Genomic DNA, 72089 nt, shown 5'->3' with positions numbered 1-72089 from the left:
CAATTGATATTTCTCTATGATATTCTGCGGTAGGTAGGTGCATATGTCGTAAAGGTATTGTTTTAAGTCTGATTTAATTATCAGCTCACAGAACTCGTCCAAATTTCTGCTTCCATACGAATATTTATGACACAATGCCACACCGAGTTCATATTTCTCACTGAGCTCCAAAAGTTTTCGCACCTCCTCAGCATCATAACATACACTCAAATCATAATTTGATGAATAGAGCGTCAAAACTTAGATCAGCCAATTCCCAAGCCATTTTTCTTATGGCAGAATCCAAATTCACTGCTTCTGGCCACTCTTGTGCTGAATATTGCATCCACATATTCATAGGATGGAGAGCTCTGAAAATACAAGAATTGCATTCATTAGTTTGGAAATTATATTATGAAAAAATTAAAATACTCAGGTGAAATTTGACTATGTCTATGAAATGAGCAAGTTGATACATATTTTATATTATTCTACCATATTTTCACTATTTACAAAAAAAGAAGATTGCAGTTATGCTCTCAAAACTTTCAATCCAAAACATTGAATTTCATCAATGATCGGGTTTTAGCACCAGGATAATCCTGTGAACTTTGACCCATATAAGTAAGTGTGAATTTGGCTTTGGATGAATTCATTTCACGAATGAAGTCTTCTGTGAATTGCTCTGTGACACGTTTTGGAAGCCATGCTTTAAAAGGAGTATTACTTTCCTCATCCAATAAAACTTCTTGAATGGATTTACCATATCGTGTGGAATACAATGACATTTTTTCTATTTTATATTCTCTATCAATAACCAGGGCGGTTATAGATTTCTGCTCTAAAGCTACACTTTGTTGAATTATAGCAAAATTGATTTTTTCGATGTCAAATTTCAAATCATCCATATTCATAAATATAGTGAAATTACGGTTCAAAAATATAAACTATGTTCGCCTTTGTGATGATGATATTCACTTCTTGGATTGGTGAATACTAGCTGCTGTCGTCAACACAACTCAACAAATACTCAGTAACTATTCAATTACGTTAGGTAGTCTGAACTCAGTGAGAATATATGATACACTAAGCTTATATAGAAAATCATCCTCGAAAAAAGGGGGGAGTTCAAGGTTATGCATCGATGACAGTTATATCTCAAGGTCAAAGCACAAGTCCAGAGCCATGCCTCGAGGACCTACGATGTGACATCATACAATGTCAAATGTCGAGGTCACGTATTGAGCAAGGATAAATCTCAAGGTCGAACCGCATGGTCATATTGAACGTGCATATGAGTTATCTTTCAAGACCAAACTTCAAGGTCACATAATATATCAATATCAATATAAGAATAAGAATAAGAATTATCCTGAACTTGATGAAGCTGAAATTTTTAATACACGTTTAGCTGCAATGGCATTGCATAGTGACGTTATGCAATGTGACGTTAAGTGACGTTATTATACATCCAGAATTGTGGAAAACCCAATATATAGAACTTTTTGGCACCAACACGATATAGGTATTATCCACTCTAAACCCAATATGGTGGACCACCGCCATATATAGAGTAGCCAACCGCCCACTAGCCCGGCACGGCACAGCCAAGCGCGTCCGCCGCCGGAAAGGATTCCAGCTCTCCGATCCTGACCGGCAAATAACGGAACGTGCTGTGACGGACTGGCAAAGTGAGCGCGTCACCGGCCAGCATCAACTTGTTCAAAAGTTCCTGGGAAGTTTCTGTCTTTCTGTTTTGCTTTTCTATCAGTTGACAACACAGTGTCAGACCAATGAAAATGGACGAGGCAAAATTGAGTTGCTTGTTGAAGCAGGCTCTAGAATATCCAGAAGTTCTCAAAATTTGCCTGGACCTGGAAAAATGTCTCCTCGTCTTCTTTCAGATCGTTGAAAAGATGATGAAACTCCCAGATTTGCCCTCTTTTGATTAATGGGATGGACCCACAACATTCTTTTTTGTGACTATTTTCTTCTACATTTAATAATGCGGCCATTATAATGACGACTTCTTCGCCAGGACTGCTCGTCATAGTCATGTTTCCGTCACCGCTCGATGTCAAATGAAATTCCATTGAAATCGAACAAACAGCACCTTCAGTATGCTGGTTGTAGCTGGACAAGTGGGCGATGCTTAGGGTTCCCAACCCTCCCGGAACACCCAGGAGACTCCGATAAAAATGGTTAACCTCCTGACCTCCCGGAGAGCAATCATTTTTCCGGTTTTTCTAAAAATGAAATGCATCCAACGCTCGCTCGTCGCTATTAACTCGCGTTGCGGCCGCAACATCGGGCGCGCCCAACTCCGCTGCCTGCCGGTCTAAACCTGTTCGTCTCATCGCCGCGGCGTCGACGATGTTGTTTCGGCGGGGTCTCTTTGCACGTCCCGTGCGTAACAGAGACGCGTTGTTCTTTCAATGACCTGTGGTTAAAAGAACATACGTGGTTATCGAAAAAAGATGAGTTCACAGCAAAATGTAACTTATGTCAACATTTATTTTCGGTCAAGTTGGTTCTGTGAAACAGCATGAAAAATCTTAGTCATCACAGTTATAATAGTCAAGACTGCGGACACAAATTGAACGCTGTCACTTTTTCTGATTCGACGACTGCAAAAAAGTATCATGCGAAAAAACAAAAGCGAGCAGTATTGCCAAAAATGTTTTAGGGTCGGGTTGTCAAGAATCCCTAATTATTAATTTGAAAATTAGTCAATATTTTTCTGTAGCGAGTGATTCGTCAAATAAAAGTAATTTGAAAATGCATCCATTATTGATAAAATATTTTTCATTTGAGAATGGCATTCAAACCGGTTTGTTGGATTTTTACGAAGATAACCAAGAAAACAGCGAAGCAATAAAAGATCAAATAATACAAATTTTATCAAAAAAATGGCCTTGAAGTGAGTCAAATCTCAGCATATTCTGCCGACAACGCTGCTGTAAATTATGGAATAAATGTTTCTGTTTACCAAAAGCTTCAAACTTTAAACTCGAAAATATATAAAGCAAATTGCAAGTGGCATATTCTCCACAACTGCGTTAAAAATTCTTTGAAAGCTTTGTCACTTGATGTGGAATTATTTATTCTGAAAATTCATAGCGAATTTTCGGCTTTTGCTAAAAGGAGAAATGAGCTGATGATAAGTTGCTCAGATACAGAAATTGACTTTAGAGAGATATTAAGACATGTGCCAACTCCTTGGTTATCGTTACTTCCTGCCATAAACATAATCCTATCGCTATGGCCAGCTTTAATTAAATATTTCAAAGAGCAAGGTGTAGAGTATTGTTCTAGATTTATATGGGATAACTTATGTGCTAGTGATGCGTAAACAAATGCGGTCTTATGTATCCTTCATTTTATGAAAAATATAATGCAAGTCTTTCAGAACGCCATTAAATTACTGGAATCCGACAGAGTAACAAGCACTGAAATTCATGACATAATGATTGATCTGAAAACGAAGGTACAAAACAGACAATCTTACCAATTTTATGGTAAATCTGCCATGGATTTAATAAAGCAGTTTGATGAACCGCAAAAAATAAATTTCAAAACTGAGGTCGATAACTTTTTCACGCGATGTTTGACATATTTACAAAAATGGTATAACTTTGAAGATTTTGAATATCAAGCAATGAAAATTTTATCTTTAAAAGATCCAATCACATGAACCGGCATTACTAGACTCCAGGAATAATTAAATATTGACTAGACAGTGACAAATTGTACGATGAGGTTGGACTTTCGCGTGAGATGCAAACACATCTCGTTAAAGAAAATCGAGTGGATTTACGCTGGGTTGACTTCTTTGCGAAATCGAAAGACAGAAATCCCTGTTCTGAATTGAAAAAAATGGTCACGTTTGTTCTTTCCATCCCTATCTATAATGCTTCATGCGAGCGCGTATTCAGCATGATGGAGCAAGTATGGAGTAAGGAAAGAAACCGAATGCATATTTCTTTAGTAAAAGCAGAGTTACAAGTACTCACAAACTTTGATTTTTCTTGTAAAAATGTTTATGATTTTGTGTTGAAAAACCGACAAATATTAAATGCTGCTCGAAAACAAAATAAATGTAAATTCAAAAATTATTTAATTGATTTTCTTCCCTCCCCCCCCGAATGATTTCTTAAACATACAATTCTCCCGGGTTGGTCCTTTCGAGTGTTGTAGTCTGGTTCACATGTACTCGATTTAGCTCTTTTTGGTGACATTTTTCAGCCCTGTCCAAAAATTACGACCAAGGAGTCATTCGATTCGTATTTTTGCCTAGAAAGTTTAAGGAAAGGTCCGAAATCGCGCCGATAAAAATTACAAAAGTTATAAACAATTAAGCGAAAAAAAAATGGGGCTTCAGTTTTTTCTTAATATCTCGGAAAATTTTCAAAATTTTGCAAATTTGAAAAAAGATTTGAAAAGATCAATGAATTTGCGTAAAAAAAGTGTCGACTCCCGAAACTGTATCTCGATTATTTATAATTTTTACAGAGCCCTCAAAATAGAGCCAAAAGCGGGTAGTCTGGCTTCCGCGGGCCTTTCGTCACTCTGACATTAAAAAAATTATTTAAACATATTAAATGTAAATATTAAGAAATGAAAAAATTCATGTAATGTTGGGATACATCAATAAACAATCCGCAGTCAAAAAATTTTTATCCCAATTTTAACGTTAATTATAAATTTGTTAATTAATAACTTTTTCTGAATTGGAAGTTGATATAAAAATCCCTATAATTATTAAACTAAAACCCTGGCATTTTTTTCTTTTGGTGAAGTTATCCTTAATAGGCAAAAAGTAGATTACCGTTGCCAAAATGAAAAAATTGTTATTTTCTATTTTTTTATCAACAATTGAAAATTATAATTGTATAAAAAATACATGTCAATTTTTTTTTAATTTTTTATTGTTTCAATGTCTCATGGCTGAAAACTAATTATTATTTTTTTTTTACAGCTATTGTTAATACATTCATTACAAACAAATACATTGTTTATAAGCAATTCGAATTTTTTTTTGCATTATGTTAATTGAAAAAACATGATTTTTAGAAAAAAATGGTTTTTTAAAAAAATTTCTTTGTTGCCAAAAATGCGATTGTTAATTTACAATCGTTTTTTGCAACTGAATATTAAAATTGAGGAACTGGTTTTTTTTCAATCATAAATTCTATTGTTCTTCAAGGTTTCGAAAAAACTTCTTTTTTATTCTTTTTTAAATTGTTTATTTGAAAAAAAATGTTATGAACAATTTTTTTTTCAATACTTTGTTCTATAATAAAAGTAACTATGTGTTTTTTTTATTTATTCTATTTTTTATAAAACTTTTAATATTGTGATACCTTGATACTTGTCTTTTTCATTCGCTCCTTCGCTTTTATAATTATATAATTATAATAACTTTTGAACTATTGCAGTTATGACAAATATGCGTCAAGTCTTTTTTGTTCATCATGAATTTATCAACAATTCAAACCTTTTACTAAAGTTGTCGTCCTATTATTTATTTCATTATTGATCGTATGTTCATTAAAAAAAATAATTTCAAGTTTTCAAGGAATTTAGTAAATCATTTAATTTTCTTAAACTCCATACAAATATGACAAAAAGTGAATGTTAATGATCCTACAACTACTAAAGGTGCAAGTAATAAAATCCTTATGATTTATTGTTACATGACACGAAGTTTATGTTGAAAAGACTTGAAAATTTTTCTTTTTTTAATAAATAACGATCAATAATTAAATAAATAATAGGACTACAACTTTAGTAAAAGGCTTACGTTGTTAATAAATTCATATTGAACAAAAAACACTTGAAGCATATTTATCATAACTGCAATAGTTTGAAAGTTATTATAATTATAAAAGCGAAGGAGCGACTGAAAAAGACAAGTATCAAGGTATCACAATATTAAAAGTTCTATAAAGAATAGAATAAATTTTTAAAAAAACACATAGTTACTTTTATTATAGAACAAGTATTGAAAAAAAAATAAAAAAAAGTTTTTAACAATTTTTTTAAAATAAACAATTAAACAAATATTGAAAAAAAAATTTTTCGAAAACCCCAAAGAACAATAGAATTTATGATTTAAAAAAAAAACGGTTCCTTAATTTTAATATTTAGTTGCAAAAAACGATTGTTAATTAACAAACGCATTTTTTAGCAAGAAAATTTTTTTAAGAAACCATTTTTTTTTTCCAAAAATGATGATTTTTTTCCATTAACATGAGCAAAGAAAATTTTTCGAATTGCTTATAAACAATGTATTTGTTCATGATAAATTTATTAACAATAGCTGTAAAAAATTAAAGACTAATATTATTAATTAGTTTTTAGCCATGAGACATTGAAACAATAAGAATTAGGAAAAAAAATTTTGTAATGTATTTTTTATAAAATTATAATTTTCAATTGTCAATAAAAAAATAAAAAACATTTTTTTTTATATTGGTAACGGTAATCTATTTTTTGCCTTTTAAGGATAACTTCACCAAAAGAAAAAAATGCCAGTGTTTTAGTTTAATAATTATAGGGGTTTTTATATTAACTTTCAATTCAGAGAAAGTTATTAATCAACAAATTTATAATTAACGTTAAAATTGGGATAAAAATTTTTTGACTGCGGATTATTGTTTATTGATGTATTCCAACATTAAATGAATTTTTTCATTTCTTAATATTTACATTTGATATGTTTAAATAATTTTTTTTGTTTTTATGTCAGAGGGACGAAAGGCCCGCGGAAGCCAGACTACCGCTTTTGGCTCTATTTTCAGGGCTCTGTAAAAATTATAAATAATCAAGATACAGTTTCGGAGATACTTTTACGGAAATTCATTGGTCTTTTCAAATTTTTTTTCAAATTTGCAAAATTTTGAAAATATTCTGAGATATTAAGAAAAAACTAAAGCCCCTTTTTTTTTACCTAATTGTTTATAACTTTTGTAATTTTTATCGTCGCGTTTTCGGACCTATCCTCAAACTTTCTAGGCAAAAATACGAATCGAATGACACCTTGGTCGTAAATTTTTGGACAGGGCTGAAAAATGTTACAAAAAAAAGTACATGCGAACTACACTATTAGCAACCCTAGCGATGCTACTACCCGTCGCCATCAGGCGACGAACAGAGCTGTCCTGTGCCGGACAAGAGAGCGACAAGCTTATAACTTGAATTCAGTTTGACGTCATGTTATTTTTTTTAATATTTCCACTAAATCCTTTCATCTGATATTTGCATCATGGGGTTGCATAAAAAAACTAGTTCGTTATTTTCTGTGGTCCGCTATATTGGGTTTAGAGTGATGTTATCATTAGTATTTTCATATATTTTTCAGAAAATCACGGGAGTGTATGAGAAATAACTGGTTTGCTATCTGGGGTGGTCTGCTGTATCAGATTTGAAGTGTTATTCATTGTATTATTTTTAGCAAACCCTTTCATTTGATATATATATATATATATATATATATATATATATATATATATATATATATATATATATATATAGTTAAGAAATAGCACGGGGGTTGAAACGGGTGTGCAGTCGGAGACAGAGAAAAATGAGAACTCTTTTTTCTGTTCAAGCTTTCGAGACTTTATTGACTCTTCTTCAGGAACTCTAGATGATAAGATGAAAATTAACAATTGTCAAAATTTGTTGTACATTACTTACGAAAGTTGAGGTTATGTATATGAAGCAAGCATGAGAAGAATTGTTTTCTTAAAACACTTTGAAAATGCGATGATTTATGAACACTCATGATACTGGATAACTGGTTAAAACTGAGAACATTATAATAAAATGTGGATGGCACTAATAACATTAGATTGTTGTAAAATAAAATTTTTAAAATTTTTTATACATCTTGTGAAAGGGACATGTCCAAGTCAATTGTCTTGTCAAAAATATTTTCTAAAATATTGGAAAAGGAGAAAAGATCCATGTCTGTGGTATGGAATGCAATATTGACTAAGTTTATCATCAGACAGGAATAAAGTGCAATTGAAATTTGTGATGAATTTACAAAAATAAATTGAATAGAATTTTGTTTTGGTTAACATCTTGGAAGAGTGAACAGTTGTCGTGTCATTTACAGCACATATTGAAATTGATAGATGAATGGTTGAATGTAATTTTATTTTTTGATTAGTTAAAAGAGTTTGAAAAAGGTTTATTGACTGATAGTTCCAATCATTATGATGTGCAGATTGACTTTTATTATATTGGGTTGGTAGCAGGATGGTTGGTGCATCTGTTTTGATTGTCTAAGTGAAGTAGGTAAGTATAGATTATACTAAATCCTTCTATGTCTCTTCTAGAATTCATACTGAGAGGATTTTTGAAATGTTTGTCATTTCTAGGAACATTCTTTTGTGTACGTTGTTGGATTGGTCTAATATTTTGACATTGTCATATGCAATTTTGTGGTCATGGTTGATGGAATTTTGGGCCAAAGTGCAACTATTTTTGTTTTTCATATCACTTTTGTGGGCTGTGATTCTATCTTTGAGGAGTCTGCCACTTTGGCCTATGTATATTTGGTTGCATTCTGCACAAGGAATTCCATAAACTATGCCTGAGTTGTGTAGAGTTGGAGTTTTATCTTTCAATTTAGAAAAAATGTTTTTTACTATCACTGTATTTTTTAATGAAATTGTAATGTTTTGGAAAGGTTTGAAAATTTTTTTAATTTTATAAGATAATCCTTCGATGTGAGGAATGGAAAAATATTTGGAAGTCACAGCATTGTGTATGGGAAGGGGAGCATCAACCCCACTGAGTTCAGTAAGAGTGGTGGAACGACTGAAGATTAAACTGTTGAGTAATTTGGGTGGATATCCACTGGCGATAAATATGTTTAAAAGCTTACAAACTTATTTATCGTCAGTGGATATCCACCCAAATTAATCAACAGTTTAATCTTCAGTCGTTCCACCACTCTTACTGAACCCAGTGGGGTTGATGCTCCCCTTCCCATACACAATGCTGTGACTTCCAAATATTTTTCCATTCCTCACATCGAAGGATTATCTTATAAAATTAAAAAAATTTTCAAACCTTTCCAAAACATTACAATTGCATATATATATATATATATATATATATATATATATATATATATATATATATATATATATATATATATATATATATATATATATATATATATATATATATATATGCAATATATATTGCTCCGGGTTTCGCTCCGTGTTCTGTGTATTTTCTCCCCATAAGGATTATTTTCACAACGTTTCGGCAAAGTCTCATTTGCCATCTTCTGGTGATGTCTAGTTTTTTCAACTAGACTGATTAATTCGAACTCTGTGTCTCAATTTATAGGGATGGATGTTTCCCTTTACCTGCGTTGCTGCCACTACCTGTGTTTGCTCGACTACCTGTTTTGGTCTTATTACCTGAGCTGCCTCTCCTGTCTCTGTTTTTGTACCTGTATTGTCATGTACCGAGTTTTGCCTCTGAAGTTGAGCAGTCTGATTGCTTGTGCGAAGTGATAAAACGGATCTCCATGTTGATGGTAATCTTTGCGCATCATCCCTCTTGTTCATATTATTAGGTCGTTTTTCAATTTCGATTGCCTCTCTGATTGTTCGTGAGTAAAAGTTTTCGTTGCTTGCTAGCATTTTTGTGTTGTCGAAATTGATGTTATGTCCTGTTTGAAGTACGTGTTGGAAGAGAGAAGACGTGGTGACTTTTCCCTTCACTGCTAGTTTGTGTTCATCTTTGCGAATGTTGATTCGTCTGTTGGTCTGGCCGATGTAAGTCCTGTCACAATCATGGCATGGTACTTCATACACTCCTTGTGATTCCAGTGGTATCTGATCCTTGGGATTACGAAGCATGGACCTTATTGTTCGTTCTGGTACGAACGAAGTTGATATGTTATGTCGGTGAAGAATTCTGCTGATTTTATCTGTTGTTCCTGCAATATATGGTAGTGTGGTTGTTATGACCGGTGTATCTCGAGTTTTTTGTTGTTTCCGTGTGGTCTTGGCAGCCGCTTTTATACTTCTTCCTGAGTAGTTATTCATTTGTAGCGTTGTTTCGATGGTGTTCAACTCTTGTTGTCTGTGATCGTTGTCTGCCAGCCTCCTCGAAGTGTAATGAGTGTTTTTGCCACAGTGTGGCAAAACAAATTCACGCGGTGGCAAAAACACTCATTACACGTTCGAGGAGGCTGGCAGACAACGATCACAGACAACAAGAGTTGAACACCATCGAAACAACGCTACAAATGAATAACTACTCAGGAAGAAGTATAAAAGCGGCTGCCAAGACCACACGGAAACAACAAAAAACTCGAGATACACCGGTCATAACAACCACACTACCATATATTGCAGGAACAACAGATAAAATCAGCAGAATTCTTCACCGACATAACATATCAACTTCGTTCGTACCAGAACGAACAATAAGGTCCATGCTTCGTAATCCCAAGGATCAGATACCACTGGAATCACAAAGAGTGTATGAAGTACCATGCCATGATTGTGACAGGACTTACATCGGCCAGACCAACAGACGAATCAACATTCGCAAAGATGAACACAAACTAGCAGTGAAGGGAAAAGTCACCACGTCTTCTCTCTTCCAACACGTACTTCAAACAGGACATAACATCAATTTCGACAACACAAAAATGCTAGCAAGCAACGAAAACTTTTACTCACGAACAATCAGAGAGGCAATCGAAATTGAAAAACGACCTAATAATATGAACAAGAGGGATGATGCGCAAAGATTACCATCAACATGGAGATCCGTTTTATCACTTCGCACAAGCAATCAGACTGCTCAACTTCAGAGGCAAAACTCGGTACATGACAATACAGGTACAAAAACAGAGACAGGAGAGGCAGCTCAGGTAATAAGACCAAAACAGGTAGTCGAGCAAACACAGGTAGTGGCAGCAACGCAGGTAAAGGGAAACATCCATCCCTATAAATTGAGACACAGAGTTCGAATTAATCAGTCTAGTTGAAAAAACTAGACATCACCAGAAGATGGCAAATGAGACTTTGCCGAAACGTTGTGAAAATAATCCTTATGGGGAGAAAATACACAGAACACGGAGCGAAACCCGAGAAAACAGCTCATCATACTTTATCCGTGAGAATCTTCGAGTTAATATATATATATATATATATATATATATATATATATATATATATATATATATATATATATACTGTTTTAAAATTCGAAGAAAATACCATTGCAGGAACTATGAATGATCTGACAATTTCACATATAGGAGAGTTTTAACCTGAATTGATATAGACGGAACTCCTCGAGAAGAAAACATGTTATTGTTATCATCTTGTTTATTGAAATAATTCCGAGTGTAATTTTTTCAAATCATTTCCAAAGATATATGAGAATAGTTTATTAATGGACAATAAATTATTTTTAATATTATTTTCATTACTACCTTCGAGAAGTGGCATAACGATAGAAGACTTCCTTCCTATGAAATATCGCTAGTGAATTGATGAATGTAGCCGTTACTAAGTGGTACAAAATCATAATGAGGAAAAGAGAATTTAAATTTTCTATGTTTTTACCGCTTTTATTCGTAACTAATGTTACTGCAGTTTCGTCCTATAAGGACATTATCAAACCTATACATTAAACTAAAAATGATTGATTACATTAGCCCTTATATAATACCACTGTAGGTAACAATAGAGGTACTTAGCTCAATTGAGTACCTGAATTTTGTTTACTTGTGACAATGTGGATATGGTAATTTGGAAACCGGTGAGTGACCTTGATCGATTTGATCATTTAACAGGTTGCACCCGCCATGTTTATGCTTATGAATTTATAGCATTCCAAATAATTGAGTATGCAACCCTTCCTTGCATATTGCAAAATTTCCGTATCGTTTAGATTTGGGAACTTGTTGCATGTCAAGGAATGGGTTGAAAACGTCGAATCATTTTCACCTAGTCTGAAGGAGCTTTCATGTTCAGCATACCGTTTTTGGAAATTCCGACCACATTCTCCTACATAAATACTATTACACTCCGGACACTTAAAGATAACCTGGCATGTGGTCTTTTACCAAAATGAGTTAGAGTTACCCATTTCTTGATTTCTTATTGTTTGATCTGGCTGGGGGTATAATAATCTGTAAGTGTATTTATAGCTTTATTTTCTGACTAACTTCTGGATTGTATCTGCGTTGAAGCCATTATTGTGGCCTATCTGTGTAATTATATCAATTTCCCTAACTATATTGTTAGCAGACAAAGGCAATCATAAATTGGTTCAGCTGTATTACCTCTGAAGCAGGCGAGAATATCCTCCATGATGGAGGGGTTCATGTTGGTGATACTTTTTTTCTCGTCACCCACTTGTCCTGCATAGCACAGCACGACCCGTCTCGTCAAGTTACGGTTAGAATTTGAATAATGAAAATGAATGGACAACCGCCCACTAGCCCGGCAAGGCACAGCCAAGAGCGTCCGCCGCCGGAAAGGATTCCAGCTCTCCGATCCTATCCGGCAAATAACGGTTCGTGCTGTGACGGACTGGCCAAGTTAGCACGTCGCCGACCAGCGCTTGCCAGCATCAAACTAACGCGCCTGAGAAGTTTCTCTCTCTCTCTGTTTTGCTATTCCATCAGTTGACAACACAGTGTCAGACGGTATCTATGAAAATGGGCGAGAAAAAATTGAGTTGCTTGTTAAAGCAGTCTCTAGAATATCCAGAAGTTCTGAAAATTTTCCTGGACCTGGAAAAAATTCTCCTCGTCTTCTTTCAGGTCGTTGAAAAGATGATGAAACTCTCCCAGATATGCCCTCTTTTAATTAATGGTGTGACTATTTTCTTCTACATTCAATAATGCGGCCACTATAATGACGACTTCTTCGTCAGAACTGCTACTGATAGACATGTTTCTGCTACTGCTCGATGTCAACTAAAATTCCCTGGAAATCGAACAAACAGTACTTTCAGTATGCTGGTTGTAGCTGGACAAGTTGTCGATGCTACTACCCGTTGCCATCAGGTGACGTACAGCGCTGTGCTGGGCTGTGCCGGACAAGCGGACGACAAACTCAATCAAGTTTAACGGGCCACTTGCGGCCCGTTCGAATTGAGGGGTATGATTTGATCTAAAGTTCATTTTTTCTTTTAAGAGCATTTAAACAAAAGTTTGATTTTAAAAATATTTTTTCGCTGTCAATTTATATAATATTCTTTGAAAGTGCAATGTCTTTAATGTTGTGCTCTTTGACACACCTTGTATAGCAAGCGCCAAATATAATGGCGAGCGATCGCGCAGGTATATACTCTACTATTGAATTACGATAAGCCCCTTGCCAGCCAGTGTCGTACCTATAATTAATTTTAATTAGGGCAGCAAATGGAATATGACTTCTTCGTAATTTCTTTTCATATTTTATTCAGTATTATAGGTAGTAGTACAGTTCATTGAAATATTATATAATCATACGCTCTTGATGACTAATTTTTTGTCAAGCGATGACATTTCTTCAGAAATAACACAAATCATTTAGACAATGCCAATCGCCAACAGCATTGGAGGTAAAGTAATGGTACGCCCCTGCACAGAGCATTTGTATATTTTGCAAGAGCTGTAGTGGGGGTTTCATTGAAAATAAGTTTGTGCGCATGGAGGCGGGCTTGCCATTAAGTTTGGCGTTTGCCATATGTGTGTCAACGAGCACGTGACAGATATTGTCATTTGTAATGTAACTTGAATTGGGTCAGTGCTGACGTTACTGCGAATAAACGTCTAGGAAAGTAATTATCCTACCCAAAATATGAAGCTAATGCCAATGGCATTATAATGAAATTTCGAATATTTTTTTCTTACTTGTAGTTTCTTCACATTCAAATGTATTTTGGATTTTTTGGACTGGTGTTATCTTAAAATTTTCTACGGGTCAGTGAATTTTCTTTGTGTAAGACTCTGATTCATTATGAATAACAATTGATAACCACAGAACCACTAACAGAAAAAAACAATTTGAATATTTTAATTTCTCAATTTATTATCCCACTAACTGATTTTTGATAACATAAATTTTTGACACTACCTTCCAATTCTTGATATTCTATAATTTTTAATGTAACCTTGACATTTTGATTCATCTCAATATTTTATAAAATATTTTCACAAGAACAAGGTATTTCATAAATACAATTTTTTGTTTTTTCTTCAGTGTTGTTGGGTTTTGTATGTGTGAGTATAGATCTCAGTGAATTTTTTGTTTTGAAAATAGTTCTAACGTCATACCTATTTCCAATTCGTCTTATTTTTTCAGATAGTCTTGTAATGAGTTGTGAAAGGTGTCGGTGGATGTTAAGTCGGTAATTGTTGAGTTGGATGTTGTTGAATTTGTGAAGCTGTTTGTAAGTTCGTTTGGTTTTTAATTGACTCTTTATTTTCTATTGCATTTATCGTTGAATTTATGAACGAATCTGGATAAGCGTCATCTTTCAAAACAGATTTAATTGATGATATTTCTTTATTGATATTTTCAGTTAAATTGCATATCGTTTCAGCTTTTTTGTAAAGGCCATTTATTATACCTTTTTAACACTAGCATGATGATTCGATGTATAATGAAGATATCTATTTGTATGTGTTTTCTTTTAATAAACATTTGTGTCAAATTGATCTGATGATGGATTTAATTTTAATAAAAAGCATATTGAGACAATAACGCCTTCATTCAATTTTCATCGATACATATCTGTAGTAAATGGTTGAAATAAGTTTTATATTCGATTGGACAATGGACAAATGTCCATTTTTTATTGAAAATAATCCATTTAGTATAAAGCTGTCTTTTTGTTTCTTTGCAATTTGTTTGGTTTGTTATACAATAGAATCTAATATCTACATATTTTTCAGAAATAGCTCTCATCAATTCTGATATTTGGTTTGTCTCAGGAAAGTTATCTAATTGATGAATTCGCAAATCAGAAAAAATATCAACAAAATCATAATTCTCAAGAGTCTGATACAATATTTTTTGTTCATTTGGATCTTTAGATATTTTTTCTTTACATAAGTTCAAATGATATTTCATTATTTTTTCACATAATTCGCAAATTTTAACAATTCTTTCAGAAAGATAAATTAAATTACACTTGTCCTTAATCCATATTGAAGCATATTCAAAGTTGGTTTTATTAGAAAACAAGCTATCAATACATTGATGAAGTTTCGAAAGACATACATAAGTAGATCAAACTAATTCCGTGACATTAAAAATCGTAATTCATGAATGAACTGTGTGTATTTTCTATAATGTTATCCAATTTAGTACTGAAGAGCCTTAAGGCAAGTGTCTACCAGTGAGGATGTCAGTGTTCCATGTAAGTGCAATTTGTTACCATTCATTTAAAGTAGAACTCCTGTGTATGATATCGGATTTTATTTCATAACGAATGTTTGGAATACAAACTGAGTAAAGAAAGTTATATTCTGTATAATTCAGTGTTCATATAAAAGTATTTGTTTCGAAATAATTTTTTTCTTTCGTGTAATTCAATGTTTATATGAAAGTAGCTGTTTCAGGAGGGCTGTCTTTCGGTTTGTGTCTGAAAGTTACTTCTTTGCGTGATCTACACATCCATGTGTAGTTACTTATTTTCAAATTACTTCCTTCCTTTCTTTGGAAGATTCCCACATTTTTTGTATCGAGATGGAGTAGTAGAAAGCCAAAAGCTTCCTTTCCCAAAAATTAATCACTCCCAAAAATATTGTAACGGTCTAAATTTACTTGTAAATATTGTAGATATTGTTCGTTTATTTACTATGGAATCGACAGAATTGTCATTTATTGATGACGAACTTTTCGTCACAGACTGCTCTTATGTGACCTTTCAAAAACACTACCTTACCTTTTAAGATCTTTATTCAGAGGATATTAACAATGTAATTCAGTTACAAGTTCATTTTATTCATTTAACATCATAGTAATGGGAATCTTCCGTTCCATAGAAAACCATACCTGAAATGTACAAGAATAAATGTATGCTCCCTGACTAACTGCTTTGACCAGTACTTACGCATTCTCCTATTGCCAATCGACATTGGAGATCCGAAATTCCTCGCTAGGTTGAAATAGTTGTTATTGTTTGTTTCTCAGTTTTCTTCACCTATCATTTTTTTCAGCCGTTGTCTGCCTTATTCCCTATACCTTTCCGAGAATATTTCTTGCATAGATTGTTATTCATCACTTCCAGAAGGTTTACTGACATATTAGAGCCATATCGCCTGAAAAACAATATTAGTTACCTCTGGGTTTCTGAATACTGTTTGATATTTTCGGTAAATATTCTGCATAATATGAATGCTCTAATATTTGTACTGAAAGGGAAGGTTATGGCGACTTACCTTATATGTTTCTATTCCATCGCATGAATAAGGATTGGTAAATAGTTGAAAATAGGTTGGAACAATATATTTTGTAAATATTCGTAAACAAGGTTAAGAGACAGCTGTTGGTTGACATCTGCCGAACTTTCGTAGTGTCGTTCCGTCGACTTACACCGAACTAGTTCTACAGTTGTTCACGGGTGAGGGATTGATCGGTTACTCAAGTTGTCAAGGGTTGTTTTAGGGTTGCATTGCTTTGAGAAGGAGTTTTGATGGGTCATGGACTTGTTGATGATGTATCAAGTGGCTGTGGAGGAATTGTTAGATTTATGATGTTGTGCACAGCGCCCCCTTGGTGCTTGTAGTGTAGATTGGATGCACTGTGGCAACAACTGGTTAGCTGTCAGATGTGGCATTCTCTTAGTATTTGGAAGTTAACCTTCGGTGAGCTTGGTTCGGAGTTCAAAGGGTATCATCAGACTGATTGTAGGATATATTTGGTTGTATTTGTGCCATCCTTCACGGGGATTATTTCTACAAGTCAGGATTGTATAGTGGAAGACTGATTGGTCATTTTGGTGTGGATATTTGCAGTCGGAAACTTAAGCTCTTTTGAGGATTTGTGGTGGATACCGAACTCGTGCCAGGTGGAAGGATTTCCGAAATTAGATTCATAAGAAACAGAAGGCCCTCAGTCACTCATCAAGTCCCAGCAGGACTTCCGTGCAGAACACCGCACACGAAGAATCGTATAGAAAACCCCTTGGCCAGGGGTTTTTCCTTCCTGTTTTTTTCTTCCTGTTTTTCTTCCTGTTTTTCTTCCTGTTTTTCTTCCTGTTTTTCTTCCTGCTTTTCTTCCTGCTTTTTTTTGTCTTCGTCAAGGGTTCCTGTTTTCCTTTATTTTCTTTCTGGATCTTATTTGGTGATCCATTACTGGTCCAGCTTGTCGTGCCCTACAGGGTGATCTATCTTGGTGGTGCTACAGGGTGATCCATCTCCGCCGTACTACAGGGTGATCCACGGTGCTACAGGGTGATCTATCTTGGTGGTGCTACAGGGTGATCCATCTCCGGTGCTACAGGGTGATCCATCTCCGCCATACTACAGGGTAGCCTAACACCATATACCGGGTAGCCCAAAAGGAGCACGCAAGTTATAATTGATTTAATTGAATATTTGTGATATACTGAGATATTTGAATAATTGTTGCCCTTATGTTTATTGATACCTGTTGATATAGTGTTTGTTTATCGTTTATTGATTAAGAGTTTGTTATTGATACCTGATTGACATAGATATTTGTGAAACGGAAATTGAGGTATATTCTTCCTTTCACGATTGCTGATTGACACCGATGCGCCTACGCCTGAGCTCACGCGACGCAAACGAGTTTGTCTTACCATCCGATACTAGTATTTACGATTTCACCTACTCAATTTTCGTGGTAGTTTTACTCGACGTATTGTAGTTTTTTTTGAGCGTCGTTACTACCGTAATTTATGGCTGATTGAATTCGTGGTTAGATACACCGCGCTCTTGTATGGACATTTGAACATCGCGTAGTAGTGTGAATATTGCATTGTTGTCTTAGAAGCGTTGTTGGTTAATCCATGTAAGTTAGGATTACTGAATAAATCATATTGGGGATTTTTATCTTTTATTTCCAATATTAATTGGTAAGTTATTGATATTGTGAGTTACTTAGGGTATCTGGAGGATTAAATTTACCTGGCGCCCATTAAGATCTATTTGAAATTTGCTAAGTTGTTTAACCCACTCCCGTCTCCACTGTTTAGCTTAGCCGCGGATACCCATCTGTCTTATTTGTTACCGACAGATGATTTAGTCCCCTCTTGTGGTTTGTGAGGTGACATTTTGGCGCCCAACGTGGGGCCGCGTTAAAACAACGTCTTCATAGTTCTTTTTTTTATAAATTTGGGAAAAAATTTTTTGATAAATTTGAAAATTTTTTTTTTTGATCTTTTTTTTTAATATTTTTTTATTTTTTTTTGTGTCTCATTGGGATTGTTATCATGTCCCGCAAAATGCTAGTGAACCGTTTGAGTCAAGATGAGCTCGTGTATGAGGTTAGAGTTAGAGAAATTGCTACAGGAACTGTTCAAGAGATGCGGCATTCTCTGACGATGGCAATCAAATTAGATGAGAAGGGCACTTAAGTAAAAGCTTGTTTTTAAAGTTTTTTTTTATCATTATTTTATTGAACTATAGTATTGATGTTTTTATATATACATGAAAACGTAAATTTGTGATTGTTGAGATGTCCTTGTTAAGTGTAACTGAAATATTGACGTTTTTGGTAATGTATGTAATCTTTGTGCATTCTATTAATACCACTACGGAACATTGATATTGAAAAAAAAAAGGGTATCCCCGTGGACATATGAATTAAGAGATGAAGACGGTAATTATAAGGGGATATGGAATGCGAAAGACCTAAAGTCAGCTAGCGCTGATGAAAATTTACGCTAGTAAATTTTCTTGAGGCAAGGGGGGAATTGTAACGGTCTAAATTTACTTGTAAATATTGTAGATATTGTTCGTTTATTTACTATGGAATCGACAGAATTGTCATTTATTGATGACGAACTTTTCGTCACAGACTGCTCTTATGTGACCTTTCAAAAACACTACCTTACCTTTTAAGATCTTTATTCAGAGGATATTAACAATGTAATTCAGTTACAAGTTCATTTTATTCATTTAACATCATAGTAATGGGAATCTTCCGTTCCATAGAAAACCATACCTGAAATGTACAAGAATAAATGTATGCTCCCTGACTAACTGCTTTGACCAGTACTTACGCATTCTCCTATTGCCAATCGACATTGGAGATCCGAAATTCCTCGCTAGGTTGAAATAGTTGTTATTGTTTGTTTCTCAGTTTTCTTCACCTATCATTTTTTTCAGCCGTTGTCTGCCTTATTCCCTATACCTTTCCGAGAATATTTCTTGCATAGATTGTTATTCATCACTTCCAGAAGGTTTACTGACATATTAGAGCCATATCGCCTGAAAAACAATATTAGTTACCTCTGGGTTTCTGAATACTGTTTGATATTTTCGGTAAATATTCTGCATAATATGAATGCTCTAATATTTGTACTGAAAGGGAAGGTTATGGCGACTTACCTTATATGTTTCTATTCCATCGCATGAATAAGGATTGGTAAATAGTTGAAAATAGGTTGGAACAATATATTTTGTAAATATTCGTAAACAAGGTTAAGAGACAGCTGTTGGTTGACATCTGCCGAACTTTCGTAGTGTCGTTCCGTCGACTTACACCGAACTAGTTCTACAGTTGTTCACGGGTGAGGGATTGATCGGTTACTCAAGTTGTCAAGGGTTGTTTTAGGGTTGCATTGCTTTGAGAAGGAGTTTTGATGGGTCATGGACTTGTTGATGATGTATCAAGTGGCTGTGGAGGAATTGTTAGATTTATGATGTTGTGCACAGCGCCCCCTTGGTGCTTGTAGTGTAGATTGGATGCACTGTGGCAACAACTGGTTAGCTGTCAGATGTGGCATTCTCTTAGTATTTGGAAGTTAACCTTCGGTGAGCTTGGTTCGGAGTTCAAAGGGTATCATCAGACTGATTGTAGGATATATTTGGTTGTATTTGTGCCATCCTTCACGGGGATTATTTCTACAAGTCAGGATTGTATAGTGGAAGACTGATTGGTCATTTTGGTGTGGATATTTGCAGTCGGAAACTTAAGCTCTTTTGAGGATTTGTGGTGGATACCGAACTCGTGCCAGGTGGAAGGATTTCCGAAATTAGATTCATAAGAAACAGAAGGCCCTCAGTCACTCATCAAGTCCCAGCAGGACTTCCGTGCAGAACACCGCACACGAAGAATCGTATAGAAAACCCCTTGGCCAGGGGTTTTTCCTTCCTGTTTTTTTCTTCCTGTTTTTCTTCCTGTTTTTCTTCCTGTTTTTCTTCCTGTTTTTCTTCCTGCTTTTCTTCCTGCTTTTTTTTTGTCTTCGTCAAGGGTTCCTGTTTTCCTTTATTTTCTTTCTGGATCTTATTTGGTGATCCATTACTGGTCCAGCTTGTCGTGCCCTACAGGGTGATCTATCTTGGTGGTGCTACAGGGTGATCCATCTCCGCCGTACTACAGGGTGATCCACCGGTGCTACAGGGTGATCTATCTTGGTGGTGCTACAGGGTGATCCATCTCCGGTGCTACAGGGTGATCCATCTCCGCCATACTACAGGGTAGCCTAACACCATATACCGGGTAGCCCAAAAGGAGCACGCAAGTTATAATTGATTTAATTGAATATTTGTGATATACTGAGATATTTGAATAATTGTTGCCCTTATGTTTATTGATACCTGTTGATATAGTGTTTGTTTATCGTTTATTGATTAAGAGTTTGTTATTGATACCTGATTGACATAGATATTTGTGAAACGGAAATTGAGGTATATTCTTCCTTTCACGATTGCTGATTGACACCGATGCGCCTACGCCTGAGCTCACGCGACGCAAACGAGTTTGTCTTACCATCCGATACTAGTATTTACGATTTCACCTACTCAATTTTCGTGGTAGTTTTACTCGACGTATTGTAGTTTTTTTTGAGCGTCGTTACTACCGTAATTTATGGCTGATTGAATTCGTGGTTAGATACACCGCGCTCTTGTATGGACATTTGAACATCGCGTAGTAGTGTGAATATTGCATTGTTGTCTTAGAAGCGTTGTTGGTTAATCCATGTAAGTTAGGATTACTGAATAAATCATATTGGGGATTTTTATCTTTTATTTCCAATATTAATTGGTAAGTTATTGATATTGTGAGTTACTTAGGGTATCTGGAGGATTAAATTTACCTGGCGCCCATTAAGATCTATTTGAAATTTGCTAAGTTGTTTAACCCACTCCCGTCTCCACTGTTTAGCTTAGCCGCGGATACCCATCTGTCTTATTTGTTACCGACAGATGATTTAGTCCCCTCTTGTGGTTTGTGAGGTGACAATATAACCCCTCCAATTCAAATAAGATTAATTATATTTTGAAACATTCAAATTCTCATTCAAGCAACAGTTCTGGAATGAGGACATGCAGAATGAGATGCTAGAAAAACTGAGGAAGAGTAAGTACGAAAGTAAAGGTTCACTTGTTCAGCATTTTTTATATCTGATGTCTTTGACAAAACATTTAGAGCCACCGTTTTCTGATTTAGGTTTGATAAATAAAGTTGCAAAACTTTTTCCACCGAATATATCTAGCTGTTTGGTGCTTACAACTTCATTTGCGGAAGCCTTAGAAAGACTTCGACAGGCTGATGCATATTTTACGAAAGATTCACATGTTTCGGATTACAAGTTTTTTCCAAATCAGCGACTGAATGAACATAGGTCAAAAAAGTTTCAACGCCGATAATTCTAAAGAGCAGGGCAATCGAAATAAATTCGGGCAGGCTCGTGCAGAAAATCCATCACCTAGGGTTGCAACATTAGGTATTGAACATGACTCACAATTATCTGATTTGGAAAACGACAGCGAACCTCACGAAAAGGTCCAGGCGTGAGGGTTCATAATAAAAACGGGACCATTTTAACAGCAAATAACCCTTACGAGGATCTTGTACATGATAGCGACTCGGATTCTGAATTCAGTCATCCAAATTCCCCATTATCCAAATTAGGTTATATGTATAACTAGTATAAGTGATTATGTATTAGTGAAGAAGTATGGTCCCAGTTGGAACCATCACGCAAAGAAATCCCTACATTTCCTTGTACAGGGGTTCGAGTCACAGGTGCATTCAAAATCAAACAGAGGAGAGTTGCCCAGCAATCATTATTATCATTTTCAATTTCAGATTTTGTTTTCTTGTTCGAATTTTTATTAATTCCGGATCTTATATGCCCAATAATTATAGGTGTAGATTTTTTGAGAACCATACCAACCAAGATCGATTTTGAAATGAATGCCATATTTTTCAAGATTGATAAAAAATGGGAAAAAGTTACAATGATTGAATGTGTCAACAAATCGACCGAGGTCGGACCGGTGTGAACTTGGCAGCTAAAAGGTAGCAGCCAAAATCCCGAAAACACCCGAGCGCACATAGACGTACGTCGAAAAATTATTACTGAGAAATAAACATTAAAAAGATGAAAAATGATTAGAAGCTCTATTATTATCGCTGAACGAACACCTCGGGCAACTCTTTCGAATGTGCCTACTAAAAAAGCAGAATGAAAAAAAATTATAAATAGGGGATGAGTACATTTGTAAGAAATTATCTATCACTGAAAACATATTTTGTTATCAGACGTAGTAGATGAGACCAGCAGTTAGAAGGCCTCAAATAGTGAAATAATTGAAGGGGGTCACATGGAGACATACCTATAAAAAGTAATCGAAACTCCTAGAAGAAAAAAGCCTGTCAAATGGGGATAAAATTCAAAACTGAATCGAAAGTCATAAAAGGAAAAATCCTTTCACCATAATTTTATGTTATAAAAATCGATTTTGAAAATGATATTATACTGTGAGAAGCAAAACCGCCCAGGGATACAAATACAAAAATAATTTGAAACTCATGGAAGAAAATATCCTGTCAAAATAATTTCATATTGAAAAAATCGAATTCAATCATAATAACAATCTGTGGAAATCACAACATGAGACCGCCCGTCAAAGGGGGTCAAATGGGGTTATGAATACAAAAATAAATCGAAACTCATAGAAGAAAAAATCCTGTCACAACAATTTCATGCTGAAAAAATCCAATTCGATCATAATAACAATCTGTGGAAATCACAACATGAGACCGCCCGTCGAAAGGGGTCAAATGGGGTTATGAATACAAAAATAAATCGAAACTCATAGAAGGAAAAATCCTGTCACAACAATTTCATGCTGGAAAAATCGATTCCTATCATAATAACAATCTGTGGAAATCACAACATGAGACCGCCCGTCGAAGGGGGTCAAATGGGGTTATGAATACAAAAATAAATCGAAACTCATAGAAGGAAAAATCCTGTCACAACAATTTCATGCTGGAAAAATCCAATTCGATCATAATAACAATCTGTGGAAATCACAACATGAGACCGCCCGTCGAAGGGTGTCAAATGGGGTTATGAATACAAAAATAAATCGAAACTCATAGAAGGAAAAATCCTGTCACAACAATTTCATGCTGGAAAAATCCAATTCGATCATAATAACAATCTGTGAAAATAACAACATGAGACCGCCCGTCGAAGGGTGTCAAATGGGGTTCTGAATACAAAAATAAATCGAAACTCATAGAAGGAAAAATCCTGTCACAACAATTTCATGCTGGAAAAATCGATTCCTATCATAATAACAATCTGTGGAAATCATAACATGAGACCGCCCGTCGAAGGGGGTCAAATGGGGTTATGAATACAAAAATAAATCGAAACTCATAGAAGGAAAAATCCTGTCACAACAATTTCATGCTGGAAAAATCCAATTCGATCATAATAACAATCTGTGAAAATCACAACATGAGACCGCCCGTCGAAGGGGGTCAAATGGGGTTATGAATAAAAAAATAAATCGAAACTCATAAAAGGAAAAATCCTGTCACAACAATTTCATGCTGGAAAAATCGATATCTATCATAATAACAATCTGTGGAGATCATAACATGAGACCGCCCGTCGAAGGGGGTCAAATGGGGTTATGAATACAAAAATAAATCGAAACTCATAGAAGGAAAAATCCTGTCACAACAATTTCATGCTGGAAAAATCCAATTCGATCATAATAACAATCTGTGAAAATCACAACATGAGACCGCCCGTCGAAGGGGGTCAAATGGGGTTATGAATACAAAAATAAATCGAAACTCATAGAAGGAAAAATCCTGTCACAACAATTTCATGCTGGAAAAATCCAATTTGATCATAATAACAATCTGTGAAAATCACAACATGAGACCGCCCGTCGAAGGGGGTCAAATGGGGTTATGAATACAAAAATAAATCGAAACTCATAAAAGGAAAAATCCTGTCACAACAATTTCATGCTGGAAAAATCGATATCTATCATAATAACAATCTGTGGAGATCATAACATGAGACCGCCCGTCGAAGGGTGTCAAATGGGGTTCTGAATACAAAAATAAATCGAAACTCATAGAAGGAAAAATCCTGTCACAACAATTTCATGCTGGAAAAATCGATTCCTATCATAATAACAATCTGTGGAAATCATAACATGAGACCGCCCGTCGAAGGGGGTCAAATGGGGTTATGAATACAAAAATAAATCGAAACTCATAAAAGGAAAAATCCTGTCACAACAATTTCATGCTGAAAAAATCGATATCTATCATAATAACAATCTGTGGAGATCATAACATGAGACCGCCCGTCGGAGGGGGTCAAATGGGGTTATGAATACAAAAATAAATCGAAACTCATAGAAGGAAAAATCCTGTCACAACAATTTCATGCTGGAAAAATCCAATTCGATCATAATAACAATCTGTGAAAATCACAACATGAGACCGCCCGTCGAAGGGGGTCAAATGGGGTTATGAATACAAAAATAAATCGAAACTCATAGAAGGAAAAATCCTGTCACAACAATTTCATGCTGGAAAAATCCAATTCGATCATAATAACAATCTGTGAAAATCACAACATGAGACCGCCCGTCGAAGGGGGTCAAATGGGGTTATGAATACAAAAATAAATCGAAACTCATAAAAGGAAAAATCCTGTCACAACAATTTCATGCTGGAAAAATCGATATCTATCATAATAACAATCTGTGGAGATCATAACATGAGACCGCCCGTCGAAGGGGGTCAAATGGGGTTATGAATACAAAAATAAATCGAAACTCATAGAAGGAAAAATCCTGTCACAACAATTTCATGCTGGAAAAATCCAATTCGATCATAATAACAATCTGTGAAAATCACAACATGAGACCGCCCGTCGAAGGGGGTCAAATGGGGTTATGAATACAAAAATAAATCGAAACTCATAAAAGGAAAAATCCTGTCACAACAATTTTATGCTGGAAAAATCGATATCTATCATAATAACAATCTGTGGAGATCATAACATGAGACCGCCCGTCGAAGGGGGTCAAATGGGGTTATGAATACAAAAATAAATCGAAACTCATAGAAGGAAAAATCCTGTCACAACAATTTCATGCTGGAAAAATCGATTCCTATCATAATAACAATCTGTGGGAATTATAACATGAAACCGCCCGTCGAAGGGGGTCAAATGGGGTTATGAATACAAAAATAAATCGAAACTCATAGAAGGAAAAATCCTGTCACAACAATTTCATGCTGGAAAAATCCAATTCGATCATAATAACAATCTATGAAAATCACAACATGAGACCGCCCGTCGAAGGGGGTCAAATGGGGTTATGAATACAAAAATAAATCGAAACTCATAGAAGGAAAAATCCTGTCACAACAATTTCATGCTGGAAAAATCGATTTCTATCATAATAACAATCTGTGGAAATCACAACATGAGACCGCTCGTCGAAAGGGGTCAAATGGGTTATGAATACAAAAATAAATCGAAACTCATAGAAGGAAAAATCCTGTCACAACAATTTCATGCTGGAAAAATCGATTCCTATCATAATAACAATCTGTGGGAATTATAACATGAAACCGCCCGTCGAAGGGGGTCAAATGGGGTTATGAATACAAAAATAAATCGAAACTCATAGAAGGAAAAATCCTGTCACAACAATTTCATGCTGGAAAAATCGATTCCTATCATAATAACAATCTGTGGAAATCATAACATGAGACCGCCCGTCGAGGGGGTCAAATGGGGTTATGAATACAAAAATAAATCGAAACTCATAAAAGGAAAAATCCTGTCACAACAATTTCATGCTGGAAAAATCGATATCTATCATAATAACAATCTGTGGAGATCATAACATGAGACCGCCCGTCGGAGGGGGTCAAATGGGGTTATGAATACAAAAATAAATCGAAACTCATAGAAGGAAAAATCCTGTCACAACAATTTCATGCTGGAAAAATCCAATTCGATCATAATAACAATTTGTGAAAATCACAACATGAGACCGCCCGTCGAAGGGGGTCAAATGGGGTTATGAATACAAAAATAAATCGAAACTCATAGAAGGAAAAATCCTGTCACAACAATTTCATGCTGGAAAAATCCAATTCGATCATAATAACAATCTGTGAAAATCACAACATGAGACCGCCCGTCGAAGGGGGTCAAATGGGGTTATGAATACAAAAATAAATCGAAACTCATAAAAGGAAAAATCCTGTCACAACAATTTCATGCTGGAAAAATCGATATCTATCATAATAACAATCTGTGGAGATCATAACATGAGACCGCCCGTCGAAGGGGGTCAAATGGGGTTATGAATACAAAAATAAATCGAAACTCATAGAAGGAAAAATCCTGTCACAACAATTTCATGCTGGAAAAATCGATTCCTATCATAATAACAATCTGTGGGAATTATAACATGAAACCGCCCGTCGAAGGGGGTCAAATGGGGTTATGAATACAAAAATAAATCGAAACTCATAGAAGGAAAAATCCTGTCACAACAATTTCATGCTGGAAAAATCCAATTCGATCATAATAACAATCTATGAAAATCACAACATGAGACCGCCCGTCGAAGGGGGTCAAATGGGGTTATGAATACAAAAATAAATCGAAACTCATAGAAGGAAAAATCCTGTCACAACAATTTCATGCTGGAAAAATCGATTTCTATCATAATAACAATCTGTGGAAATCACAACATGAGACCGCTCGTCGAAAGGGTCAAATGGGGTTATGAATACAAAAATAAATCGAAACTCATAGAAGGAAAAATCCTGTCACAACAATTTCATGCTGGAAAAATCCAATCCGATCATAATAACAATCTGTGAAAATCACAACATGAGACCGCCCGTTGAAGGGGGTCAAATGGGGTTATGAATACAAAAATAAATCGAAACTCATAGAAGGAAAAATCCTGTCACAACAATTTCATGCTGGAAAAATCCAATTCGATCATAATAACAATCTGTGAAAATCACAACATGAGACCGCCCGTCGAAGGGGGTCAAATGGGGTTATGAATACAAAAATAAATCGAAACTCATAAAAGGAAAAATCCTGTCACAACAATTTCATGCTGGAAAAATCGATATCTATCATAATAACAATCTGTGGAGATCATAACATGAGACCGCCCGTCGAAGGGGGTCAAATGGGGTTATGAATACAAAAATAAATCGAAACTCATAGAAGGAAAAATCCTGTCACAACAATTTCATGCTGGAAAAATCCAATTCGATCATAATAACAATCTGTGAAAATCACAACATGAGACCGCCCGTCGAAGGGGGTCAAATGGGGTTATGAATACAAAAATAAATCGAAACTCATAAAAGGAAAAATCCTGTCACAACAATTTCATGCTGGAAAAATCGATATCTATCATAATAACAATCTGTGGAGATCATAACATGAGACCGCCCGTCGAAGAGGGTCAAATGGGGTTATGAATACAAAAATAAATCGAAACTCATAGAAGGAAAAATCCTGTCACAACAATTTCATGCTGGAAAAATCGATTCCTATCATAATAACAATCTGTGGAAATTATAACATGAAACCGCCCGTCGAAGGGGGTCAAATGGGGTTATGAATACAAAAATAAATCGAAACTCATAGAAGGAAAAATCCTGTCACAACAATTTCATGCTGTAAAAATCCAATTCGATCATAATAACAATCTATGAAAATCACAACATGAGACCGCCCGTCGAAGGGGGTCAAATGGGGTTATGAATACAAAAATAAATCGAAACTCATAGAAGGAAAAATCCTGTCACAACAATTTCATGCTGGAAAAATCGATTTCTATCATAATAACAATCTGTGGAAATCACAACATGAGACCGCTCGTCGAAGGGGGTCAAATGGGGTTATGAATACAAAAATAAATCGAAACTCATAGAAGGAAAAATCCTGTCACAACAATTTCATGCTGGAAAAATCCAATCCGATCATAATAACAATCTGTGAAAATCACAACATGAGACCGCCCGTTGAAGGGGGTCAAATGGGGTTATGAATACAAAAATAAATCGAAACTCATAGAAGGAAAAATCCTGTCACAATAATTTCACGTAGAAAAAATTGAATTCGATCATAATAATCATCTGTGAGAATCACAAGATGAGACAGACCGTCGAAGGGGATGAAATGGGGATATAAATGATATTGTATTGTACTATTACAAGAAAAGAGGTATTTAGGAAAAAATGTTTCAAATAAAAATTGTAGAGAAGAAAATTTAAAACAAGTTTCATTCTCAGAATTATTTGTCTATCATGTGAATTAAGTGAGATATGGGCACTATTTCTAGTCCCATGAGATACGCGTCCTACCTTATATCACGTTAACCGAACGCAAATTTTATTGGCTTTCTTCCAGCGATCAACTTATAGAAGATACTTGCCGTGCGTTTGCCTGAGAGAGCTTTGTTGGATTGTATTTGAATTTATTCTTGTTCACGCTGTTTTACTAGATTTTATTTTCTGTGTTTCAAATTTTAATTGTTGGTTCTTTACTCTTTCATTATGAAGAAACGTTACCTTCCCGTTGAAAAGGCTTTCGAAGCTATATCAATAGCCTTAAAAGACAAAATTCCTTCATATAACCTAAATATAGTTGAAAAAGATATTTGTCGAGAAATTGCTGATTCTCTGAAAGGAACATCATTTGGCGTTTGCAGTCGAATTCAGAGAATTGTAAATGATAATAACAATTTCAGAAATTATTTTATGAGGAATTTTATGAATTCTCATGTTCCCACCACGAAAGTTTGTAGTACCTTGAATGAAGATAATTTGAAGAAAATGCTATTTTCAATGAACATTGATCCAGTTGAATTGTGTAGTTCATATCGAAGTGATGTTTCTGTTTACGCTATACTATGTAAAAAATTTGGTATGAAAAATTCGATCAAAAATAGAAAAAGAATTAATTACATGTGGAAAATATTAAAAAAAAGAATTTTGGATGAAAATTGCGGTAATTGTAGTATAATGGACGATAATCAATTTAATGATGTTTCGATTGAATACTGTTCTACTCCAAAGAAAGAACTAAAATATTCAGTAGATTGTACCGTCGAAGGGGAAATCAAGGTACCGATTACAAACTGTGACATTGTTGAACAGAGTCAGCGTTCAGAAATGGAAAACTCGGGAAATTCAGAGAATTGTACCGAGGTAATGCCCGGAGCAAAAGCTATAGATGGAAATCATAAAAACGTTTCACCGGAAAATTTTGAAATTCCAGAAGAACTATTGAATTTATCCAGTCCCAGGAACTGCTCTGAAATTTTACCCATAAATTCAATTAATATCATCGGGAAATCGGTTAAAACGGCTTATAAAAGCTGCAATTTTCTAGAAGGAGTATTTGTGGTTGAGGAAAAAATCTGGAGAAAGATATTTACCGATGGAAGATTAGATGTAAAATATTATCCATATGTATTTCGAAATCGAATTGCTAAATATGTGAACAATGTTTGCATTATAGCGTTCAAATACATTAAATATCTCAAGAAAAATAATATCATTAACGTATATGGTATTTGTAAACATAATAATTATGGATGTAAAAAATTCAGATTGAATATTATTGATAGAACTGTTCAAGTGTTTAGTACATCTTCAAATTACAACCATCCATTTCATTTAACCAATCACGTGAAAGGGGTGGAAAGACGATTGATAAAGAAGAGATTATTGAATGAAAAGTCATTCTCTTACAAAAAAAAACCTTTCTGAAAGCTAACGAAAATATTTTAAATAAAGGTAAAAATCTGCAACAAATCAAATCTGATTCAACCTTGAGGAAGATAAGGTCCCAAGCAATGGCACATTTGGATCGTGACAAAGACGATCTCTTTGATTTAATTAATGCAGAATGATCACCCAGAGTATATTAAAGAGATATGTCTCCCGTTCAGCGTAAAAATTTATAGCGTTGAACAGTTGAGTGTTTTGAAAGCACAGAATAAAAAATCGTTAGGAATCATTTATTTTGATGCAACAGGGGGAGTCGTAAGGAAACCAACATCAAATTCTAAAACGGTTTATTTGTATACAGCGGTAATCAAGATTGAGAAACCTAAAAGAATATATCCCATATTTTCTATGATTTCTTCGACACACGATTCAAATTCTATTTTCAAATTGTTGAATGACTTTAGATATTTTTGCGAAGACAACAGGTACTGGCCAGCATTTTCAGGTGTTGTAACAGACTTTTCATTCGCTAATATACATGCAATTTGTAAAGCATTCAACAGATGTACTTTGAAAGAGTATCTACATAAATGCTATGTGTTAATAGAAAAAGGTTTCACTAGTCTGGAAAATCATTGCTTGGTGGGAATCTACCTATGCTGTGCTCATTTCATGAAAATGGTTTCCAAGGATGTGAATGACCTATGCATAAATATAGACCAAAGAAATATTTTAAAAGATATTATCGCATCTGCCATTTTAATCAAAGAAATTGATAAATTTGACACATTCGTCGAAAATATTTTCATACTTTTGAATTATGAATACCGCAACGAAAAAACGGAATGTGCTTTTAGGAAACTGACACAACTGGCTAGAGAAAAGTTGAATACGCAGTAGAAACATTTCAAGAGACATTAAAAGACGACGGCTTTAGAGTAAATACTGAATATGCCGAAAAAGAAAATAAAAATGAAAGTATTTACAGTTCCAGTCCTTTTTATATTAGATTTTTGAAAAAAATCGAAACAATTATTGTCGAAGAAACACTATTTAAAGAGAAAAACATATATTATAATAAAGAATTTTTCAATATAATTATCACCAAATATTTGCCATTTTGTCCTTTATGGAGTGGATTATTATTGTTTGATAGGAAATCAGTCAGTAATTCAATTGTGGAAAATTATTTTGGGACACTGAAGTATAACAAACTCGAATCTCGAAAAAATTTAAAGTGCTCGCAATTCATTAGGAAGTTGAGAGAGGACATTTTATCATTGAAAATTGAATGCGATTTAGGAATTGAAAAGTCTTGATTAACGAAATACAAGGATTGGGTTCAAGAGAAAGGATCTCGAGAGAGTTGGATGCGCAAATCTAAAAAAAGTAGTACTACTTACTCACTTTGATGCTAGATTTTTAAGAAATCAGACTAGTAGTCAAAGTAATGAACAGAGTGTATTATTTCCGGAAGATGATCAAGAATTAGCTCAGTGTGCATACTGCGGCCACGGAATGCTTGAGGAAAAAACTTCTTGGGTGAAATGCGATCAATGTGAGCGTTGGATTCATCAATTATGTGATAACTCAGAAGGAGACCGGTCATATTCTTCAATAAATTTTATATGTAAAATATGTGAGCTCAATATTTCATTTAATAAAGAAGAAAATATTCCTGAAAATTTGTATACAAAGTGTGAAAAATTTTTGAGAAACCTATCTTTGTCGGAAGTTCAGATGAAACAACTGGAAAAAATGACACGAACTCAGAGATTATGTCCACAATGGTTTAAAGAACGAAAAATACGGTTAACCGCTTCCAATTTCGGTCGAATTTGCAAACTAAGAAATATATTATCATACCCAAATATGATATCAGACATAAAATCTGGAAAACAAATAATTACAGCGGCAACAAAGCACGGCATTGAATATGAACAAAAGGCAATTGCTCTTTATATAAAAGAGACCAACTCGACATATCTACCATCTGGACTCATTATCCATAGAAAATATTCGTTCATAGCTGGTTCTCCAGACGGGCTTATTGATACAGATGGTATTATAGAAGTGAAGTGTCCCTATAATTCGCGAAATGTTGACCCTTATATCCATAAATTTGATTTTTTGGAAAATAATTCATCTATAAAGTCTGAGCATAACTACCACTATCAAATTCAAGGTCTTCTGGAAATAACAGATAGATCATGGTGTGATTTGGTAATCTTCACTTTCACCAAAATAAAAATCGTGAGAGTTTATAGATCAACACACTTCTGGGAAATGATGTTTTCAAAGTTGAAGGATTTTTATTATTTTCATATGTTACCTCAACTGGTATTGCCGGAAAGGAATTTATCACCCACCGAGAAAAAATGGACTACCACGAAACCAGTTAGTTTTTTGTAAAACGGACTTGTATCCGATATAAATTATTATAAACAACTTGGCGACAATCGTGGCTACATAGTAACATCTATTTCGAAAATTGATTTTTCAATAAAAGAGATATTAGTAGAAGACTATTTAACTCTTAACGGAAGAAAATGGCTAAGTAGTTTCATAGTGGATCATTGTTTGCATATTTTTAATTCGGAACAGAGATACCAGATAATTTCAGTAGCCAAATCGTCAATAATTTTTGGTGAAGAAGTACTGACAAAAAAATTTTTAGACTCTGTAAATTTTCATAAAAATACAGTTATATTTCCAGTTGCGAATCACCAACACTTTATTTTATTGAAAGTATCTTTTTCCGAAAAATTAATAACTGTCATAGATCCGTTGGGAAAGGAAATATTACTTGGAGACGAATTGTTAGAACGATTTAAATATTTTCTTAGATTAAAACAACTAGAAAGTCAAAATTGGACTTATAATACATTGGTACATGTGATACAAAAGGACAGCTTCAATTGTGGTGTATATGTCATATATTCTTTCATGAAAATTGCGAAGCAAAAAAGTTTATTAGAATTTTTTGATGCTTCAGTATTCCGCAATGATCTGAAACTGCTTCTACTGAAAAACAGTAAACAAATGCACAATATCTGTCTTTTCTGTGGACAAATCGTTAGCGACATACAGTTTTCATTCAAGTGTAGAACTTGTCTAAGATATATACATAAAAAATGCCTTTTAACAATTATTGATATAAATTATGGATTGAAAATCACAGAGAAAACAATAAATGGAATGTGTGAACTGTGTAGATTATATTGATTCAAAGTTTTTGAAACTGATTTTTTTTTTAACTCATTAGGTCTACTATTTCACGAATCAAAGAGACAAGACTTCTGTCAAAAAAAATTTCGAATAATATCTGATCAATGTTTCATTTCATTTCAGTATTTGACAACCCTACATCTGTTGCATTCAATAACATGTTTATATTTTTATTTGGTTTTTCTAACTCTAAATTTTATTGATAGAATTTTTATTTTTCTCGAGTCTCTATGTAACCCCCTTCGGAATAATGTTCTGCTTCTCACAGTATAATACCATTATTGAATTCAATTTTTGTAATGCATATAAAGTTATGTTTACAAGATTTTTCCTTCCGGGATTTTCAATTTTTTATTGAATTTATATCTTCACTTGACCAATTTGAACGACCGATCTCATCTTGTGATTTTCACAGAATTATTGTGACTTCTATGAGTTTCGATTTATTTTTCATTCATAACCCCATTTGACCCCCTTCGACGGGCGGTCTCATATTGTGATTTCCACAGATTGTTATTATGATAGAAATTTATTTTTCTAGTATGAAATTGTTGTGACAGGATTTTTCCTTCTATGAGTTTTGATTTATTTTTGTATTCATAACCCCATTTGACCCCCTTCGACGGGCGGTCTCATATTGTGATTTCCACAGATTGTTATTATGATAGAAGTTCATTTTTCTAGCATGAAATTGTTGTGACAGGATTTTTCCTTCTATGAGTTTCGATTTATTTTTGTATTCATTACCCCATTTGACACCCTTCGACGGACGGTCTCATGTTATGATCTCCACAGATTGTTATTATGATAGATATCGATTTTTCCAGCATGAAATTGTTGTGACAGGATTTTTCCTTCTATGAGTTTCGATTTATTTTTGTATTCATAACCCCATTTGACCCCCTTCGACGGGCGGTCTCATGTTATGATTTCCACAGATTGTTATTATGATAGGAATCGATTTTTCCAGCATGAAATTGTTGTGACAGGATTTTTCCTTCTATGAGTTTCGATTTATTTTTGTATTCATAACCCAATTTGACCCCCTTCGACGGGCGGTCCCATGTTGTGATTTCCACAGATTGTTATTATGATCGAATTCGATTTTTCCGGCATGAAATTGTCGTGACAGGATTTTTCCTTCTATGAGTTTCGATTTATTTTTGTTTTCATAACCCCATTTGACCCCCTTCGACGGGCGGTCTCATGTTATGATTTTCACAGATTGTTATTATGATAGATATCGATTTTTCCAGCATGAAATTGTTGTGACAGGATTTTTCCTTCTATGAGTTTCGATTTATTTTTGTATTCATAACCCCATTTGACCCCCTTCGACGGGCGGTCTCATGTTGTGATTTCCACAGATTGTTATTATGATCGAATTCGATTTTTCCAGTATGAAATTGTTGTGACAGGATTTTTCCTTCTATGAGTTTCGATTTATTTTTGTATTCATAACCCCATTTGACCCCCTTCAACCGGCGGTCTCATGTTGTGATTTTCATAGATTGTTATTATGATCGGATTGGATTTTTCCAGCATGAAATTGTTGTGACAGGATTTTTCCTTCTATGAGTTTCGATTTATTTTTGTATTCATAACCCCATTTGACCCCTTTCGACGGGCGGTCTCATGTTGTGATTTTCACAGATTGTTATTATGATCGAATTCGATTTTTCCGGCATGGAATTGTCGTGACAGGATTTTTCCTTCTATGAGTTTCGATTTATTTTTGTATTCATAACCCCATTTGACCCCCTTCGACGGGCGGTCTCATGTTATGATTTCCACAGATTGTTATTATGATAGGAATCGATTTTTCCAGCATGAAATTGTTGTGACAGGATTTTTCCTTCTATGAGTTTCGATTTATTTTTGTATTCATAACCCCATTTGACCCCCTTCGACGGGCGGTCTCATGTTGTGATTTCCACAGATTGTTATTATGATCGAATTGGATTTTTTCAGCTTGAAATTGTTGTGACAGGATTTTTCCTTCTATGAGTTTCGATTTATTTTTGTATTCATAACCCCATTTGACCCCCTTTGACGGGCGGTCTCATGTTGTGATTTCCACAGATTGTTATTATGATTGAATTCGATTTTTTCAATATGAAATTATTTTGACAGGATATTTTCTTCCATGAGTTTCAAATTATTTTTGTATTTGTATCCCTGGGCGGTTTTGCTTCTCACAGTATAATATCTTTTTCAAAATCGATTTTTCTAACATAAAATTATGGTGAAAGGATTTTTCCTTTTATGACTTTCGATTCAGTTTTGAATTTTATCCCCATTTGACAGGCTTTTTTCTTCTAGGAGTTTCGATTACTTTTTATAGGTATGTCTCCATGTGACCCCCTTCAATTATTTCACTATTTGAGGCCTTCTAACTGCTGGTCTCATCTACTACGTCTGATAACAAAACATGTTTTCAGTGATAGATAATTTCTTACAAATGTACTCATCCCCTATTTATAATTTTTTTTCATTCTGCTTTTTTAGTAGGCACATTCGAAAGAGTTGCCCGAGGTGTTCGTTCAGCGATAATAATAGAGCTTCTAATCATTTTTCATCTTTTTAATGTTTATTTCTCAGTAATAATTTTTCGACGTACGTCTATGTGCGCTCGGGTGTTTTCGGGATTTTGGCTGCTACCTTTTAGCTGCCAAGTTCACACCGGTCGAGGTCGGCACGATGAATATTAAAAACATCACAAAAATATAGTTCAGAATATTTCTTTGCTACCAGAACAAAAAACGAAATTGCAAAATTTATTATTAGACTTTACCGAGTTGTTTTCGGATATACCGGGGAGAACGAAAGAATATGAACATGAAATAGAATTGCGAGAAAATAAGGAATTCTGTTTGAAGCAGTATCCTATCCCGTTGGCTCATAAAGCTATTATTCAACAACAACTGAATGTTATGGAAGAGTGGGGCGTTATAAAGCAAATGGCCACTCCCTATATTTCCCCAATAGTCACTGCTTTAAAAAAGGACAACACGGCGCGTATTTGTTTGGATGCTCGTTTTTTAAATACACTGATGGTAAAAGAACATGATACCCCACGTCCAATAGAGGAAATATTACGTAGTACCAAAGTACATGACGTCCTGTGATTTCAGTAGTGGATACTGGCAAATACCTTTAACAGAAAAATCACAAAAATACACAGGATTCAAATTTTATGGAAAAACATATTGTTTTTGTTGTTTGCCATTTGGGTTGAATACCAGTATTAGCTCTTTCGTTCGTTGTTTAAATAAGATTTTGGGTACTGAATTCGATCACTTTTTAGTAGTCTACATGGATGACCTTCTTGTGGTATCAAAGAGTTTCGAAGAGCATATCGTTCATCTAGAGATGGTATTTGAAAGACTCAGAGAAGCAGGTTTCACTCTGAAGTTGCGAAAGTGCAAATTCATCCGTTCTGAAATGCCATTTCTGGGTTACATTCTTGACGCCACTGGTATACGCCCTGACCCCAGTAGAATTCAAGCATTGGTAGATTATATCCCACCTAAAAACGTTAAGGAACTCCAACGGTTTTCAGGTTAGGTTAGGGTTAGCCAATTTTGACAGATCTTTCTGTAGCAGGTTTTCCGCCATAGCAGCTCCGCTAAGTAAATTACTAAAAAAAAAACGGATGGAAATGGACCGAACTTGAGCAAGGAGCGTTCGAGGATTTAAAGAAGAAAATACAGGAAAGCACAATGTTATACCATCCAAGGGAAGATGTGCCTTTCTGCCTCGAAACTGATGGTTGTGATACTGCATTGGGATGTCAACTATTTCAAATTGTTGACGGACTACGATGTTCGGTGGCGTGGGCCTCACGTCTTCTGCTTGGTCGAAAAACTCGATACACTACTAATGAAAAGGAGGCTCTAGCAATTGTGTGGGGGTTGGCTAAATTTCGGGTATACCTATTAGGGAAAAAATTTAACCTTTATACCGATAACAATTCGGTTACTTACCTAAAGACATGCCGTTTGCTTTCAGCTCCAATTTCTAGATACGCGTTGGCTATCCAGGAGTTCGACTTCGATATCAAGCATATATCTGGGCGCGACAACATAGTTGCGGATGCATTGTCCCTGCATTTGGCTGTACGTCCTCCATCACCAATTGATAAATTATTCAAAATCCTTCCAATTTTGAAATTACCAAAAAATATACAGGGTGTTTTGAAAAATATTGAAAAGTACCAACAAGAGGACCCCAAACTCAATCGCATAAAAAAGAAACTTGGTGTTGATCCGGACACAGGAATGCGTTTTGCGATATTTCAGAATATTCTGTACACACGTCAAAATCAGGAAGAATATTATCTTTTGTGTATTCCTGAGATATTAACTGAAAAAATTGTAGAAGCATACCACTCTACGTTTGGACATTTTGGTTGTTACAAAACCTGGCGGGCGTTACGGTCCGAAGTATGGTGGAGTAACATGAATAAAACCGTAAAAAATGTGATCCGACAGTGTGAAATCTGTCAAAGGGCAAAATGTTCAACATTGCCTTCTCCTGAACTGTTTCCAATAATTCCATCGACAAAAAATGAGCTTGTTGCATTAGACCTTTACGGTCCTCTGCCAACGAGTCGTGGGGGGTGTCTTACGTTTTGGTTCTGTTGGATGTATTTTCAAAATATATCACTTTTTACGCCCTGAAAAAAGCTACTACGCGTGCAATTCTGAATCGCATTACCAAGGATTATCTTACTAAAATGGGAACGGTACAAGCTTTTCTGAATGATCATGGTACCCAATTCACCGCCGTCAAGTATCGCGAGACTATGACTTCTTTAGGAATAAAAGTAATATTCACTTCGGTTCGTAGGCCTCAAACAAACCCGTCCGAACGAGTGATGAGGGAACTCGGTCGCTTATTCCGAACATATTGCCATGACCAACACACTCGTTGGGCAATTGAACTGTCAAATTTTTCGGTATTTTTAAATTCACTTATTCACGAATCTACAGGGTACAGTCCGGATGAATTACATTTTGGTTCTACTCCCCCAAAATTACTAGGTACCTGTTTCTGTACAAGGACCAGTTAGCGAGCCACCAAACTAAACTAATTTTAGCGAAAGAGACATTACAGGGTCGTGCTGCTCGGAGAAGCTTCCGGCATCCATCTCGTCCATACAAAGAATATAAACCAGGTGATCTCGTATTGCTGCGGGCAAATAATTTATCTTCTGTCATTAAAACCGAAACCAAAAAGTTTTTACTCCTGTTTGAAGGGCCTTATGGAATAAAAAAGCAGGTTAGTCCAGTTACATATATTCTGCAATATTTAGATTCGGAAAAAGAACGTGGTATGTTTCATGCCTGTCATTTGAAACCGTTTGAAAAAAAATCTTCCCTACCCGAACTCAATCGTTTATAGAAGATCTTGGGGGGCAAGTTGTAGCAGAATCATCCTGTATGTGGTCATTCCTACCCCCTATCATTGGAATGTAAGGTTTCGAAAGGTTGATAAGTATACGACTAGATGCCTCTACCTGAACGTTCATCATTTTAATAGTTTTTGCTAAATGTTCGGACAGAACAAAATAAAATTATTTTCTTCAAGTCTGTAAGCGATAGCCGTAGAAATCGAAAGAAAATTATAATCCTCTGGGCGAAACTATCAGAATTTGTTATACAAGTTACGAATAATGTGCCTGGTTTTAGGTAAGTTTCAGATACCATAATAAATTATTCTTGGTTCTCTTATTCATTGTTTAAATGTATTTTTAATCAGTTTTTCATGGTTTTAGTTTTTCTAATTCGACAAAACGCTGATAGCTGACAGCAGCAAATTCAATAGAGATCGAAAAAAATTAGTTTTCTCTCATTCTACCTTTATTATCGAACCAATCCTATTACAACATAATAAGAGGTTATTAGTAGTGAATTTTTGTGATTCTGAGATCAGAATCACAATTGTTTTCTTTGTAATCAGTTTGTGTTATTTGTGCTTTTAGTAGTTATTAGTTTGTGTTATTTATACTTTTATAAGACAATAATTGTGAGTGAGTTGTGACAGAACATCGAAAAAAGGTAAAAATATATTCAATAATTATATTTAAAATTTCATGTTATTAGATCCCTTCAAATGTATTTCCAAAATGAAGTATTCAACAAATGAAAGTGGGTGCACTATAGGTTATGTTGCAGCAACTTTGGAGAAGAGGTATTTAAGTATTCACGACCTGAATAAATTATGCAGTCACTAAAATGAAATCAAATGGCCATTGTTTTTCCAAATAATCTTGGGACATATAATATTTCACCTTCTGGTGCACTCTCCCCACATACCTAATGTGAAAAATTATACATTAAAATTTGCCATTTTAATTTCTTTGGTCTTTGGATAGTACCCTTGTAAAACAAGTGACCTAATTTTCAAGTTGGTGTTGGTAATTTTGCAAAAAATATTTTTATATTTCAAAATATGTGATGATTATCAGCAAATTTACCTAATTGAGGTTAGCCTTTTGTTTCTTTTACAATTTTATCATCATTTCCAGATGTCTGGCAATAAATGTGCCTATAACAAATGTGGACTCTCAACTAGAAATGACCATAGTAACTTCCAATGGATCTATTATTCTGCAAGAGTCATACTCTTATATCAATATTACAGAAAAATTCAACAACTATCTTCATGTAAAAGTTTTGCAAACGAATAATGAAATATAGTTCTTCTTGTCACCCTTATCTAATTGGACCACCAAAACAGTCCCTTTTGGAAAGCTGTTTTTGACAGTTTGGAAGTTTGACAGAGTACCATGAACATTACCTACTAGTTGTTGGCACTTTGTCAGATAGGTTTTTATTTAATGAACGAAATAACTGTAATCCCTAATTTTCTTAACAGTATTTCATGTAAGGCACAGTTTTGATTAGATCGCAAAGCTTTAGGGTAATTTGATTGCCTTGCTCAAGTTCTTCAACCACGCCTGTCACCATCACCATCACCACTTTGCTGAATATTGAAAAATAATAATTATCAGTTGATGATTATCAATGACTGTTGCATCAATTTTTTTATAAAGGGTCGCTGATATATATGGAAACAGTCGATTATTTTTTAAAGTAAGATAGCTAGCCAAAAATATTAAAATACAGAAGTTTTAAGGTGTTTCCAAATCTACCACACTAAATGAAAATTAGGTTAACAGGAAAAGTCAAGAAGTCTTGAAGAAATAAAGTTGCTTTTTCTTCAATAGAACATCTTATGTAGTATTCCATATTTTCATTCTGATTGAAATTCTGAACAAAATTGATATTGCACATCATTTCCTAAATTCAACCGTTTTCGAGATATCGAATTTTGAAAATAACTTTACTACTCTAAAATTTATTAAAGAAAAAACACGAAATGATGGATATTTATTATGAAAGTCACACAAGGTGGAGAATGTGGACACAGTCAGACACCGAAACAGGTAAAACTGAATAAAAAATATCCGACCCTGAAAACCCTAATACCAAATTTGAATGGAATTGGACCATAATCACAAAAGTTTTCTGCAATAATGAAGCCGCCATTTTGTTTTGTTTTCTTTTAACAAAAATTCCATAAGGCATTTTAATCGGAATTATCTATACTTACCAAATTTCAAATCAATCGGATGATTAAAAGTGTGTCAAATTTAACTTGCAAGATTTGATTACAGACACACAGTCAAATATACCGATATAGGTGAAACTAAATAAAATCTTGTAAAAATAAAAACTTTAACAAGTTGTTTTATCGAGTTACCAATTAGTATTTTTTCTTTTTCAGGCAACATCACATTGCCTGGTCTGAGCCAAAAAACACTAAGTGCAGCAGACATTTCGACCCACGATTTCTTCAACACAAACGGTTGCCAGGATCATTGGATGAGGATGAAAATATTTTTAATACAGTAGAGGATAGTTCTCTAGAGACCACCGAGGAGAAGGAGAAGTCTTCAAATTCAAGTAAAGCATCAGAAACATCAAATGCACCTGCAGATACAATAGATGATTTTTCCGCAACAGTGGAATCCTGCGCAGTAATATACCTTGCTGGTTACTTAGTAAAAAAATGTTTAAACCGATTTAAATGTCGTGAATGTAGAGTTATTTTACAAAGCGAGGAAGATTTGGCAGATGATGAGTTATTGACTTTTTACAAAAATTACAATATTCAAAACTCAAGTAGTTTAAAAACGTGGTTTAAAAACAGACAATGCCGTGTTATAACCAGTATGTCAAAAAATACTGTGCCAAAAACATAATCAGCAATATTAGAGACAAAGCAAATAAACAACTTTTTAAGTATCTTCCTGAACGGTTTGAGGCACAAGAGAAATTTAAATAACACTGAAAATATATTGTTGATCTGTTGTTACGCACACAAGTTTTCAAATACTGTAAAGATATTTCAAGTAGAATAAAAACAAACTTAGTATTTTAACATAATTAGTTATAGTAATCAAATACCAACTAAAACAATCATTGCTACTGAATCCACTATATGATATAAATGAAATTTTTCTTAATTCATGGGTCTTAATACTTATTTTTTGCTTGTTAAGAGTGTGGAGTACAGATTTTGTGCATTGTCACTCGAATGACATGTATCCCTGCCAAATTTCAAGATAATTGGATAAGTGGAATTGCCTCGAAACGATATACCTCAATATCTATACCTGGTTATTACTTTTCAGTAAATCTGATATTCCAAACAATCGAATGCAAACTATATCTCGACTTTAATTCAAGGTCGACATTATTTCATTCATAATTTCATTTTGCTCTTTCATCAATGAAAGTTTTGCATGGCAGAAGATCGTTTTAATGCTCTGGCCATGAAGAGTGTACAGAGCTATAATAAATAAAAACCTTAATAATTTTGATGATGAAGTGGTTGAAAGTTTTGCAAAAAATCCCTGCAGAGGTTATGTTTTGATTAAATATTATTTTTGTTAAAATAAATAATTATTACTGTGTTTAAAAGTTTCATTTAGTTAATGGTGCTCTCGAGAGCTTCTGAAGTTTTATACATTGACTGATATCAATATCTTATCACAATCGTCATCGAGGCAAAGACTTCCAAAATGTAACGCTTCATCCTTTCGACTGTAACAGGCGTTTATATTTTTTATCCTCCATAATACTGCCCCATTGCCCCCCCCCCTTAGTCTATCCCGTGATTTTCGAATTCTTGGGATACTTATGCTCCGGTTGCTCTCGTCTGGTGATTGGGTCGTGAGCAAGTCTATATAGGAAAATGTCATGAAAAATCCGTTCTCTAATTCAGAATTCTTTTAGTTTCTTTTTTTGTTTTTATGGGCGCCACCCAGCTTGTTTTCTCTAAACTGGGAAATATAAAAAAACACTTTTACGGACTTTCGGAGAAGGCGGGTTTATTGCCACAATAAATATTAAATTGTATATTAATAATTAATATATAAAAAAATATCGGTACCCGGAGTAACGTTACCCTTGGCTTACACTTCAAAATTAACACTTATTTTCTTTCGAACGACCCCAAGGGTCACAATAATAGTACGTATATGTGGGAACTAAATATTTGTTAGGATTACCTTTTCTAATCCAGAGCTTGCCTTTTGCAAAATCAGGGAGGGAAGATTAAATAATCCAGGAAGGGATATATGCTGGAATTCTAACGGTACACGGGAAAATTTCTCCTACGTCCTTGCACAATTTCCATATGAAATAAAAAATAGATTCAGTCTGACCTTAGGATCCAACTGATTGAAGTCCAAGGTGAAAATTATTTATTCATCATTTCCTATCCAACTGCACCAATGAATTATTGTGATTAATAGTAATCTCCGTGTTACCAATTTCTATGTAAAAACGGCGTTATTGATATGATAAGGTATGGAGGCCTGACAGATCTACAAAAATAAGAATTGAATTTAACTTTTGATTCAACGATATAATTGTCAAAACGGATAAGGATGCAACCTACCTTCTTCCCAGAACAGCCTCCAAAATTCCTTTACATATCAACAGGTACAGGAATGTGATTTCGCTTCTTTTGATAAACCAACGAAAAATTTTGTACCAGCTAATCTTCTCGACTCCTTCGTTCTCGATCTCTTTACCGTTCTGTTAGTCGGGACATGCGCAAATTTGAATTCCAATATTTAAATCAATTAAATCTTTGAATTAGCATACGGCATGCAACCTTCCTTACCCTAGTAAATATGTTTTTTCCAAATATCTACCGCGTTACTTGTTGATTTAGTAAGGTCATTTCGATTCTCTCTGAGGGATCTATACCCAGGTTAACAAAATTATGCCAACGTTTCTGAAGTGTTCAAATTTTACGTTACAAGTCATAAGCTGGTGACGCCCTTGTGTGTATGTATCTCTCCTCGATACAGTATTGAAACTTAAAATAATTGTAGGTTTTATCATTTATCTATGGTGAATTCTAGTTGTGTTTTATTTTATAAAAAGATCTGTATGTTTACATACACCATAACACACTGAATAATAAATAGCGCGATAGCCTGTTTTCATTCTATCTATTGCAATCATTTCTTATCATTTATGATCATATCAATTAACTTTCACTCTTCATACTCCTCATCAATATCGCTTCCATTATTTCATATTCATTACCAGTTAGATACTCTTCTTAGTTTTCTTTTTTCATCTTCACTCTCATATTATTCAGCAATTGAATTTCCGATAATGTAATATACATCTCAGAAATATTTAGTTTTTCATTCATATTTTTCTTCCTTTTGTTGACGTCTTGCTTTTACAATCATTGAATCGGTTTCAATGTTAGGATTATTATGGCAAACCATTTCAGTTTTTGAGTTTAATTCATCTCAGTTATTTCCTCTTGTTAAATGTTTATTTTTTTCATAGAAAACGTTGACATTTTTAATTTATGTCACATTCAAAACTAGAAGTTTTTTTGGGAAAGAAAGTTTTTGGCTTTCTACTACTCCATCTGATACAAAAAAAGGGGGCTGAGAGCATCTTCCAAAGAAAGGAAGGAAGTAATCAATTTGAAACTCTATACATGAATGTGTAGGTCATGCAAAGAAGAAACTTTCAGACACAGACTGAAAGAAAGTCCTACACATGAATGTGTAGATCATGCAAAGAAGAAAATTTCAGACACAAACTGAAAGAAAGTCCTCCTGAAACAGCTACTTTCATATAAACATTTAATTACACGAAAGAAAATAATTCTTTCGAAACAAATATTTCTATATGAACACTGAATTATACAGAAGATACTTTTCTCTACTCAGTTTGTATTTCAAACATTTGTTGTGGAATAAGAATCAGATATCATTCACATGAGTTCTACTTTCAATGAATAGTAATAAATTTTACTCACATAGAACACTGTCACCCTCACTGGTATACACCGATGTTTCGCCTTAAGACACTTGCCCTAAGGCTCTTCAGTACCAAATTGGATAACATTATAGAAAATACACACACTTCATTCATGAATTACGATTTTGAATGTCACGGAATAAGCTTGATCTGCTTATGTTATCGATGAAATCGTAATGACATTCATTCACCTATTTGATTTAATCCCAGCCGAAAGGAATCTTATTTGAATTGAAGGGGTTATATTTTTAGGGGTGATTAATTTTTTTAGGAAAGAAAGTTTTTGGCTTTCCACTACTCCATCTGATACAAAAAAAAAGGGGTTATATTTTTAGGAGTGATTAATTTTTTCAGGAAAGAAAGTTTTTGGCTTTCTACTACTCCATCTGATACAAAAAAAGGGGGAAGTAGTAGAAAGCCAAAAACTTTTTTTCCCAAAAAAATTAATCACTCCTAAAAATATAACCCCTTCAATTCATAAAAGTTTTTCTTCATTATTGTGGTATATGTCCAATATTTATGAATTTTTCAGCGAATAGAGTCGATATATTCAAACTTTGTTACACTTCAGCAAAATATTCGAAGCTATTCTTATACTATTTTGGGATATTTCAATTCCGTAACTTTCAGTGTCAGTCAGTTGTCAGATTGGGATCCAATAAATATTCAACAGAACTTTGACATTTATTTCAACAACATAGATAATGTGACAAATAATGACAAATATTCACCTCACGAAATGTCTAAAAATACCTCAAATTGTCAAGTCTCTCGGTCTTTTTCAAATTCCTCATCTAGTTGTTTTCGGAAAACATTATGCATTTCAAGAAATTACATAATATGGTTAAACGAAATAACATGACAGTAAATGATAAATGGGAATAACAACAACTGATTATTCCAATTAGATATGGCAATTGATGATTAGAATAAAAGAATCTACGACCGTCAGTCATATAAATATTTCTTGAACACTATAACAAAGTGGAGTTTCTAAAATGAAAATTATATTCCTTCTTTCAGTTTTTGTTTGTTCTTATGCAGCAAGTGAAAATGACTCTATTGTACTCTTGCATGTAGTAAGTAATCAATATTTATTTGTATATTCACTTAGATATTTCTTCTCAAGGTCGATTTATTTTTATCAATAATTTTCACTCTGGAAAGTGAATTCGTGTATTTCTTTCCTGATGAAGTTCAAAGAACAGTTGAAAGATATAATGAACAAATATCTATATTCATTGAGTTTTCTAATAAAATTATCTGAATATTGAATTGAATCCATCAGTAATAATTTCGAAAACAATTTGCCTACTTGTAGAATGCACGACTAGAAAACAGCGAAAATATCTTCTTTGTCTTTATTTCTACATGAAAAATAAATCATCAATTTCATCTAAACTATTTTAGTGTTCAAGAATAATAAAATAATAAATTAAAAGGGGTATATTAAAATAATGTATGAAAGGAAACTTGACACTTCTATACTAGCTAAAAATTCTGCTGAAAAAATATCAATCGAATATCATAAAATTGAATAACATTAAAATAGTGAGTTAGTAGTATGATTGTTTGGGTAGATTTGGTCTTAGCCATGTCTAACATATTGAAAATTGATTTTTTTTAGTCTAACTTCAACTGAGATTATATGAGATCCCTCAAATACCTGTTCAATTTTGTTTTCCAAGCCTTGCTACCTTACTTCAACCAAAAATACTTTTTTTGAACGACAAACGTTCTTAGTTTTATTGAACATCTCATTTGTATTGAACATCTCATTGAGTTCTCCTTGCAAAAATGCACACACTGCATACATCTGATCGATTTCGAGGTTGTACTTAACAGCAATATTCTAAAGAATTCTTATGAAACTGAAGCATATATAACTGGTGATTGTTTCCTTAAAATCTAGACTTTTCATCTAGGAGCACACTTTGACAAGCAGCCAAACGTTGTGATCACTTTGTTTTGTTTGTTTTCTTCCATGTGGTAAATCAACCAAGGCAAGGTTTCATTTCATATTTGAGATTTGTACTACTGCTTCATTGTCCTGAACCATTCATTTATATCTGGATGTGACAGTGATTCTTCAATATTTTTTAATCTATCGATTTTTTTTTCTCCTTATAGTTTAGTCGGCACGGAGCTCGAACACCAGAACACAAAGATGTTTATCCCAACGATCCTCATAAATTGCAAGCATTTTTGCCTATGGGATGGGGTCAACTTACCGACGTGAGTATACAAATTTTAATTTATTTCGTAACGAAACATTGCTTCTGACTTGGATTTCTTTGAAATTTGTGAATGCTACAAATACATATAATTGTTTGAATTACATAATATGTAAATACAGATATTTCGAGATGTATATGGTTCATTTGATAGTAGGTATAGGCCAATTTAAACAACTTGGTTCATCATAATATATTTTTCAATGATTTCTAATATTTCTGTAAATTATATACAGTAAGCACCGTAAACGAAACAGACCAAATATCTCCAAGAGAGAAAAATCCAAAAACTGGTCAATTTTTGATTCAGAAGGAACATCTTTCCATCATAACCCCAACTGTCATACCTCCACTCCCATCACTCCTAAAATCACTCTTTAAATTTGAATAGTAAAAGTACCAAATGCAATAAATCATTTAAAACGTATTTTTTCAATATATTCATTCATATGAATATTCACTACGTAGCTTTTCATTTTAACGCCCTCTTGCGTGAAAAGTTGTCACCAAGTAACTACAGAAATGCTCCAAAACGTCAGACAACGTTTCGAGATTGAATTATTGTCATATATGGCAATTCGACTACTACTACAGAAGTTCGAGACTCTTCTGTGAATTGGTGTAGTTTGAAATTATCGGAATTATGCACAATTTTCAACTTTTCAGATTCATACAATATACATTTTTCAATTTCTGTTATGACAAATCAAATAATTTATAAAAATACAGAATGCATCCGTTCGCAACTGGCTTTCTTCCGTGATTCATACACTCTACTAAAATCCAAGTATATTCAGGGTTAGACAGATGCGACAACCGGTGAACATTTCTATTCACATAGGCATATAACGGAAAAACTGAAAAATTCAACCCGAAAAGTTACTGTGTAATATAAACCACTGAAAAGTCCAAATAATCAGTAGGTAGCGTTTCGAATTCATAAATTTTGCTTACGAAATAAATAATCAATGAAAAAAATGAAATAAACTTACTATTTTCAGTAATTTTTTTACGTGGCTAACGTTCTGGAAAGTTATCCCTTTCCGTTCTCAAAATTCAAAAAATTCACTTTTGACAACGCCTCAAACGGAACATCCACAAACATCTCTCAGACATAAATTCTGTATCATGCTCTATATGATTCTTGGTTTCAATATGGCCACTAATTCACATCATTCTCTTTTTTAGAGTGGAAAATTACAAGCTTATAATGTAGGCAAGTTCCTACGAGCAAGATATAATTCTTTCCTAGGGGATGTATTCTATCCTGAAATTGTTCTTGCCCAGAGCACTGATTTCGATAGAACTAAAATGACGGCCTTATTAATTCTAGCAGGATTGTTTGAACCATCACCTGCACAAACTTGGAAAAAGGATTTGGCGTGGCTTCCAATTCCTGTAGCTTACAAGGAAGAAAACTTAGATTATGTAAGTACATCTCACACAATAAAGTGTTACTTGAATAGGATATTGATTTTCATTAAATATTGCTCAATTCTATCACATATATATATATATATATATATATATATATATATATATATATATATATATATATATATATATTCAACATCGTTGTTTGCAACTGGTCTAAAATTGGGCAAAAGTGCTTTATATGCCTAGGACAAGATAGATATTTATTTTAATTTTTCGCCATTTCCTTCAGTATCATCTGATTTAACGATGAGAAAGCAAGGAAAAACTTTTCAGTTAACTTTCGTTCCATTCAAATTGAACCTTCGAATACGTTACATTTGTACGGTGTTATGCTGAAGATTTCTTATAAACCGTCAACTTCGGAAAATGTGAAGATTGAAGATGATCCATTCGAGAACACAAAGTATGTTACTTTCAAAACTTTCATGTTCATTGGGAAGAATCTCTTTTGCACAGGGGAGACGGGGGTTGGAAGTCACATTTTTTGTCTTTTGCATTTTTAATAAATTATCAATATTTTTAGATAGTGTTTTTATATTCATTTGAAAAAAGTATTCTTTTTTTTTTCAACATCATCAATGAAGGAAATATAACAATTCTTATAGGAAAGAAAAAATGTGTCTCTTAACCCCGGGCCGGGGAAGGTTGTCACAGTATCTGGAGCATGTAGTCACTCACATAGGTAATTGAGGGGTATGAAAAACATTCAAATGAATATTTTTATTGGAAGTGGAATAATATACGTAATTATTTACATCCAAACAGAAAAAAAAGTATCTCATTTGTAGAAAAAAACATATTTGCTCCAAATAAATAACTTCCTTCTGGTAAACCAAAATACCAAAAATATTCATCAGGCCTCAATTCTTGTAAACTAAAAATACCCATCCTAGCGAAATTATATTTAGTTATTCCAAAATTCAGTGAATATTCGAAATCACAATTATGGTAAATGTAACCTAGTAGACTGGTATGGCAAATGTAACCTGGTAAATGTAACGCTTTTGTCAAATATCCTTGGAAGACGAACCGAAATAAATACTTAAAGCCATAAGTATGTATCTTGATAATTCTTTTTTCTATTTGTCGGTGAAGATTTACCTATACCTTTGATAACCAATTTTTATTGATGGTATTAATAAAACCGTGTTGCTTATCTCTTCGACAGTGAATTTTTCACAAAATCGTGTCAGAGTGCGATAATAATCAATCCATATTACACGCAGTATCACTGCGTGTAATACTAGTCGATCAGACTTTTTCATACGATGCCATGACATTTCTATGACTTTTTCTAAAACAAACAAAATTGTATGTAGCAGAAGCTCAGAAACCCAACAAAAAATGCAGCACACATATATGGTGTTGGTTGTCACATGTGACTTGAAATAAATCTGAATCGATATTCATTCATAAAAACGGATAGTGATATCATGAACCACATATGTCACATCAAAAATACATAAAATGATATATATCTACGGAAAACTCTAGTAGACAAAAATTTACTTTTACCGTCCGAAAAAAAAAAACAACAAATGTATGTATCTCCCTCACACAGTATGAGAGTAGGATGGAGATATTGCTCTCGCGATCCTTCGATTTTGTTCGATAAACCCTATCGTTCGTCCAATTTTTCCAATTTTGGCCGCTGTGACAACCAACCCGTGAGACAACTATACCCAGTCTCCCCTACTGAACATTTTTTGAATATCAGTGTCATTGCTTTTCGAGTTTGGAAGCCGTGGATTTTTGGAATTTCTTCCTGACGTTTCGCTGGCGCGAGTGGCTAGCTTCTTCAGAGGTTTAACCATCATGACTTGCTGTCCGATGACTACCTTTTAGGCTTCGAAGTCATCGGACAGCAAGCCATGATGGTTAAACCTCTGAAGAAGCTAGCCACTCGCGCCAGCGAAACGTCAGGAAGAAATTCCAAAAATCCATGGCTTTCAAACTCGAAAAGCAATTGAATATAAATTTCTTTCAGTTTTTGAGGAGGCCGAATTCTTATTGCCCAGCCTATTATGAAGAACTACAAAGAGTGTTGAATTCTCAAGAAGTTCAAAATTATATGAAAAGCAAAGAAAATTTATTGACATACTTGTCTACTCATACAGGAAAATCAATCACAAGTACCAGCGACGTCTTCGGTATCTTCCAAACTCTGACAGCGGAAAATACTATGAACTTGCCACTACCCGAATGGTCAAAGTCTGTTTTTCCAGGTGAAGTAGGTGAAATTGCCAGAAAAAGATACCGATTGGAGAACTCCACACCACTTCTGAGGAAACTGAATGGCGGTAAGAAATGTTTTAATAAATAATAGTCTTTTCATTACTTATTATTCAATTTTCTGTTGTAACCAAGGTGATTAGAGTAACAAACTTTCACCTGAGAACCTTATTTTACAATATTTTACAATATTTTACTAGTTAACATATTTTACAATAGAAAATATGTTAACTAGTTGTGGCTCCCATACGAACGACAACTCTCAAAAATCGTAGCTTGAGCGAGATAAGGATTAAGTAGGTCTCACCTTGTATCGTGAGATCTCTAGCAATTATGAACGATTAGAGCATAAAACATCAACACCGACCTTAAAAGATTACCACAACACCAATATCACAAAGTACAAATATACAGGGAAGCTAAACGGAAATGTTATCAGAAACTACGTCAAGATTTTAGGAAAATGCAAGAATTTTATATTGGAGGTGGACATCTTTTACGATAGTTTCCATCCCGCTATCACTTCCACCCACAAGCGAGGGCAACAACAACCCCAAAATTTTAGGAAGTCTTTGAGTTTCAACATTTCGCCAAATAATTTTGTAAAAAAAATTCATTCAGAAATTTTAATTTGTTTGGGTGATTACTTACTATTAACTGATTCAATTCTGAAACTAATGGCCGCCTGCGTCAATATGACGTCATACGATAAGTAAACTGAAAGAATGAGGTTTTCTTCCATTCTCTGGTGGATTTTGACAAGATATTTTGGTCTGACAGTTCTCATTCACGAAGAGTACCTACATATTTTTTAACCATTTTTTTCGGGATATAACTGCGTTCTTTCAATACTACTGTGTCTAGAGGTAGATTATATTGACTTTGAATTCTAAAAATGCGCACAGAACTGTTATTTACAGTAAAGATAGTGAAAATAGGACTATCACGATTAAATTTCCACTACTTTTAACCATCCGACGCAACGTGACGATATGATTAAACCAAAAATTAAGTTTTTTACTTTCGAGCTCAAAATTAGAAAAATCTGTCAGTAACAGTATACTTTGTATAAGCGAAGTATACCAAATAAGACCCACTTGATATTTGTTAGTTTTTTTTTTGGTAATAAAACAAGAATATGTGAAGATAAATGACATATTTGAAATTAATATGGAATTATAAATTTTTTTCAAATCTATTATAAGTTGTTACTTTTGGGTCTTTAAAAATCGGTTGTTTCTAGGCCTAATTAGGAACACTATGTTCTTTATTAGGCCAATACTATGTACCTAATAAAGCCGACTTTTTAAATGCCACAATTGATCAAATGAAACAAGGGTGACAAATAGCACATTTATTTTGTAACAAATAATACTTGAAATAGTTATTGTGAACAGTCTGGACATATAAAAATTATGTCTTTATTAACTGCCGAAAGTGCTACACACTCTTCATGAATATATCGTTTACAGTCGTCACAAAGTATCATATCCTTAACAGCATCTTTATTGCAGGCAAAACAACTTTCTTTGTTTTTCTTTGTTTTTTTTTGAGTTTCCAAATGAACAGTGTTCATTTTAGATACTCTTCTCATTTTTCAGTTGTTTTCAACTGTTTTCCATTTGACAGGTAACATGTTAGAGGCCAATGTTTTTGGACATTAGAATTATTAACGTTTCAATAAACCTAAAGTAATGTACCTATATACTTAAAAACAACAACAATCAAGTATTCAAATGACATCCATCAGATTAAAAAATATCGCATACATAAGCTTCAATGGTATACTAACCTCATAATTATATTGAACGTATAGACATGGAAGCACGTGAACGAATGATCGTAAAAAGCAATGTTTGTTTTGTACTGGGTTTACAAATGTAGCATATTGCCAGGGGATTAAGGGGGTACAGGCCTTATTAGGAACCGGGCATTATTTGGCGAACCTACCTTACACCACTTTACAGCGCAGAATTAAAAGTAACATGATCTCCCCTGTGGCAAAATACGCTTGACCAGAAAGCAAAGGCCATCCAAAGTAGGGTGATAGAGAACATGAACATGATCCTCAGATCATACCATAAATCTTAGTCTGACTGTTTCCTAGACCAGCTTTTCATTTTACTAACAACCTTTCTACATCCGAAGTTGGTAATCACTTTAGTGTGTTTTCATTAATAATTTTCCTATAGATAATAATACATGAAATTTTTCGAAAAGCAGATTTTAACGCCAGATCACTTTCTGTCGCTCTCTATGTTTTTGGCCAGATTACATTCGTTAAATTAGAATTGATGTGGTATATGAATGATCCAATTTTATTTCTTTGTGACAATAACTTGATTAAAGAGAACGTGAGAGTTTGAATAATACACCAGTAAAATTTATGTTTCAAACGATTTGCCACTTTTCAATATTTTATCATTGATTCCTCATCTCAACATTCCAGGGAGAAGTTTACAGAGAGTTCTAGAAAATATTCTTGCTAAAACTCGAAATAGATTGAGTGCCGAAAATCGAAAAATTTTTCTCTACAGTGGTCATGAAAACAACATCATCAACATCCTGACATCTTTAGGCTGGGATGTATCAGAATTTCCTAATTATAGCTCAACGGTCATATTTGAACTACACTTCCTGAAAGAAACTGACGAATTTGCAGTCAAAGTAAGTGAACACATTACTTTATTTTTATACCTTCACATATTAACCTCTGATGTCAACTGTGTTTCCATATTAATGACTATGCCAAAATCAAAGTTTCGAATGAAACAATGTATTTTACAAAGTCAATTCTGTAGCTTCATTGGTTTTAGTGGAAGATGACCGTTTGGCGGGAGTTGGTCGTTTTTCGCTTGATTAGAGGTTTCCATATGTTACCTATCTCCACACTAGCATGACTAAATGCGTTGCTGGGCAACATATACGCACTTTTTTTTTAATTTTCTTCTAAACCAGTGTTCCTCTATGTGGATGATTTCAGCTTGAACCCACTTGATATTATGTTGATAAGTCCAAACATGCTCTGCTATTCCAGTTTTGCTGGTTTCTCCGCGCACTCGCAGGGTATCCACTTCATATATATTGGCTATAACCGGTTATAGCCAATATATATATAGAGTGGTTTGAAACTCTGTCCATTGAAGAAGCCCACAAGAAGCCCCGAGTCTGTTTGAGATAAGTAGACGACACCTTCATAATATGGAACCATGGAAATGCAGAACTAGACATTTTCCTGAAGCACTTCAACAACATAAGTCCTTCCATCACTTTCACAATGGAGAAGGAAGTCCACAACGAATTGCCTTTCTTAGACGTATAGATGAATAGGACCGACACTAAATGGAAAACATCTGTATATCGAAAACCCACTGACACAGCACAGTATCTGAACCAGAAATCCAACCACCATCAAACGACTAAGAGAGTAATCATCAAGACTCTACTAGACCGTGCTTTCGGGCTCTGTAATACAAAGGAAGGTCTCAAAAAGGAGAAGGCATCATCAAAAATGACCTTTAACGGAATGGTTACTCCAGAGTGATGGTAGAACAGGCTTTAGCTAGAAGACAGCAAGAGCTCCACAAGGAAGAGAAGCCGCCACAACCAGTACTTGCACTTCCCTACATCAGAGGATTATCGGAAAGGATAAGAAGGATTGGGTCCAAGTATAACATCAGGACCTGCTTCAGATCTGGGAATACTATCCGTAGCAGCCTCACGAAAACCAGGCCACCAAACGCGGACTGCGATTCCAAAAATTACATTTACCGGATCCCCTGCGAATGCGGAGAATCATACATCGGTGAAATTAGGAGACCATTGAAAGATCGCATTGATGCGCATTGATGAGCACAAGAAACACACACAGCGAGGAGAAACCAGCAAACCGGAATAGCAGAGCATGTTTAGACTCATCAATATACCATCGAGTGGGCCCAAGCTGAAATCATCCCCAAAGAGGAACACTGGTTTAGAAGAAAATGCAAAGAAGCCGCGTATATGTTGTCCAACAACGCTTTTAGTCAAGGTAGCGTAGAGATACGTAACATATGGAAACCTCTAATCAAGCGAAAAACGACCAACTCCCGCCCAACGATCATCTCCTGCTAAAACCAATGAAGCGGAGAGAGGGAAGAGGGGATAGGTGAAAGCACTCGAATGACCTATAAATAGTCAGACCTCGGAGGAATAAGTCCAATATCACCCGAAGACGATTTTGGATACTAACAATCGAAACGTCGTGACGTAACTTGGTTTGGAATCTTTTAATTTTTATTTTTCATTTTTTGTTAATAACATTAATTTTTTTTTATTTTCAGCTTTTATTAATATTTCTAATTTTTTTTTGGTTGTTGCTTGTATGTTATTTCTTTGTAATTTCAGTTTTTTTTTAATGAATTTGTTATTTTATGGTTAATCTTTTTAATTTTTTTGACAGATTATTTCAGGGATTTCAAATCAATTTATATTATATTAGACAATGGAAGTTCGAACTGATGTAATTACAACTTCCATTTTGTGCATTTAGAAACTATGCCCCTACGGCTCTGAGGAATGATTGATTCTCTACAGCCTCTTACGACTCTAAAGAATGATTCTGTAAATGACTGTTTTCTGTTGAATTTATTGTAAAGTTAACAAATGAATCTGGATATGCATTCCCTGCGGCAGTAATAAATATGGTAACGTACAGTGAGGAATAAATATTTGATCCCAGTCTTATCAAAAAAGTTCCTTATATGTAACATCATGATTTCTTGATCGTAATCAAACCTTGTTTAGTGTTTGCTCATGTTCTTTTTGTAAAGCGCACTTGAGTGCTCTCCGCATATTACGAACATTTTCTGGTTATTTGCGGAAAGCACACTTGTGCGTCTAACATTTTGAATTGCAGTTTTGAAAATTTTTGAAGTTTAAAAGTTAAAAATCATTAATAAAAAAAAAGTTTTATTTCTGGACGAAAAACGGAAAGATGTGATATTTAACAAAACAAAGCACGAGAAAAAACACACAAAAACAATTCACGGTACGCTCAACTATGATATTCTTGAAAACATGGCTCAAGACATAACCCTGGTTTTTGTGGACACATCAAACAATGATGAATTGTGTCTTTCAGATGTTTTTTTGACGACACATACTACACTTTTTTCTTGGAGTGGTTTCTTTTTCATTCGTTATGCCTATTTTAGATGGTAAATGTTGTGAAACTTCTGCGGTAGGTTCAACTAATTTTTCCTGCAATAATTTTTCAATTATTGCTAGTCGAAAATTATAGAATGATAAATTTCGTCTATTACCATATCTTCTAAATAGTAAATAAGCATTTACCGGTAAAAGGTTCAGCTGTTTTCTTTCATTTTCAACCCCAACCATTTCACATTTATATTCACTCGAAATATACAGGGCTATTCTAATTCGTTTCTGTACATGGGGATCTCATAAACGATAAGAGATAGAGTGTCGGTTGAATTATGGCAAAGTTGTGTATTTCAGAGACCTATTCAATGATGTAAAGATATCGAATATAGCTCTTTTGATTCTGATGATATACAGGAAAAACCAAAAAATCCCAAATTATACTTTTGGCTATATCTTCTTTATTCGCAGACATATTGAAAATCTGTCCACATTGGCACTTGATTTGGGCTCTCAGAATATATCCATGAATCTTTTATACAGGGTGTCATCTGACTTGGGCCACCCCCATCTTTGAATTTTTAAATACGGACCTGTATTTTTTGTTGTAGTTTTTGGATTGTTCACTTCATACTGAGAAATTGAATTCAATTTTATATTTCGAGATGTTTCGGTGATATTCGCTAATAATTGTGTGAATTATTCCCTTTTAAATTACGGCCCTGGAAATTGGTTGACTGAGTTGAATAAAAACATAATAGCAACTTTCACGTCTCTTTATGTACCGTAGAGTTTTTTGAGAGTGTTTTCCATTGCTCTGAGCGTTTTCTACAATGAATTTCGAATAAGAAAACATTTTATGATTATTTGAAACATATCTACATCAAAAATATGTGTTTTAATAAGCAGAAAAAGAAATGATAGCAATAATAACATCCGAAACGAACACTATAATTGTGATGAAAATTGAAATGAGGTAATTTATATAGGTGCCCAAAAAATTATTGGCGTAATAAATGGTCGAATTGGAATCCTTCCATTTTGAGACATTTTTAAATTCGGTTTTTCATATTATTTATTGCCCTTAATACACTTATTTGCTGCATTGTTGCTGAATCATTCATAATCCTCAATCTGGAGTCTTCCACATTTTCTATCTCTCTGCTAGCGTGAACCCCATTTTTTAATGTCCCCATAGAAAATAGTCCAAAATAGTGAGATCTGGTGATCTTGCACACCATCTTATTGTCCCATTATTTGTCTCGAAATGGAAGGACTCCAATTCGAACATTTATTGCACAATTATTTTTTTTGTGTATATAAATTACTTACTTCATTTCAATTTTCATCATAATTCACTCTGACATAAAAACAAAAAAAAATTATTTAAACATATTAAATGTAAATATTAAGGAATGAAAAAATTCATGTAATGTTGGGATACATCAATAACAATAATCCGCAATCAAAAAATTTTTATCCCAATTTTAACGTCAATTATAAATTTGCTAATTAATAACTTTTTCTGAATTGAAAGTTAATATAAAAATCCCTATAATTATTAAACTAAAACCCTGGCATTTTTTCCTTTGGTGAAGTTATCCTTAATAGGCAAAAAAATAGATTACCGTTGCCAAAATAAAAAAAATTGTTATTTTCTATTTTTTTATTAACAATTGAAAATTATAATTTTTTAAAAAATACATTTTTTTTCTAATTTTTTATTTTTTCAATGTCTCATGGCTAAAAACTGATTAATATTTTTTTTACAGCTATTGTTAATAAATTTATTATAAACAAATACATTGTTTATAAGCAATTCGAAAAATTTTTTTGCATTATGTTAATTGAAAAAAATCATGATTTTTACAAAAAAAATGGTTTCTTACAAAAATTTTTTCGTTGCTAAAAAATGCGTTTGTTAATTAACAATCTTTTTTTGCAACTAAATATTGAAATTAAGGAACCGTTTTTTTTAAATCATAAATTCTATTGTTCTTTAAGGTTTTGAAAAAACTTTTTTTTATTGTTTATTTAAAAAAAATTGTTTTAAACAATTTTTTTTTATTTTATTTTTTTCAATACTTTGTTTTATAATAAAAGTAACTATGTGTTTTTTTATTTATTCTATTTTTTATAAAACTTTTAATATTGTGATACCTTGATACTTGTCTTTTCCATTCGCTCCTTCACTCCTTGTGAGCATCGGAAATTTAAAGAAGGTTAATGAGTAAACTCATTAAAATTAAATTAACAGAATGACTGATTGCTTTATTTAATTTTCTTAAACTCCATACAAATATGACAATAAGTGAATGTTAATGATCCTACAACTACTAAAAGTGCAAGTGATAAAATCCTTATGATTTATTGTTACATAACATGTTGAAAAGACTTGAAAAATTTTCTTTTTTTTCATAAATAACGATCAATAATTCAATAAATAATAGGACAACTTTAGTAAAAGGCTTAAATTGTTAATAAATTCATACTGAACAAAAGACTTGAAGCATATTTATCATAACTGTAATAATATGAAAGTTATTATAATTATAAAAGCGAAGGAGCGAATGAAAAAGACAAGTATCAAGGTATCACAATATTAAAAGTTTTATAAAAAATAGAATAAATTAAAAATAATAATAATAATTTGTTTATAACAAAAAAAATTGAATAAACAATTAAATAAAGAATAAAAAAAAGTTTTTTCAAAACCTCAAAGAACAATAGAATTTATGATTTTAAAAAAACGGTTCCTTGATTTTAATATTTAGTAGCAAAAAACTATTGTTAATTAACAAACGCATTTTTTGGCAACAAAGAATTTTTTTTAAGAAACCATTTTTTTTTCTAAAAATCATGATTTTTTTCAATTAACATAATGCAAAAAAAATTCGAATTGCTTATAAACAATGTATTTGTATATAATAAATTTATTAACAATAGCTGTAAAAAATTTTAAAAAATTATTATTAATCAGTTTTTAGCCATGAGACATTGAAACAATAAAAAATTAGAAAAAAAAGTTTTGTTATGTATTTTTTATGAAATTATAATTTTCAATTGTCAATAAAAAAATAGACAATAACAATTTTTTTATTTTGGCAACGGTAATCTATTTTTTTTCCTATTAAGGATAACTTCACCAAAGGAAAAATAATGCCAGGGTTTTAGTTTAATAATTATAGGGATTTTTATATTAACTTTCAATTCAGAAAAAGTTGTTAATTAACAAATTTATAATTAACGTTAAAATTGGGATAAAAATTTTTTGATGGCGGATTACTGTTTATTGATGTATCCCAACATTACATGAATTTTTTCATTCCTTAATATTTACATTTGATATGTTTAAATATTTTTTTTTGTTTTTATGTCAAAGTGACGAAAGGCGCGCGGAAGTCAGACTACCCGCTTTTGGCTCTATTTTCAGGGCTCTGTAAAAATTATAAATAATCAAGATACAGTTTCGGGAGTCGGGACTTTTTTTACGCAAATTCATTGACCCATTTTTTTTTTCACTTAATTGTTTATAACTTTTGTAATTTTTATCGGCGCGTTTTTGGACCTTTCCTTAAACTTTCTAGGCAAAAATACGAATCGAATGACACCTTGGTCGTAATTTTTGAACAGGGCTGAAAAATGTTATAAAAAAAAGTACATGTGAACTATACTAAAATAAATAAACCCCTGAATGTTCTACTCACAGTCATCCGTTTCATGATTTTCTACCATTTCTTCACTTTCGAAAAGATCTTCATCTGAATTATAAAGAAATTCCATCACTTCCTCAACGGTAAGGTTTTTTATGATTTTTAATAGTAATTATTTTACTTTTATGTCTACCTATACCCTGAGAGTCCTGGTACATTTAGGTAAACCTTTTCAAAGAAAGAACACAAAAAATAAGCACAGTGCACAAATAGAACGTATTAGATGCTGTAAACTACTAGCAAACGAATATTGTAGGAATCTACTCCGCATATGTCTAAATATGCGGAAAAAATTTTACAACCTAGTCGTAAGTGCGGAATTTTCTACGAATTCATTATAATTTACAGGACTCAGGACGCTCAAGTGCGCCATCCGCATGTATCTATACCTAACTAAGATGCACAGGTGCGCTTTCCGCATTGAAAGTGTTTTAACAGGTGCGCTTTCCGCATTGAAAGTGTTTTAAAACATATTTCATCAATGACACTTCTTTATCAAATTTTTCCGCTGTATTGCAAACCATGTTTGCTTTGTCATAGAGTTAGTTTATGACACCTTTTTCAACATTGAGGTGATGATTTAATGTGTAGTGAAGGTAGTAACTAAGCATTTTCTTTAAACATTCGTATCAATATAATCTAACCACTTTTTCAACATAAAATCTAGGAAAAGAAGTTGACCATTTTTTTCAATCCCTGTTGTGAACTCTGTTGTCCGTTCTTGTTCTTTTACGTGATTCAAAAAAGCATTCAGATCACTATGACACTTATACCGAAGAGTAAAGACATTATCAATGTATTTGTGATGCATTGTTTGAAAACTTTGGTGTAGTAATATTACTGGAGTTTTTTCCCAACACCAAACCGTTATTTTAATACCTCGACACGTGTTTCGATCACCAAATGATCTTCGGGTCTGTTCGATATTTTAATTTTTCCAGATTGTGGAAAGTGAGAATTCCCAGAAAAATTCATAGAAAGAATTCTAGAATTATTCTTAACACGTAGAGTGCCACCACGAGAAGACCGTTTAGCAGTCCCTACTGGCCACAATTTTTTTTTCAGGTATAAATGTTAAAATGCATATACGTAAAGAAAACTCAAATAGTTACCCCAAAATTCATTTATTTTTGTAAAAATGCGATAAAAAAATTGGTGGACACCATTGACCCACCGCGGCCTTAACCACTCGAACTTTCAATATGGCCACGGTGGGCATGCGTGGGCGACATCAGCTGGTGTATTCACGTCAATTCTTGCTTAGTTTAGGCGGCGTAGTCGTTGCAATAAGTCGTATTATATGCATATACAAGTTGTAATTGTTTGGTATAAGTAAGTTTGGTGGATTAAAAAAAATGTCTTACGAAAAAGATCAGGAAAAACTTAGAAAATTGTGGAATGATGCGCTATCTGATGAGTCGGATTTTTCACCAGATGTTTCCGAGTATGAACCAAGTGACTCAGATTCTGACTCCGATGAGTTCGTAGTACCAAAAAAATGTCGGCGAGCAGTTCAAAGCAAGGACATGGCATCCACTAGTTTCCAGCCCCAGACATTTGAAGCAGTGCGAAGACCATTAGAAGTAAAACTTCAAATTACTCCTGGTAATGAACCTAATAACTTTGATCCTAAAGTATATGAGAATGAGAATGAAATTGGGAGAACTATTGAGGAAGTAATTATGCAGAACACGGTGTTTTTCGAATCTGATTCTGAAGAAAATTTGCCAGTTGAAGAAGTGTTAGGCAGGGTGGATTGGGGACCCGTTATCGGAAATAATATGAAACACTTCATATTCTCTGAAAACAATCCAGGAATTCATCATTTTTTATATGATGATTATCAAAAAACCCCACATGACTTTTATAAATATGTAATTTCTGAAGATATATTTGAGTTATTCGTAACTGAAACGAATCGATATGCTGCACAAGAGAAAATCAGGGGACGGCCGAAATCTCGCATACAAAATTGGAAAGACACCACACAAGATGAGATGGAAAAATTTGTAGGATGTATTTTGTGGTTGGGACTTATATCCTTGACTTCAATATCTTCATACTGGTCAAAAAACTTCATTTATACAAATGGACTTTCACAGGTAATGCCAAGAAACCGTTTCCAATTACTTCTAAAAACCTGGCATTTTGCTAACAACGAAGCTGTTTTAGAGAACGACGACAGGCTGCATAAAATAAGTCCACTTTTATCGAAACTTAGAAAAAAATTTCAAATGCCGATAATACCAGGAGAGTTTCTGTGCATCGATGAAACCCTGGTTCCCTTCAAGGGGCGAATAAAATTTAAACAATACATTAGCAATAAAAGGTACAAATTCGGCATAAAATTATTCAAATTATGTCTAGAGGGCGGATATTTATATGATTTGAAAGTCTATTGTGAACAGGAAAGAAATGAAGTCGAAAATCAAATTGTTCCAACAGAAGTCGTTACTGATTTGACCAAGGAATTACTTGGTAAAGGACGTACAGTTTGTGTTGATAAATAAAACTTACATATTAGGTACACTACGCAGCAATAGAAAGAACAATCCTAAAGATGTTATCAATAAAAAACTTAAAAAGGGTGAAGCTATTTCAAAAAAAAGTAAACGGAATTTTTGTTGAAAAGTGGAAAGATAAACGAGATGTCCTGATGTTGACTACAAAGTATGTACCGGAAATGGTGACTGTACATAAACGACGAGGAGACATTATGAAGCCTAAGTTTGTCATTGAGTACAATAAACATAAAAGCTACATTGACATTTCGGGTAAGTCATATCTATAAATTATATTTCGTTAACTATTGAAATTTTCAGACCAAATGAAGGCCTATAACTCATCGCTTAGGCGTGGTGTCAAATGGTACCGGAAACTTGCCACAGAGTTAGTAGGTGGTGCAGCAATTGTCAATTCTCATTGGCTTCATCAGCGGGTCACAAACAATAAAATGTCTATAACTAAATTCCGAGAGGAGGTTATAAAAGGTTAGGAGATATTTCCCTCTTAGTGATTTATCTACATTTATAATGATATTATCACAAATTTGCAGGTCTCCTAAAACGTGCCATATTGCCCGATTTTGATACTGATCACAAGTTATTTGAAGCCGATAAAAGACAATTGTGTTCTCACTGTTATCAAAAAAACGTCACGGAAATGGGAAGAAATTCAGCAAAGAATAAAACAAAGAAGACAAAATATCGTTGTGAAGCGTGCAACAAACATGTTTGCTTAGAATGTTTTTTCGAAATACGCAGTTCGAAATTAAAATAAATGAACATTTTTAGTTAGCTTTTTGTTTTTATGATATTTGTTGTAAGAGCTATTTGATTATTGACGCTCAAAAACTAGTTACAGTTACCTCAAATTTCTAAATTATTTGGTACTGATATTTTGACTCTGGTGGACAATGTTGACAATAAAAACCAAATACGACGAAATCTTGCTAAAAGCATCTTAGTTGGTTCCCTGCATATTTATCATGGCTCTGGTGGACGACGCAAGCCCACCGAGGCCAGAAGTTACAAAGTGCATGGTGGATAATATCGACCCACCGCGGCCAGTGTAGATTTATTTTTTCCCCTCAGCTGGTGGACATCGTTGACCCACCATGGCACTCTACGTGTTAAACCCCTTTTTGTAATGTCGATTCAATTTTCAAGTATATTCTATATGTGATGGAACTGGCAGATACTTGATGAAAATCCATATCGTATTTATTGTGAATAATGGAAACCTGTCACCTGTGAATTAGGGTCACTGTTCTTTATTCATCAAAAATAATCTTCATTGTAAATTAATCATTAAAAGATGTTATTTTCGGATTTTTTTTCAGTTACTTTTCGATTTATTTGATTGAAACTGTGTTATACTGTAACTGAGGTGTCATCGTTAGAGCAGTTTACTTTATTGTGAAATTTCCACTAGTTTACAAAACCGCAAGACGTGTTTCGCTATACAATAGCTTTATCACACGTTTTTATACTAAAAAAGCTTGATAAAGACATTGTATAGCGAAACGTGTGTTGCTGTTTTCTAAATTCTCTAGTGGAATCCTCATAATAAAGTATTACTTGGATAAGTATTTTCCTTAATGTATACCTACTCACTCTTTGGCAGAGATGCTGAAAACATATCTTTCTATCAATGATATATATGCCTAGTCCTTGAAAAAGGAAGGACACTGTGATATATTTCATTACGACTTCCCATAGCCAAATACTCATTTTCAAAACCCGTGTCATTTACATATTTAAATAAAATATTAGGAATAGAGTCTAAATGCAGAGAGGAAATTATATTCACTTATTTAATTATTTCAGGTCCTATATTCGACAGAGCCTGGAACTATTGAAGAGAAACAAATAAAAGGGTGCGAAGTACTCTGTCCTTTGAAAAAATTTGTAGAGCTAACTAAAAATGTTATTCCAAGAAACTACACAGCAGAATGTAGATCATTGATCAGTTTAGATTAATATATTTTAGAACAATTTCTATTATAGAATGAAATATAAATGAAAAATCAAATCTGAATTTTTTGTAAAGGTTTTGACTTTCTACTTTTACATTTTTATATACAAAAAAAAATGTGGGAATCTTCCAAGGAAAGGAAGAAAGCAATTAATTCCACACAATTAACTCAATACAAAAATGTGTAGATCATGCAAAGAAGTAACTTTCAGATGAGATTCTAGCTTCTGCACATATTGACTGTATTAACTGGAACTTCTATCTCAGGGCACTCAACCCCAGGGGAAGGGGCATGGTGGTGGCGGAATTTGAAAGTACTTCGGCATTTACCTTTGTAAGTAGTCATATGATACATGGCTGGCTCAAAATATGTGGAATTTGTTAGTATTTATGGCAAATTAATCTAAGAAAATATTTTGTTCAATAATAACGGAAACATGTCACTTTTCAATTAGAGTCACTGTTCTTTCTTTATCAAAAATAATCTTCATTTTAAATTCATCAGTGAAAAGGGTTCAGTTATTTTCGGATTTTTTCCCAGTTTATTTTAAAGTTATTTGATTGAAACTGTGTTATATTATAACTGTGGTGTCATCAGTAGAGCAGTTTTCTTCAATAGATAAAACGTGATAAAAAATATAATTTATATGTTCACTGCTGAAAATTGACAATTCCTGCAATGTGGATTATTGACAAACTGGAATTTTCATAATATTTAAAAGAGCAAGAATAATAGTGCAACAAAGTTTGAGTAAAATCACTGTGATGTTTCCAAAGAAAGTGTCCTACTACAAGGACACTTTCTGTGTAGATCATTTACCCTTGCGCAAAGTGCAATTTAGTCTATTTTGAGTTAAGTGCAATTTAGTCTATTTTGAGTGAAGTGCAATTTAGTCTATTTTGAGTTAATGCATGTGCTGGCAGAAAAACACTTATTTTAATTAATGATAGTTGAAGTTAAAAGTTTTGCCAATGTTATTGAAACAGTTGGGTCTCCTTTTTCCACTCTTCCCAATCACCTACAATTATTGCATCAGTGGTAGATCATTTATCATAAAATTCAAATTTACGTTCGTGAAGAATATTTGTTCTTAAGTGTTTTCTCAGTTAATGTAGGGGAATTTCAATCTCATGTTTTGTAAATGGCCATTACTTTTGCTGATTTTGAATATCTGGAAAAAGTTATTCACTGAACTAGCAATTTATAGAAATTGTTAAGAGGTTTCACAAGTATTGCATTTGTGAATACATGAATCGCCACTTGACATCATGATAAGGGAGAGGAAGAGGGAAAAAGAAATCTCGTGACTCTGAGAAGCTTCGTAGATTCTATGTTGATGAGTATTTAATGATGCTTTCAACTATATTTGACAAAAAATCTTGATATTCCCTAGTTTATAATGAATTAAGAATTAATTCGCGTAGAATAGGAGTATTGGCAATATCTAAGAAATCAACATAACATGGTAGTGTTCATTAGTATATAACAAAAAATGGAAATAAAAAAAGGGAAATAATTAACAAATAGCAATAATGAGTCTCATGAAAATGTGTATATCACCCACAGGTGCTCCAGAGATGAACTGGAGTCAAGAGAGTCTACTTCCCATGCGGACATCGAGTTACACAACTTTTTTTTTGTCTGAATTTGTACAGCAAACATTCATGTGAAATGTTTAGGAATAGTTGACAACATTAGTAACCCTTAAAATTCAGGAGACGAAATAAAAGGAATAAACAAATAAGCTCAGATGTAGTATTTAATATTTATCAAAAAAAGTAAAACATAACTTATCGTTTTCTGCGCAATTGCAGAGAGTTTCGTCTGAGCCAGGCAGCTCGTCTGGAACCACCCTTTGTTTGGGAATATCTGTGTCCCTTGCCCAAACCACGTGAAGACTTTCCTGCAGACGTTTTACCACGTAGTTCACGGTGTTTGTGGACAGCATTCACTATCCAATTAACTTTAGGATCACGACGAATTGCCTGAAAAAAAAGCCTGATGAGCTAACAGTAAAAAGTAACTTATTTCTTTCATGAGCTATGTACAAATAATGTTATTGTAATGTATGATATATAGGATGTTTATTAAACATGTGGCAAAAAAATAAGGTACTATTCCTTGGACTATTCTAAGGATATATTGTCCTTTGATGATTTTTGATAGGGTGCTTCGTTTCGAAGATACAGGGCAAAAAAGAATTTCGACAATAACAATTTTGGTAATTTTAAAATTGTTAACGAAGCCTAAATAAAAGTATAGTATACTGCACTGGACCTATCAAGTAATAAAAAAATCTAACAATTTTGATGGTACTTATCAACACACTTCTGATTACTAAAAACGGCTGCAGACATTCAATTTGCTCTGTATCTTCGAAACAAATCGCACTACGAAAAGTCATCAAAGGATAAAATATCCTTACAATAGTGCAAGGAATTTTTGCCGCATGTTTAATAAACACTCTGTATATTCATAGTCCTTGAATAAAAACCATTGAATGCTTTCCAACTGAAACTAATACAGTCGTCTAAGCAGTGCTTCTGAATTGAAAGAAATGAGAAAGTTATTTAGATTTCAATTTTGTAGGTATTCACATATGGACATATATGAACTAATGAACTTATTGATATAGTTTAATAGAATCATTTAATTGTCTTTTAGACAAAGTGAATTTCTATAAATATTACTCAAAACATTATATACTAAAAAATGTTACCTTTCAAAAAGTATTTTGTTCTAAGCAGAAACAATTTTTAATAGTCAACAATCACTAAAGGTCCAATTGTATTCAAGATATTGTGCACACAGTTGTGCAACAAAAAATCGTAAATGCGTCATCAATAAAATATGTGATAAAACATGTATGATTGTTCCACAACATGTATATCAGAGTTGCAATATGGAATATTAAATATGTTTTCGCAGGCTACTCAATTTCAGAAATGAAACTAATTCTTCATCAAAAGTTTTAGAACAGTAGCCATAACATTTCATTCTCATTACTTTATCTGCTTATTTTTGATGCACTAATTGATGAAGCATGTGTAATCTTTCACTGCACCAGCTGTAAGTCAACGTTTTCTGTTAATATTAAGGAATACCAATGGGCCGCCACAGATGAAAAAAGTAAATTTTATGGAAGGTGAAGTACTCAATAAACCAATTGATTGACTTTCAGTAGCTCCACTTATAAGGTGAGTACATTAACGACAACAGGATTATTAGAAATGAGGATGTTATTTGAAATTTGGGAAAGAACCTCTAGGTCCATAAATATTATGCTGTTCAACATTACAAAAAGTAGGTAGGAAGGTAGCCTGGTGGGTTGTTGTGGGTGGTCAGCTCCACTCAGTCAATCGACCGCTGTGCGAACGGATGGTTCGATCCGCAAGGCCAGACGATATATTTCCACTTCCTATCGCCCAACCCGTGTTAGGAATCACACGTTAAAAGGTAAGGTTCGTTAGTCCTTAGCCACCGCCACGATTTTTGCTGTTTTTGATGGTTTGAAACTTAATGAAAATGTCATTGAAAAGTATAACCTTCTCCAATCAGGACCATGCAAAAACGGCCTTCGTTGACTTAATTGAATTCGGAGCACCCAATGTTCATGCTGACGGAATTAATCGACTTGTGTTATGTTGGCTAAGGTGCACTGACTCAAATGGCACATATTTCAATTGAATTTAATAAGTATTCATAGAGATATTACAGTTGAAAGTAAACTTTAAAAAACGGACAAAACTTTTTAAACAACGTAATATTTTTATACTTGCTTATACTATTATAGTAAAAATTGCTTCGTTTTGTTGGCAATTAATTGACTGAGTTTTAGTGAGTAGGGTTAGAGTCTAGCAGTATAAAGAGAAATGTGTTTGTTGACAGTTTTTCAATCATATAAAATGACAGAAATAGTGGGGAAAATTTTCCCAATATTTATTCAGGACTTTCGTTCATATACATACTTTCACTCCTAAACTAGTTTCCACTATAACTTCAGGTTAACTTTTTCGGGGGAAATAATGAAAATTGATGTTACAGCATCGAAATCTTTTTAACCACAAGTCACACTGCGGAACATAATGCAGTAATGTGGTCACCCCGAGGGTAACGCGTCCGAAACTGTTTCAACAGATTGTGAATGATACAGGTGAATATTTCAATTCCCAGTACCTCTTGTACCCGAACTTTGTAACTTTTTAGAGCTGCAAAATCATGTGAGAATTTGGAAAAGTGTTCGGGGTGATGAACATTTCAGTAACCTGGTGGCTATGAAATAACCTTGACCTAAATGTAGCGAAGTGCTCTTATATTTCTTCCCAATAAAAACTATGATGCAATAATAAATAGAAGCCATCGTTTGTTGGGTGAGGTGATGTGAATCTTCAAAGATTTCAATAATTTATATAGTATTACAATTTTTTGTGTTATGTAAGGTCTAAAATGTCAGAATCCCTACTTTTATATAAATAAGACACCATTAAAATACATGTAGAGAAATATAAGTACTTTAAAAATAAAATTGCTCAGAGAAGTCTGCAGCTCGATGTCGATGAGGTGAGGGTGCAACCAACATAAAGCAATTTTACTGGAGGTCTTACAAAACTTAATTCACATAATGGAACTTACGTTATGTGATGGGTCAACCAGAATAACTTCAAAATATTTATAGGAAGAGTCCTGAGCAACCCAGTATGAGTTAAGAACTCTCAATCCACCACATCTTCTTCCCACACGTTCCTGCAAGAAAATGAAAATATTAAAAACAGATATATGTCTGAAACATAATGTTTATAGTAATTACTGCAAAGTGACAGAAAGATAGATATGACAATAGCATAACATCAAATAATCAATTAATCAAAACTGAAGTTCTCAAATAGATAAAAAATTACCATATTACTTTCTATGTTGTAGACTAAATAAAACAATATTGTTAAAATAGAGCAGAATAGCACATTCTTTCAGAAATTCAATATTTACTTTTCTATTCTACTTGAATAAGCTTCAATCATTTCAGACAGTATATCTTATAGATTTTCTCAATTTAGAGCTTTATACAGATAATAAGATGTTGAAAATACCATTCAAATATGAATCGTTCCTTTCCTCAATCGGTGCCAGCCTAAAAGATTTTCAAGCTAGTTAATCGAAATAATAATTGTTATGTATTATTTAAAAGAGAACTTACAAAAATAATACTCTAAAACGCAACGAAAACATGCTACAGGTTTATGGGCCTACATCAGCGCTGTGTAGCCCAGTGCAAAAATGGAACATATCGTTGCAAACACAATCATGAAGTCATCTACAGAAGCAAATTGAACATCTATGGTTTCAATAAAAAAACTCAGCATTTCTAGCATTTCCCATATTTGATCTTGAATATACAATGCAGATAAAGAGCAATAAATCAGAAACATGTGTCCACAATTTTTTTTTTCAAGTATGTTTCTTTTTTAACTTAAGTCAAACATAGCATAATACATCATGATATATGACAGTAGATACAGACAAAACTCTACTACTGAAAAGCACTTCATGCTTCAAGCAAAGACAAAACATTTCAATACATTTTGGAACGTTTAGATGTAATGTTGATTGGTTTTTTTTCCATTTTCATTTTATTTTTTTCTGAAACTTTAACAGAACAAAATTTGCCATTGGAATAGATAAAATTTAAAATTAGAGGCTCATGTGCTTCTTTTTTTTTAATTCCATCAGCTACTGCCACTATTGTTCAATAGATAAAGGAAAAATTCCTGTTTGTAAAGGATTTCAAATATTTAGGTTTCATTTTAATAACATTCAATGGAAAATATGATTTGAGCTCACTTTTTCAAAATTTAAAATAAGTATAAGGTATTGGGTAAGCATATGCTGTCAGCTACTCTGCGTATCTGTCATTAGTGTTAGCTATCATATATAGATGGATGTTTTTGAGATTCATTTGCCATTTTTTATATATTATTTTTCATCGAGTATTGAGGTAGCAGCTAAACAATTGAAACGACAACTTAAAAATACACAAAAGGGCTAAAAGATGTGCTATAAATAATATCCTTATCCTATAAGTGATCAATTGCCGAAATATTACTTCATAGAATTCCTTGTCACTTTTTTGAGAGCTTGATAGAGTATAAGGAAGCACCTATATGAATCTGAATGAGACCTAATCATTAATAACTTAAGCTTTTTTTTATGTTAGCAGGTCAATTAAGATATTAACACAGCCTCTTAAAGGAGAATTTTCAACACTATCTTACTGAAACCATTCAATAAGTAAACCCCATTTTGGTTTGAAGTTGTCAAACCAGTTTAATAGCGCTAAACCTTTCAGAAAAGGAATTGGCAGATTTATTGGAATAGTGTAAACACCTACTTGAAGGGGCATACTAATTTACTGACATGAAAATAGTACATGTTCTTTGACAAGATAAGACCTTGCTTGTTGCAATGAGAAAGCATATGGTTAATGAAAGATAAAACTTAAGTAGATCACTTTCCTTTCACTAGAACCTTTGCAACAAAGGACAACTTGAAAACTCCCAAACATATGCAAACATTGATTTTCATTGACCCTTTTTCACCATTAACCATCTGAGAAAACAAAAACTGTGGAAGAGAACTTTTTAGTTCACCTCGATAAGTTACTGCATGAATTTTAAGTGTTTTTCGAAGATAAATGTTCTATTAATCAGTAACAATCTTGCCTACAAAAAAAAGTGCCAAGAAGTTGTACAGGTACCTTAACCAACTTCAGAATTGTAACTTGTACTTCCCTAATGTTTTACATTTTATAGAATAAATAATCCAATGTGTGACAGCTCATAGGTGAAATTTACAGTGAGTCATATGTATTGTGTTTCAAATGAAGTTACTGACCGGTTTTTAAAAATTAAGAGTTGTAGTGCTGCTTGGTGTATATCAGTTACAAATATGCCTACTTGCTCTCTATGTAAACAACTATAGTTCGATTCCTACCATGAATTAAAAACTCTAGTAATTATATATATATAAATAATACCCCCCAAAAACAACCTTTAGGGCTTTGTTACTCCATTTGAAAAGCTAAAATGATGTAAATGTTATTTTCGAAAGCTTTTAGTTATAGTTTGTAAAAAAAATATGACTTCATACCTCAGCAATAGCTTGCAAGTTACGGACAGGTTTTAATTCATTTACTCCGTGACTCTTAGGTTTACCATAGGTGGCTCCTTTCGGAACAGGACGTTTACGACCACCACGTCGCACACGGATACGGAAAATGACAAAACCTGAAAAAAATCCACAAGTTCATTTAAGGAAAAACAAAATCTTATATATATTTTACCTTGTTTAGCTCTATATCCCAACCTTCTAGCTTTGTCAGGACGGCTAGGACGTGGGGTACGGTGGAGTTTTGTCAACTGACGATATTGCCACACTCGAACTCTAAGAAGAAACCTGAGAACATCGCTTTGTTTCTTCCTATACAATTCCTGAATGTACTTGTAAGCTCCCATCCTGGAAACCTAATTAAAAATTATTATTAAAAAAAATTACTACACATAACCTAATATTTTGAAAATATTCTTATCGCTTTACCTTACGTTAAAAATATATAAAATGAGAAATGAAAATGTTCGTGAAATTACTAAATAGAGAGAAACTCGCAGAAATCGGATGGAGATTGATTAAAAATATGAAGATTCCAAAAAATTTTAAAACCATAACATACCCACACAACCTACAAAGTTAAAGAGAAACGTTAATGCAATGCGCGGGCGCAGGCGCAAGATGACACTAACATCAATTTGTTCCAGGGTTGCCAATAACGAAAAGCAAAATTATGTTCCATGACGCATGAATTTCTCCCATTCTTTCAAACAATTAAAGTGGTTTCAGAAATATCAAGAAGTGAAAAGTATTCCTCATATCATTCCATCACCTATTTTATTCAAATTTAGAATTGAGCTTCAATTTCAATTCGATTGATTTTGAAATAACTTGGCCAAACGCCAGCACTTTTCATGATTGTCTCATGAACATTC

The 72089-nt window shown here is 33.6% G+C and overlaps 2 protein-coding genes across 4 annotated transcripts; one reads left to right on the top strand and one right to left on the bottom strand.

The window, feature by feature from the left end:
- The first annotated feature begins 38986 nt into the window (after positions 1–38986).
- Positions 38987–64109, top strand: LOC111516727 (venom acid phosphatase Acph-1). 2 transcript variants are annotated; one of them, XM_074172995.1, is made up of 6 exons: positions 38987–39139; positions 46949–47053; positions 48241–48480; positions 50477–50789; positions 53171–53388; positions 63905–64109. In XM_074172995.1, the coding sequence occupies exons 2-6, from the start codon at positions 47030–47032 to the stop codon at positions 64055–64057; spliced, it is 948 nt and encodes a 315-aa protein (XP_074029096.1). In that variant the 5' UTR covers positions 38987–39139; positions 46949–47029; the 3' UTR covers positions 64058–64109. The 2 variants fall into 2 exon arrangements, with proteins under 2 accessions (XP_074029096.1, XP_074029095.1); XM_074172994.1 differs by lacking the exon at positions 38987–39139 and adding an exon at positions 45561–45897.
- Positions 64110–65794: 1685 nt separating this feature from the next.
- On the bottom strand, positions 65795–71871 carry RpL15 (ribosomal protein L15). 2 transcript variants are annotated; one of them, XM_074172999.1, is made up of 5 exons: positions 71777–71871; positions 71390–71570; positions 71197–71333; positions 68686–68796; positions 65795–66038 (listed from the first exon to the last, which is right to left on the bottom strand). In XM_074172999.1, exons 2-5 carry the CDS (start codon positions 71559–71561, stop codon positions 65844–65846), a joined length of 615 nt encoding a protein of 204 aa, XP_074029100.1. In that variant the 5' UTR covers positions 71562–71570; positions 71777–71871; the 3' UTR covers positions 65795–65843. The 2 variants fall into 2 exon arrangements, with proteins under 2 accessions (XP_074029100.1, XP_074029101.1); XM_074173000.1 differs by lacking the exon at positions 71777–71871 and adding an exon at positions 71644–71766.
- Positions 71872–72089: the final 218 nt, after the last annotated feature.

This window comes from Leptinotarsa decemlineata, unplaced genomic scaffold (assembly GCF_025532065.1).
Source record: "Leptinotarsa decemlineata unplaced genomic scaffold, Ldec_3_MD MMD2_tig00000199_RagTag_RagTag, whole genome shotgun sequence".
Classification (NCBI taxonomy): Eukaryota; Metazoa; Arthropoda; class Insecta; order Coleoptera; family Chrysomelidae; genus Leptinotarsa; species Leptinotarsa decemlineata.
The sequence above is the reverse complement of the archived record's forward strand: the minus strand, read 5'-3'. Positions and strand labels throughout refer to the sequence as shown.

What these genes read in the sequence shown, in the direction of transcription:
- LOC111516727 (XM_074172994.1), top strand. Translation starts at nt 45,817, where the DNA reads ATGAAAATTATATTCCTTCTTTCAGTTTTTGTTTGTTCTTATGCAGCA. An exon ending in AGGAAGAAAACTTAGATTAT is followed by an intron (nt 48,481 to 50,476) that starts GTAAGTACATCT and finishes AATTTCTTTCAG; the next exon opens with TTTTTGAGGAGGCCGAATTC. An exon ending in CTGACGAATTTGCAGTCAAA is followed by an intron (nt 53,389 to 63,904) that starts GTAAGTGAACAC and finishes TAATTATTTCAG; the next exon opens with GTCCTATATTCGACAGAGCC.
- RpL15 (XM_074172999.1), bottom strand. Translation starts at nt 71,561, where the DNA reads ATGGGAGCTTACAAGTACATTCAGGAATTGTATAGGAAGAAACAAAGC. An exon ending in GGGATATAGAGCTAAACAAG is followed by an intron (nt 71,334 to 71,389) that starts GTAAAATATATA and finishes GATTTTTTTCAG; the next exon opens with GTTTTGTCATTTTCCGTATC. An exon ending in TGGTTGACCCATCACATAAC is followed by an intron (nt 66,039 to 68,685) that starts GTAAGTTCCATT and finishes CTTTTTTTTCAG; the next exon opens with GCAATTCGTCGTGATCCTAA.